This window comes from Scomber scombrus, chromosome 7 (genome assembly GCF_963691925.1).
Source record: "Scomber scombrus chromosome 7, fScoSco1.1, whole genome shotgun sequence".
Lineage (NCBI taxonomy): Eukaryota > Metazoa > Chordata > Actinopteri > Scombriformes > Scombridae > Scomber > Scomber scombrus.
The window spans coordinates 28,321,260-28,393,348 of NC_084976.1; the positions used below are offsets into that span (position 1 = coordinate 28,321,260).

The following is a 72,089-nucleotide window of genomic DNA, read 5'->3' on the forward strand; positions in this document are numbered from 1 at the left end:
GTCATCAAATGGCACCGTGCCTCCGCAGCTCTGGCAGGGTTAAGACATCGACCATGAACCCCGACGTGTCTGGCCGGACACCTTTGTTGCGTCTCATTCAGTTTCATTTCCTGCCGTCTCTCTCTTTAGGCTTAAAAATCCCCCAAGAAAGTGTTTAACGAGATACACAAACACACATAAAAACTGTTCTTCATTCTGAAACAACTCTGCAGCAAACTGTGCCCACATGCTCTAATGTTTACACTACTTCTTTAGTTCGAGGAAACTAAGAATAAACCACACTGACCTCATAGATTTTACACATGAAGTTCAGTTTATCGTCACAAGGAATACCACTCAGCCAGTGCAAACAGTTGCATAGTGTCTTCCGTGGCTGTGGAGGGAGAGTCCCAAAGTTTAAAAAAAATAACCCTGTCATGAGAGTAAACGCTGTTAGACTAGGCAAACGTTTTAAACAAAAGGTTTATGTTAAATACTCAAGGACTGGGGTCTTTTTAGAACGCAGGGAAAACACATAAAAGTAACGCTTATCCTTTATTCATATTAGCTTAAACTATCATCAGGGCTTAAAGGACCAGTGTGTAGGATTTAGTGGCATCTAGTGGTGATGTTGCAGATTGCAGCCAACTTCCAAAACATGTAGGAGAAAATTTGGTTGCTGCAAAAAAAGGCGAAAGGTCCTCTCTAGAAGCCAGAGTTTGGTTTGTCCATCCTGGGCTACTGTAGAAACATGACGGGCTCCAAAGAAGAGAACCCCCTTTAGATATAAAGGGTTAATTCTAAGGTTACGAAAAGACATTGATTCACATATTTAGGTGATTATATAATAATTAAATCACACCTATGAATATTATACTCTATGTATGTGTATGTATTATGAACAAGGCATTTCTGCTGCTCTCCATATTTTCATTGTTTTTGTTGTAAAAGTGAATATAAGTTACTTAGAAAATACTTGTAAAGCTGGTGTAGTCACCGTGTTAACTTGTAGAACTGTTATGTTATTTCTTTTCATGCATAAACTTGCTAATTAGAGGAGACGTTGTCGCAGCCTGTGTGAGGTGCAGGGCTGCTACGTAGCCGCCACGCTAGAGTGTACTGTTGAGACTGGTTGTTAACAGGAGACATGTACAGTAGTGACTTTCCTCGTGGTGTTACAGAGCACAGAGAGCATGTATGAGAGAATCTATCTTTGTTTATGCTATTGTGCATAATACGCTCTTTAAGCTGTGGTTTTTCCCAGAAAGACCACAGTGAGCATGTATGAGAGAACCTGTGAACATCTGTGAATGTTTCTTCTCCATAATGCAGGGGAATAAATGGTGTTGAGACCATTCATGAGTGTGTCTCTGCCTACTTAATAACACAACGCAGAATTAGACCCACTACATATGCCAAGTCTGTTCCAGTGGTGGATGCCACTAACATTTTACACACTGCACCTTTAAAACAGCAGAGGGGACAGTTGTGTACTTTGTGTCAGAGCTTAATTGGTATCAGGAAGGTTTTCATCAACAGTTTATTTGTGTCTCCATACCAACTGCAAACACCCCTCTGTTTGTTCCAATAATAGACCAAAACTTTACCGGACAGCTGATTTCCAACAGATTCCGTGAAATCATTCAGCCACACACACACACACACACACACACACACACACACACACACACACACACACACACACACACACACACACACACACACACACACACACACACACACACACACACACACACACTTTTACCATCAGCCCAGACCACAAACTATGCCCTGAAAACTCTATTTGGTCCCCTACTGTCCGTACTGATTCCGTGAAACCACAATATCTCTCTCTCTCTTTCTCCGTTTCACACACACTCACACTCACACTCTCACACGCACACACACGCACACATACACACACACACGTCTTCAAATCGTCCCAGGGGGCCGAAGCGTTGCGCTGTATATGAGACAGCAGAGCAGAGATCAAGAAGATCAACAGATGATAGCGATTAGTGATGAAGAGGAAGTCATGAGTGTTTTCTGCCAATGAAGCCGCACACACACACACTCACACACACACACACACACACACACACACACACACACACACACACACACACACAACACAGAAAGACAAAGAGAGACAAAGAGAACATGTGTGACGAGTGACAACATACTGTAAGTGTGTGTGTGTGTGTGTGTGTGTGTGGGGAGTGTGTGGGAGCGTGTTACTGCAGAGGTAAAACACCGTAAATGTGTGAGTACGATGATACAAACTGAGAGAGAGAGAGCGAGCGAGAGAGAGAGAGAGAGAGAGAGAGAGAGAGAGAGAGAGAGAGAGAGAGAGAGAAAGCGAGAGAGAGAGAGAGAGAGAGAGAGAGAGAGAGATGGAAAGAAAATACATTAAAAGATGAAAAAGGTGAAAAACAACGACAGAGGATAAATCTGCAGCAATTTAGTGTTAATGAGTGTTTGGCCACTTTTATATCTTACCATCTTTGTCTAGACATGCTTGTAATCTAACAGACATGCAGTGTAAATGTGTGTTTGTTACATCCAGGCCTTAAAAAACACTTTAAAACACTGAATTTAACATTTTTAATTCTATATTCCTCCGACATTTTTCTCTCAAGTAGCTTTAGTAGGAAAATGATGATCTCACTGTAGACTTCAGGTTCTTTTAACACCTGATTATGTCTTTTTCCTTCTCTAACAGTTTCTCACACACACACACACACACACACACACACACACACACACACACACACACACACACACACACACACACACACACACACACACACACACACACACACACACACACACACACACACAAGTTTCTTGCTGAATTAGTTTCATATGAATTTTCACATCCAGAAAGAAGTAATAAGGAAGTCGTTTTCTATTTGTTTTGTGTGTTTAATACAGTTCCTCATGCTCAGCTATCTTTTAAAGGCGTGTCAGGGAATGAACAGAACTGTGCCAGGTTTAATTTAATGATTAAACTTGCTTGAAATACTACCATTTGGCATCATAATCCACAAGCTACAGCCAGGATTTGTGTATTCAGACATATATTTAGTGTAAATATGAGCAAAACATTCCAATAAGCACTGATTTTATGACTTGAAAGAAGAAACTAGGATTAATCTGGGCTAAATTAGGTCGAAAAGTTGCATTTCAGTCACTGTAGTTCAAATAGGTGCAGTGAGAACATGATTCACAAGGAAATCTAGTCGTGAAATGATGTTGAAACAGTTAAATTTAACCTAAATGTCTAAAAAGGGTAAAACCCCTTTAAATCCAATCTGGCCTAGTTTGAATTGTGCAGCCTGTCTGGATGCATCGTGTCACCGAAGGGTTTGCAAATCAAATTTTGATGCGATGAAATAATTGTAATGTGTAATGAGCAAATTTAAAGCAGCTTTTGTTTTACCGTAGTACAATTCTCACTCAGTAAACAAAGGTTTGAACATACCGATCACAAGTTTTTAATGAACACCAACGAGGCTTTTTTAGTGTTGTTTTTTTTGTCAGTAAAGGTAATTATCCGTGGCTTGTTTTGATGGAAATCTTACATTTCCTGCTCATGTCAGAGATACTTTCACATCTACTGCTAAAAAAAGAAAGTTTACATGTTAAAAAGAAAAGAAAAAAAACATCCGCTGGAATGTAACAACTACAAAACAAATTTAAATGCTGTGAAGATTAAACTGATGAGATTTCAGCAAAGAAAAACAGATTTTTCTTTTTCTTTTTCCTCCAGTCGAACCAGTAAACAATCAGAGAAGCAGAAGTGTGTGTGTGTGCATATTTCTTTATCTCTCTGTTCCTGGCAGTGTGACACACACACTAATGCACGTACACACACACACACACCCTTCCCTCTGTGGTTCTCTCTGTCTCCGCTCAGAGGATGGAGGGATGGACGTCCATTTTTAACAAGAGCAACAGCCTTTGAAGTTGGTAATGATTCAAAGGACACAGTTCAATCTTCTCTCTCTGCCTCTCGCCAAACACACACACACACACACACACACACACACACACACACACGCACACGCACACACCACAACTCAGATGACGTATTAAATGTCTGTCGTTTAAAATCATTTAAAAGCTTTTATATCGCCCTTCTTTCTTCTACGCTCTTCTCTTCTTTTTTTCTTGCAAAAATCTCTTTCTTTCTCTCTCTCTCTTCTTCCCTCTTTCATCTTCTCTTTCTCAAAGACAACTTTCCCCTTGCAATAAAACCCCTAAACCACCCGACTTCCCCTCCAGCTTCACACACACACACACACACACACACACGCACACACACACACACACACACAGAGAGAGAGAGAGAGAGAGGCTCACACAAGCTCGCTGCACAAGTACGTTAGGCAAGGCGGCTTTATTTATTGAGCACACGTCATTACACAGAAACTCAATGTGCTTTACATTTAAAGAGAGACATGAAGACATCAAGCTTATGAAATGTGATAGTCAGTATAACCAGTGAGAAGATCAGAAATATACTGCAGCAGCTGAACCATGCAGAGCCTTAAAAATAAAAAAAAGAACAATTGGAGCCTGAATGAATTGTCTGTTTCAGGAGTGATGGGATGATGTTTTCTTCTACTGTAGCAGCTGTTTTTCATATGAGTTGAAGACTTCCTGTTGAATCCAGCGAGAAGAGCATTTTAGTCACCAATTTCTCAGAACTTGTTGTGTGATATGAATCTTTTGATATATTTCTCAACTGGAAGAAAAATGATGATCTTGTGATATTTGATATGTGATTTTTTTTAAGTTAAGGTCAGCTTTCAGGATGACGCCCAGGTTTTCTGACATTTAAGGTGCGCGTGCTATAACAAAGATACATAACTTGAGCTTAAGAAAGCACAGATATGTAGCTAACTAGGGTTGGTACTCTAAATTTTGAGCCACCAGCCACTAATAGATTATATCTCTAAGTGGGATCATGCATAGATTAAAAAAAGTTGTGTGCCAAGGATTGACCCCTTAGAGAGAATTTGTAACTCTTGCTACCAAATAGCAGATGACCAGAAGTGTGAGAACGCCTTCACTGTGCACCCACGTGTGTCTTTTCATCACTCATCCGGTTTCAGGCTCTCCACACAATTATGGAACATGGCTGCCTGATTTTACTCACACTCCGGCTACAAAAGCATTAATTAGGTCAAACACTGATGTTGGGTGGGAAGTCCGTGCTCTGAAAATAATCTTCTGCTACGAACACCTACACTAGTCTGTTTTCTGGCTTTGCACCAGTTTGCAAACTACATCATGACTTTAGGGGGGGAGCGAACGAGAGAGGACTGACATCGTATAGATCAGGGGTATTCAATTAAAAGTCACTGATGTCCAATATGTGAACATTTCCTCAAGTGATTTTTCAGCACCTTGAAGGAGCATTGTAGTTCAATCAGCATCTGTGTCTAGTTGGTAGATTGTAGACTGTCAAATAAATACAGTAGAATTCATTTATTAGTATTTAAACTCAACTTGAGGGATTCAAATAAATAATATAAGTTGATAAGTAGATAAAATACGAATAAAAAAAGACAAAAAAATATATTTTCTTTTATCAAATAGCCTAAAGATGGCATTTTAAAATAAAGCTTTTGATTAAAGTGCTTAGTTTTAGAAAAATAAAAAGAATCCCTTTTTACTTTTAAACTTAACTTAACCTTAAACCATAAACTTAATTCCACATCTAATAAATTCATAACAAAACATCTCAACATATTAACTCTTTTCTCTGTGTGTATCTCACTAACAGTCGAGTCTCTCCATGGGTCCGAATGCACGGATGCACCACTTTTACCGTAATGACTGGAAAAGCTGCGCCCGTTAAAATAGAAACACTCAGACAAAATTAAACAATCCTCAATATTTCTTCAGTTACAGGTATTAGTGACCTCTGGTATATATAATAATCAATTAATGAACACATTAAACCCCAGCAGGTGCACACTCAGTGTCGGTTGTCACTAATATTTTTGGTAGAAGACACCACTGGAGGTTCAATTGACTTTAATGTTTTGGCATCACTGTACGCCGACTACAACATAACAGAGGAATGAATAATGTGGATTCCGTGCACGGACTGAAGTTGAGTTTTTTCTGATCTTCCACCCACTTAAACTGGGTGACGTTAATGACACACCAACACAACCGCACGTCGATGGTGATGGCAACAATAGCATGCATAACAAACTGGTCATTACTAGATTTTGTTATTTGATCCAGCACCTGTTTTCCTACTCCAGATGTGCACATCTACCACAAACTTTTTAAAGAATAACATCCATGCCAGTATGTTTATTATATTGATTTAGTGACGAATAGCCCTCTGGAGTGAATCACACATCCATACTGGACTCATTTTATGCATGATTCACGATTTCCTTCTCACTTTCTATTTTTCTGTACTTTGTTTTATTTTTTGTAATAATATATATTTGGGTTCTTCTTTTGTATGTTTTAATGTTTCCAATTTTTTACTATAATTGGGTTTTGTTTTTTAAATTGAATAATAATAATAATGATAATAAGTTACATTTATTTATAAAGCGCCTTTCACAAACCAAAGAGAAAAAAAAAATCAAACAAAACAAAACTAAGCAGAAGAGGAAGAGAAATGATCATTGAACATTTGTATATTTTCTGCTTCCGATGTTTGTTTTTATGTAAAGCACATTGAGTTGCCCCTGGGTGTGAAATGCGATATATAAATAAAGCTGCCTTGGTCTTGCCTAATGACAATGCAGAAAAATACAAATGCATGGCAACAACAATAACATATTGTGAGTATTTTGTCAGTTCTCACCCTGCTCTCCACACATTTATGGAACTTGGCTGCAGGGATTTGCTCTCATTCAAGCTAAAAGGGCGTTAGTGAGCGCTGGATGGGGTTAGGGTCAAGGATCTGTGCAGAGCTGACTACATATGGACAGAGATGACTACATATTTCTGAGCTTGCACATGGGGATTGTTTTTATGCATGTTCGCAGAAACTCAACACAAATGCACACATGCTGATTCTCTGTGAGGGGCGTCACAGAAACTCAACAACAGGAACGCTCTCTCTCTCTTTTTCCTGGAGGTGTTCTCATTTCCTGTCATCCCCTGACTCTCTGTCTGACACACACACACACACATACACACACACACAACCTGTTATTAACCCTGCCGCCCTCTAATAGGTAGGCGCTGAAGAGAGAGACGGACAGACAGAGAGCCTAAGAGAGAGAACGAGAAAGACAGGAGGATGTGGGAGCTCAACACTTTGATCTCTCTCTCTCTTTCTCACACACACACACACACACACACACACACACACACACACACACACACTCACACAGGCTATTATTAATAAGCACTGTGTGTCGCTTTCCCGCCTGTAGCCTTGGGGTCAGGACATCAAGTGTGCTACCTGTGTGTGTGTGTGTGTGTGTGTTGTTGTTGTGCGGCTCCTAACTGGCTGGTTGGAGACTATTATTTGTCACAAACTAGGCCAGAGTAAGGTTGTATTCATACTGACACAAGCTCTGTTTCTGTGTTTACTCACCCCATAAACCTCACACTGCGATGATGACACATAAAAGAAAAAAAAACAAAACAAAAAACAGCTTTTCCAGACTCTGAGAAAGTTGTGCAAATATTAAAAAAAACACACACAAAGATAAATAATTCATCTTGTTTTGCAGGCTGAGGAGAAAATGCCTTTTTTGGGCTTCAGGGGATTTCTGATTGATTCAATCTGTTTTCCAACTTGAATTACTCGGAACTTTTTAAGGTGCCATTAAAAGGTGTGACTTTATCACAATCCGCTGTCCAAAAATAGGGTATTTAATGCGTACTTCCCGGCAATTGTAACACATGAACTATGCAATACATGACGTTAATACACTTCCGTGAAAAAACACGTATCACACCAAAGAATTCTTAGAAGATGCTGTGTCGGCACGGAGAAGAGGAAACTCCGTAAGAAGGGTGCTTGTTTCTCACCTTTACTCTCACAAGGCTTCACCAACTTACATTTAGTCTAAGTTAAGATAATGCATTTACTTCTGTTTTTGGAAAAGGTGCAGCAAAAAATACCTAGAATTATATTTATGACTGCATCAAATTTTGTTCCACTTCCAGGCCCCCCTTTCCAAAACCGAGCAGGCTACTGCGGCTACGACCCACGTTTACCACCAAACATATCAGAATATGACATAACATGATGCAGAGCACACAGGCCAACATGTCATTTCATGAGTGCAGTTTATAGGAAGTGCATGCCACACAAAAAACAAAACTATGTAGGTGAAATGAAGAAGTTTACTGCACTTTCAGAGCGGTGCAGATGGATGACATGTCTCTACTTTCATCTGTTTTTCTCTATTTAAACTGCAGGGCTTTCGATTCGCCACACATTCATTGCACAATCTGACACCCTCAAAATTATATATAGTCTGACACAGATTTTATAATTGGTGTCTTGCACAATGTGCATGCTATAAACTTACACAGTTGTCATGTTGCACAGGCCAAAGACACTTGTAGTGAGATTGTGTTTTACTCTGGGACGATTATGGCAAAATATGTCACAACATGGCTTAAGGATGGATGTTGTTATGTGAGGAAACCACATGTAACTTTTGAATTTTTAAGATTTATCCTCAGCCTACACCTTTCCAATCTTATTAAAACATCTACATTTTTCTTTATGTGCTGTAGGCCGAAATAAAGCTTGATGATGATGATGATGATTTGCTAAAACAACTGAAAATAATCTACAAGTTGCATGAGTTAAGTGTAAAATATAGTGAGGTTGGTGTACGCTGCAGTAAAGAAACAGAAGCCAGAGAGAAACTGACTGCTAGCTTATATCCTAACAGATCAGCTGACCTGAATCATCACTGACGACCTGATCGTTCCCTCCAGACACCTGCAGAGAGATTCTGTTCACAAACAACCGGATGATTCAACTTTTATATTAACACTGTATGTTTCATGTGTTCTGTATGTGCTGCTTTGTTACCACAGAATTTGATAAATGAATTTCACTGTTAAGAGATTCACACGCAAGAAGAAAAGACACCTGGTGGCCATGACATTGAAATTAAGATCTGGGGATTGCCAAACATCCAGTGACCTCACCTCATCACACACACACACTCATACACACACACACACACACTCTCTTTTCCAGTAAACATGTAAAACATTTCCTCTGTGACCTGGTCAACAAGGTTTAGAAATGTTGGGCAGCAGGCAGACTGTTGCTGATGTGTAAGCCATGTGAGCGCCGGCCTGCAGGAAGAGACATCGGTCGCTGTGGTTAAAAGATGAAGAGAATAAGAATGAAACTCTACATGTGTGAAGATTCAGGAGAAGGAGAAGGAGGGGGGGGGGGGGGGTCGGGGGCAGCAGACATTAAAATGGCTGATTTCTGCTGAGTCACCTCAGTCATCTTTCGCACATGTGTGACTGAAACAGATTAAAAAACGAGGAAGCGCGTACATGTTTGTAAGACAAGTATGAAAACATGGAGACAAACTGCAGCGTGTGTTCTTTAACCCATCTCTGGCTTGCAGCTTTGGATTTCGTCTTTTTCACGAACCTTAAACTGTAAATAATCGATCTTTGGTGTGTATCTTGTTACGGTTTTACAAGTCGGGCTACGAAAAGGTCAAATTGAACCTGGATTTATTTGATCTTGTTGCCTTGACTTACAAAAAAAAGTATTTAAACTGTCCTCTTGTCTGTTTAACTACTTAATAGGGTTCAAAATAATGTTTTTTTTTTCCTCGAGTGCCACCATCAGGCCCGAGCTCCAAATGTTTAATCTAGTTCAGATTGGACTGGCCGAAGTACAGCGGAGGTTTTATGTGAACCAGATGATCTGGAAAGAAAGACAAACAACAACTGTGAAATCTTGAATGATTTATTTATTAAAAATCTTTTTACAAAACAGTTACAGGTGGAGTCATAACTCTCCAAACTCTCGCCAACTTCTTCTTTCAACTCTTTAAAAAAAAAAAAAAGGGACTCAGTGAATCAGAAACCTTTAAATTGACCCTGTCTATTTTGATTGTTCCTTCTTTCCTCCCTTCCTTCCTTTCGTCTGTCCTTCGTCCCTCCCTCCTTCTTTCCTCCCCCCTCCTTTCCTTCCTCCTTTCCTTCCTTCCTTTTTTCCTTCCTTCTTCCTTCCCTCCGTCTATTTTGACTGTTCTTTCTTACCTCTCTTCCTTCCTTCCTTCCGTCCTTCGTCCCTCCCCCCTTCTCTTTCTTTCCTCCCCCCTACCTTCCTCCCTCCTTTCCTTCCTCCTTTCCTTCCTTCCCTCTTTCCTCCCTCATTTTCTTCCTCCCTCCTTTCCTTCCTTCTTCCTTCCTTCCTCACTCCTTCCTCCCTTCCTTTCCTCCTTCCTTCTTCCTTCACTCCGTCTATTTTGACTGTTCCTTCTTTCCTCCCTTCCTTCCTTCTTTCCGTCTGTCCTTCGTCCCACCCTCCTTCTCTCTTTCTTTCCTCCCCCCTACCTTCCTCCCTCCTTTCCTTCCTTCTTCCTTCCCTCCTTCCTCCCTCATTTCCTTCCTCCCTCCTTTCCTTCCTTCCCTCTTTCCCTCCTTCCTCCCTCCTTTCCTTCCTTCTTCCTCACTCCTTCCCCCCATCTTTCCTCCCTTCCTTCCTTCCGTCTGTCCTTTGTCCCTCCCTCCTTCTCTCTTTCTTTCCTCCCCCCTACCTTCCTCCCTCCTTCCTTCCTCCCTCCTTTCCTTCCTTCTTCCTTTCTTTCCTCACTCCTTCCTCCCTTCTTTCCTCCGTTCCTTCCTTCTGCCTGTCCGTCGTCCCTCCCTCCTTCTCTCTTTCTTTCCTCCCCCCTACCTTCCTCCCTCCTTTCCTTCCTTCCTCCCTCCTTTCCTTCCCTCTTTCCCTCCCTCCTTCCTTCCTTGTTCCTTCCTTCCTTCCTCCCTCCTTTCCTTCCTTCCTTGTTCCTTACTTCCTCCTTCCTTCCTTCCTCCCTCCCTTCCTTCCTTGACTAGAGGACAACAGGAGGGTTAAGAACCACTCATCCTTATAGAGGGAACAGCTGACATTGGAGTGTTTTCTCTCACATATAAAGAGAGCAATAGTTATTTTTACACATGCATGCAAATACACATACGCAGAGGGGACAGGCCCTGTGGTTTTTTGCTTCATTTTGTTCCTTTATTGGACGATACTTTCAGATCCTATTTACTTTGCAGTATCTCTCATATCTCTCAGCAGATTCAACTCACATCACACATTTATCTGCTTCAGTCCATATTGACTTCATTTCCTTTGTGAATATTGCCAGATAACTGTTGTAACCAAATGATTTATAAAAAAAAAAAAAAAAAAAACCCCATCAATGACAAACAATTAAGCTTCGAGTCGATATTGGAAATGTCACAAATTACTCTGTGCTTTTAGATTTCCTTGATTTAGGGTTCCCAGAGAAAGACATTTCGTAATGTGCCATGAATCATAATTAGAATTTCATTGTTATTATAACCGTCTCCTGATTAGAGGAGAGAAGGAGGGACTGTCTGGTAGTTTCCTTTTCGTGTTTGCACCGTCATCTGCTGAAATGAGATGACATAAACGGAGGATTGTGTGTGTATGGAACTGTTTCAGTTTTCATCGTGTATTTGTGTGGGCGTGTGCGGTGGTGCCCATATGCGTGTGTGTGTGTGTGTTTGAATGTGTCTGTTGAGTGTGTGTGTGTGTTGTTTGATATCATCGATGCACAGTGTGTATGATAAAAGAAGGAAGTGGGTGGTGGAGTTATTATCTTTAGCCAGATGTCTCAAAATGGCTGATGAACTATTATTCACACGCACACATATGTTTGTTTAGCTATCATAGTGAGGACATTCATTGACACAATGCATTCCTTACTCCCTAACCTTAACCTTAACCATCATAACTAAATGCCTACCTCTAACTCTTACCCTAAACTGAACTTAAACCCAATTCTATCCTTCACCTTTAAACCAAGAAGCCTCAAACAGCCCTTTGAAGGTGTGTCAGAAAGTGAGTACCGCCTAAAACGTCCCCACTTCCCAGGTATAATGCGGTTCTCTCGATGATAGCCACACAAGTACAAACACACACGCACACACACTTCCTGTGTCTCGTAAGACACGTCCTTTCTTTATATCTGCCCACACGTTGTATGATGTGTAAAATCAGACCTGACAGCCTCTAAGGAAAGAAGACTCAAATAATCTGTTACGTTCATCCATCTATTAACTAGCTGGAAAATCTCTGATTAAAAAACATTTTTACTGGTCAAATCAAAACTTCCATTCGCTCGTTCCATTCATTCATTACCACAGACGCCCTCGCTCTGTGGTGGTGTGTAGACATGCGCTGAAATAACCTGGTTACTGTTGACAGAAACCTCACGTCTTTAAATTCCCCCGTTAATGACAAATCCGGTGTATGTAAGGATTAAAGAAAGCTGGGTAACAATAGCCGGATTTCTTGTGGAAAAACACGATTTATTAGCCACCTTTACAGGTTTTGTAAGAGTGATTTTACAGCATGAGTGTAGGTGTGACAAAGCATGACAAAGACTTCACATAGAGAAAGTATTGATGTGGCACATAAAAGGAAATATGACCCCAATTGCAACTGGCGTAAACATGCGATCTGTATATGAAACGCTGCCGTCTGTCTGTTGCTTTTCTTTGGAGAACTTTAAAATGACGTTTATATTAAAGTGGCAGAAGCCCCCTAATGGCCAAAAGAATTCATTATTATAAAAGGAGGAAATCAGATGACTTAATATAAACCTTATTGAGGCGGTCCGCGTTAATGGATGGGTCACCAAAACATCTGACAACACATTTAAAAATAGGAGATCGCTATTCATCGAGTGAATCAGATATATCAGGCTTTGGATGCACACATGTTCCTGGTTGGTTTGGCTTTGTGCATGACATTTATCGACAATAACAAAACTACATAAAATCGCAGCCTTGTTATACAACTAATTTATTACTCAGAAGGGATTTGTAACAATTTTGGAAGTACAGAAAAATGATGTCGTCTCGCCAGTAGGAGTGTCAGATCAGAAAACATGAAAATATGATGCTCTCGAGTGCAAAATACAACAATTTAGGGCCTGACTGATGCTGTGTTTTTTGGGCCGATGCCGATATTAGGGAATAAATAAATTCGATAATCTTATATATGCAGAATATAAACATAAAATGCACAATTTTTACAATGTTTTCAAACATAACATTAGTGCACTGAAACAGTAAACTTCACCCCGAATTGAATAATTATATATTCCAACAAAAAACATATTTACACAATATATATATATATTAAACTTGAATTAAGAAAATTGATTAAATACACATAATATCCTGCCTATATAACTTTGGTCTGGCTCTAGTTTAACTTGTTGAAGGATATGTGGATGTTTAGATGTTGTATCTGGATAAAGAAAACACTTATATCTGTACATCCTGATGCAGATGGACAAGACCTTTAACTAAACTTAATAAATTATACCAGAATTGGCATTTTTAAAAACATAATGCGGAACCTATCTGAGCTAAGAATTAGTAAACAAGTGCGACCAAACACTCGTATCTCATCTTACATCTGATATAAACATGTAATCTTTATGAGGATTATTAACTCTTAGTTGGTAAACTCATGTTAAATAGAGTGAGAACACTTCTCGAGACATTTCACTAAGAAAAAAGTCAATCTCATCGAGGCACTAGATGAAAAGTCAGGACTGATCAAAGCTTTAGAGAGTTTATCCTCTGAGGATAATCACCATTTCCAATCCATTCAAAAGTTGTTGAGCTGTTTCAACGTTGGACTTCCAGACAGACGTTGTCATTCATAGAGCCATGTGACGAGCATGTCTAAAAAAGAAAATCCCAACATATATCATAAATGTCAGCTCATAAAAGGACTCTTCCGACAACAGATTGTGGAATGAGTAAAACACCAAAGAAAATAAAAGTCCAATGTTTTTTATTCTCTTCCCTTAAAGACTAAAGAGGAAAGCTCATATTAGTGACAAGAAGCAACGTGATTTATGGGAAATGTGGTCTTAATCTGGAGAAACATTTGGCTCCCAGTTGACGCCATTGTGGTCTCAGTTGTTGATAATAATTTCGATGAGGTACTGCAGTCAATCTGATGTTGACATGTTAATGTTCGTCTGAATCCTGTATGGATCACTCAGGTCTGTCCTCCACCAAATAAGGCTGGGACTTCCTGTCACTAAGTTTTAAGGACAGTGAATTTCGGGGAAATCGGGTGAAGGAGGAGGCGGGGTTGGTGTTGTGTGTGTGTGTGTGTGTGTGTGTGTGTGTGTGTGTGTGTGTGTGTGTGTGGGTGGGGGGTAATATGTCTGAGTCACCCCTCCGGACTAGTGACCCTCATCTGATGCGCTGCTCTACGCGATGATGTGCTGCACTGTGTTTACGGTAAAACAGCCGTCTGGGATGCTACTTGGTTTCCGATCTCTCTCGTCTTAAATGGCGTCACTCTGGAACGCAGCAGGAGACTATGTGTGTGTGTGTGTGTGTGTGTGTGTTTCTCTGTGTGTGTGTGTGCTGGCAAAGGGGTTTAGACGGTGTGTGGTTTCAGTTATGATAGAAAAACTAATCACAACATTTCAGGGGAAACTGAAATCTTCCGAGAGTTACATAATTAATCAGTAAATGGAGACATGAAAGAAGTACGTGTTTAACTCTGTGTGTGTGTGTGTGTGTGTGTGTGTGTGTGTGTGTGTGTGTGTGTGTGTGTGTTTGTGTTATTTGGAAGGATGTGCCTCTACACATGTTTTTATTTGTAATTGTACAGTAATGGCTTATGTGTTTCCTGGTTCCTGTGCATGTGTTTATACATTTCTTAATAAGTGCGTGTGTTTGTTTGTGTGAGTGAGAATGTGTGTGGGGGCGTGGGTGTGTGTGTGTGTGTGTGTGTGTGTGTGTGTGTATGTGCACATAAATCATGAGTATTTTCTCTGAAATGTTTCCAGCAGCGCTGTTTACTGCTGACTCTCCACTGCAGCCTCTCAGTCTGAAGCTGTGTCCTAAACAGACGAGTTCACGGAAGTCTGGACACCAAAGAGTTTGGCGCTGGGAAATTTGGGCTGATTTTGGCACTAGATGAAAGGTCAGGGTCACCAAAAATTTTAAGATTCATCTTCATGGGAACTAATTTCATGCTACTGTGCAACAACTTCCACTTGTCACACATATCTGTCCAGAATCACCCTTACTGATGTACAGATATATGGTTATAATGGTTCCCTTATTGTTGTTTGTTTCCTTCAAGTGTCTAATTTGCTCTCGCTGATAAAATCATCACAATGGCTGCCAAAGTTTGCGCAAGAAACCGACGTGTGTTTCTAGGAAGTGCACACGAAACACACAAAAATCCCAAACAACTTGAGCTTTGGGTTGGCTCATTTTAGTCGACCCTTCCCACCTGTTTGTGAATCTCCTTCCACCTGTACGTTGGCATCATGATACCACCACGATGGGCAGAGTGAATTTCAACATTAAGAAGATACCAACCTGTCAGTGTGCCGGGCCCAAGCTGTTAACATGCTCCACCGTCAGGAAGAACGACTCTAACATACATCCTAATTCAGCTTTCCTACACAGTAATATCCACATGTGTATAATAAAGTGTTTTTAAAGTGTAGTTAAGGTTAGAGAAAGATCACTGTGATGGGAACTTATTGAAATCTGCAGTATCTGATTTTTTTTAAAACACTTGTCATCAGCTTTTGAGTTGATGTGTTTAACTTCTAACTTGCAAACAGTTTCCTATTATCCACATCCAGCTGTTATGAAGCAACATTTTAGCTCTGTTTTAACTTTCTACCAACTCCTTTATCTGGCTCTTTAGCTGCTAAATGCTGCACTATGCTCACCAGCTAGTTTGTATGTGTATTTATTGTCTGTAAGGGCCGCTACTACTATGCACTACGCACTTTGAGTCCATGACAAATTTCCCCTAGAGGACAATAAAGTATATGCTATTCTATCTATTCTATTCTAGTCTACAGCTAACTGTGTCTGTTTGCATGTGTGTTGCAAGCAGGTAGTGTGAGGTGATTTTTTTAAGAGACTTTTCTCTTAAAACAGCTGTCTGCTGCGGCCGAAAACGACACAACGAGAACGGCGACAGTGAACCAAAACAGAAAGTTGCAGCTGGCTAGCTTTAAAAAAAAATGAGTCGAAGCTCTGTAAAGCCGAGAGGAGCTGCAGAGTCACTGATTGTCATGTAGGTTCATCACTACGAGCGATAAAGCATCACACATTACACACTGACAGCTCATACAGTGTTATTATAGAAAATCTTGATTATGGAAAGTTTAAGAAAAAACCCAATAGAGTATTGATGTGGGACAAAACATGAACCTGACCCCATCGTGTTGAAATTAAAACGTGTCACGTACGTTTCCATCCATTACTGCAACCTTTCCACTGTAGCTTTAGCCTGCACTATGTGAACGTTAATATTGGATGCACGTCTCGTTCTGCAGAATCATCCGGTATGAACAGAATTAGATAAAAGATGCATCACCCAGATAAGCACATATAGGAAAAAGAGAATAATTAGAGGGTCTATGTGAACTCAGCTACTGTTAAAATACATATTCAATGCACTATAAAATAATTAGATTTAGTTCGATAAAGACATAAAAAGTTGAGCTCCAAAAACATCACCAGTATTCTAAGCTATGAGCTATAATCTAAACTACCAGCCCCCAAATAGACTCTAGTTTCTTTTAACGTTAAATATGTAGGCGTCCCTTTTCTTCAAAACTGTGGGTGTATCACCACAACCCGAGGATGAGATAACATTTGAAACTTTATCAAACTCTCGGAGAGCAAATAAACAAACCTCACCTCAGTTCAGGCAGGAGTGGAAGACAAGGTCTGACATTTCGGTATGTGTTTGGGGCCCGTGGGATATCCCCCCCACTCCTCCTCCTGCTGCAGTAGGTAGGTGTCGCCTCCCCCGGTCAGAAAGTGCTGTGAAACCCCGACGGCATGCTGAGGTAGTGGAACTCAGAGTTTCCCAGATAGTAATAATACGATCGAACAAACAGGAAAGAGCGACGCAGTGTGCAAAAGTGAAAGATGCTGAGTCAAAGGGTGGGGGCGCACCTAGTGGCTTTAGTTGGGTGATGAGGTAACGGGTCGATACTGCTTTCTCATACAGTGACTCTTTACTCACTGTGGGATCCTTAATAACATGGAGGTGGAATGTGAATTACCACTTCCTTTTCTGTCAAATGTCAAGTTTTTTTTTTTTAAGTAAGATTTACAGTACCAAGAAATCAAGTTTCTAATCAACATCGAAATCTGACATAAATCTGTTGCACTTCTGACTTTAAACAGTCAGTGAATGAGAGTTGAACAGTCCAATCTAGTGATGTTAACTTACAAGCCACAGCAGTCACTTTCTGAATCGACCTTAAACACACTTTACAAAATTATAACATTTTAATTCATTTTTGAACTAAAAATCCAAAATATATCATGATATTAATATGCTACTTACTTTTCAACCCCTGGATATGAACACATAAAGGAGTTCAATTTGAATTCTCCTTGCTTTTATGTAAGGAAATAAAAACTATAATGATGATACAGCTAACATGTGTAGTTTTAAATCTGACAAAAGCTGTTTTTATCATTTTAGTGAAGACAGAATCAAAGCCTCTGATCATTTTTTTGACATCCTGCCATCTTCAGGATACCAAATGGAGAATGGCTTACCACTGACTGTACAGCTAACAAAGCTAAAAACAAGTTATCTATCAGCCATGAGTGATTTGAACCATCCGGTTTTATTTTTTAAACCCACTCAGTTCTCAAAGCTTTGTTAGCTAATCAACATCAGTGCTGCTGAGTCTCACTAGACGTTACTTTTCTGCTGAGTCACTGGCAGCTCCTGGGTTCCTGGGGTCTAGCATGCATTAGCTGTCTCTCAGTCATGCATGGGTCCAGATGTGCTCATGGTGAAATGACAAAGATCTAAACCGCTCACGGCAACAGGTAGGCCCCAAATCTACAGTGACTTAATCTGCATGATGAAGCGAATCAGAGAGTATCGAATGTAGTGAGATGACATATTGAGATGAGCAGCTTTTAGAGCCGCCTACACGGACGTTTCACCAATCGAATTAAACAGTGCATCATCATCACTATTAATGCATAAAAAGCATTTAAATGACTCCTTTTTGGTGATTCAATTCAACCAAATAACAGAACTACATTTTTAAAATTTTCAGTTTCACTAAAATCTGTTATGTATGGTTACAGTTGTGTGTGCTCATCTCAACTTTAGTGGTTTTTCTGGCATGGATGACCTGTTCTGACTCAGATCAGATGCTAAAGGTCCACAGTCTAACTCTAGACTGTGAGGTTTGCAGAGTGTAGGCTCTCAAATGAGTCACGATGGCTGCATGTTTCCTGCATGCAGGATAAAAGACAGACCACAGTTACTGCAGCCCATAGGGGTAAAAAAAAAAAAAAAAGGGGAGCTGCGTTCCCATTTCCTGCTCCACTCCTCTTAAAGCTTGACATTGCACGGAAATGGACATTAAGATTCACGACTCTCCACCAAAGAGCCAAAGTTTACTGCAGGCTCAGTGGTAAAAGTAGAGATATGTGATGTTAGATGTTTCAGGTGACGACTCTGAATCTCTGCCAGTTGTGTTTTTCGTCCGTGCCGAGCTCGTCTGCTGCTGCTGTTGTTGTTCCGGTCGCTAATGAGTTAAAATATAAAGTTTTAACGGCCTGTGTTTGTCTTCATTCTTTGTCAGTGTCTCAGCTGTGTCTTTGTTGTAGTTTCACTCTTTCACTGTTTTTATTCTGGGATTAAAAGTAGCGATAACTGCACACCCACACACAGATGTTGTTTTTTTTTTAGATGTTTTGGCTGATTAGACTTTATGTCAGGTAGATATCAGGTGAGGTAGAGCTACAACAGGAATAACAGGCTTTAATAAACACCTAAATTCCTGACTAAAGTTTTTTTTTTGAACAGTTTTACAGACTTTAATCCTCTTTTTCTGTATTTAGAGAACATCACTGCCATGGTATTTGAAATAAACTTTACATTCCTTGTTTTTCCTGTTTTATTTATCACATTTGATCAAACTTCCATCCAGTCTAGACTATTGTAACTGTCTCTTTACCTGACCTAAGGATTTTATGTCTTTAAAGGAAAACTTTTGCGGCCACATAAAGTTTCTCTACGGTTTCTCTGTACGAACTTTCACTTAGACTATTGAAACTATTTTTAACGTGCATTAAGAAACTCCAGAGCGCTGCTGCAAAACGTATGACCAAGTCTGAGAGGTTGTATGCACACTAAGATCTCCACTGGCTCGTTTACTTTATTTTATTTATCACCCTGATATTATTATGTACTTTACCAGGTATGCTATAAAATGAAATTTGTGTGGAGAGACACTGCATCCAAGCTTCTGTACAGTCATTTGCATGTGACACTCATGTCTAAAAAGTGATTTTATTAGAATAAAATTGATTTAAAGTCATTTTATATACTTTTAAATATAAAATATATAGTTGTTAAACAGCCCATGGTGGATACAGTTACTGCAGAAGTGCTAGTTAGCTGTTAGCTGCCTTCACAGCAAATATATTTAACTAATTCTAGTATTTATCCCTGAAAGTTGCTTTAGGATGTTACTGCTCTACATTGAGTTGTTGGTTAAATGACACTAGATGTATGGATACATAAGTAGTCATATGTAAAGATAAACATTCTTTTTTAAGTTTGTGCACTTGCATTTTCATTATATATAAGTACTATCATACCACATGTAGAAAGAATGAAACACAGTCGCAGGGTTTAGATTAAAGCAGTGAACATTTATATCATAATTTACACTTTTTTGACATTTTTGCACATAAATAACTATGTAAACCAGAATGTAAACAGAGACAGTTCTTTCGGGGATTCTCCGTTGGAGTTAAAAGCTCTGATCAGAGAGAAAGAGATGCTTTGGTCGAACATTAGTAAAGAGACAAACATAACGAATCAGAAGGAGTTACAGGGAAATTCAGATTTTTGATGCACAACTGCTGCTGCTGCAAAACAAAAAATCACAGCTGCTGTAGTAACATTTAAGTTAAGTCTTCATGCCATCATTACCAGTTTCAGTGATATTGTACACGTTGTAAATGGTGCAAGCATCGGCACTGAAGTTTATAAAGTAGGAGGAGGAGGAGGAAGAGGAGGAGGAGGAGGAAGAGGGGGGGGGGCCAGTGCATAAAAGAAGGCCGAGGTGCTTTGGTGTATGCCAGTTCGTTAACAAGATGGCGGACGGGTGGGGTTGAAGAAGGGGGCTATTTTTTCTCAACCAAAATATTAACAAACAACAAGAACAAAAAAAAACAACAAAACGTCTAAAAAATGAGAGACCACAGCTAAGGAGCGAACACTTCATCATCATCATCATCATCATCATCATCATCATCATCATCATATACATACAACATCTTCTCTTCTTCAGCATTTTGATTCCTCAAGTCCTTCTTCCCTTGTTTTAATTTTTCTTTTTCTTTTTTGTGTGTGTGTGTTTGTGTGTCTTTTTGGTGTGCGTTTGAAATTAAAGCAACATGAACTTTGGTTACTAGCGTCAAGTGTGAATCCTTAAATCTGAGGACATTCACTTCCCTGTTGGGTGGTTGACAGTGCAGTAAAAAAAACAACAACAACAACAACAAAAACAACAAGAGGAGGAACGAGAGGGAGGCGTCCCGCCGGCCTCCCGAGTCCGTTATGTGCTACATGTTGAGCCGGCGGAGGATTCACCGCCAACGCCGCCGCCGCCGCTCCTTTGGACCACGTGAAGAGCTGCACTCCAGTTCAGTTTGGTTTCTTCTTCTTCAAGTAGCAAAAAAAGCAAATAAATAGAAAGCTCCCACCTTCAGCTGTCCCTTTTAAACACACACACTTAAACACACACTCATGTCTTCACATGCACACTGAGGTAACCGTTGTGAAAAATATACAAAAAAATGCCCTTTTTCGTTTCGTTTTAAATTAAGTAGGCATCAGAAAAGGACACAGACATACTTTTAGGGAAGCTATCAAGCAAGGTTGAAATAAAGCTCTTTTTTTTTTTTTGCTAAATTAACAAATTTATGTGCCGTAATTTGGCAAGGTTTTCAACCCTTTTTGTTTTAACCTGCTATATCGTTTTAAAAAAATTTAAATAGATAAAACCCTGAAGAGTGGACACCCCTGGTTCTATGGGTCAGAGGTCACAGGACGGATACAGGCATAGAGAGAGTGACTATCTACACAGAAATGGCCACAGAGAAAAAAAAAACAAAAAACGAAATATGAACAAAAAAAATAGTCTTTTACATTGATTTCACCCCGTCAGTGTAACCATGCCTTCCACTTATTGCTTTTGAAGACAACAAATAAAAAGTATAATAAATTAAGGAGGTTATATAACAACTAACTGATCAAAAAAAACAAAAAAAAACAAGGACATTTGAAAATAGAGACCAAATAATACAACAACAATAATGATAATAGCATTATATTAATTACACTGAAGGTAAGTCCTGGGTAGATGATTGTCTATAAGTATATTGAACGCTGATACCGCTAAGTAGTCATGGGACAGTGTCTCTTGTAGCCCTGAGTACGCGAGTCCCTGATAGGTTGAAAACCTGGTGTGGTCATGATGTCACTCCTGATGACGACCAGGTAGAGAATTATTTATTTACAGCTGTTGCTCCTGGCAACCCAGTCCGCCTTGAGTCATGCAGTCTGACTTTTTGTTCTTTGGGGTTCAAAAGTAACTTTAAGCGTGATCCTCTGACTCCTGCTTGACAGTGACGTTGGCAGGAAGTGGCGTGATGGGGCTGCTGCGCCGCATCTTGATGACCGACGTCTCGTTTGGGGACTCGTATACGCCGTAACCCGCTGACAGAAGCTCGCTGGCGCTGCTCTTGTGGCGGGAGTGAAAGTGGGAGGACTCGATGTCGGCCTCCCTCCACAGCATCCCCAAGACCTGCTTCTCCAACATGTCCTCCACCTCCATCCCTCCCTGCAGCTGCTCCAGCTGCTCGGCGTGCTCGCTGACGTCGAAGCGCTCGATCTCCTCGTTGGCGCGCTGCATCTCTTCCATGGCGGCCGAGGTGCTGGGGCCGGTGCTGGCCGCCAGGCAGTAGCCCTTCAGGTGAAGTCGGAGGCTGCACAGGTGGATGTAGTGGCGGTGGCAATGGGCGCATTTGTGTGGACGCTCGCGGGAGTGCAGCCGCTTGTGCAATTTGAGGTGGACGAACTGGGTGAACTTGGCTGGGCAGAGTTTGCAGTGGTAGGGCTTCTCCCCTGAGTGGAGGCGCAGGTGAGTCTTTAGGTTGCTGGTGCTGCTGAAGCGCTTGTGACAAACCTGAGAGGAGAGGCGACGAAAGAAATGATGTTAGCAGTTAGCACCGACTAACCCTCACATCTAGGTTTTAATTAATCTGTTTAGGAACTAAAACATCTTCTAACATCGGTCTCACCTGGCATTCATGTGGCTTCTCCCCAGTATGGACCAGGTAGTGTTTCTGCAGGTGAGCCAGCTGGGTGAAGCCTTTACTACAAGTCTGACATTTGAAGGGTCTCTCTCCACTGTGGACACGAAGATGAACCTGCAAACAGGAAGAGAAGCCCGATTAGACATATTCAGATTAATTTATTTGATTATCTTGACATGTCAAGAACACATGAGAACGGGAAACACTATCTGTGTAAAGTGTTTCCTGAGAAGCCTTTTGTGACACTCCTTGCTCTTTAAAGTGCTGTAAACCTGCTCTGCGGCCTACTAATTACACAGTACAAAAGAGTGCAATGATAAATAGTGCTGTAAATCAGACAAAGCAGACATGTTGCTGAAAGCCAAACACGGAACAACAATGTGGTGTCTGGAGCCTCACCTTCAGGTTTGACAGCTGTCCAAAGGTCTTGCTGCACACGTTGCACTCGTACTTGATTTTGCCGTTCTGCTTCTTCAGTGGGTAGGGCAGCGCCTTGTAGCCGGCTGAGCCAATGCCCCGCTTCACTTTGGACAAGTTGATGGCCTCCTCGTCGGAGTGATGGTCGCTGGTGTTGCCCAGCATAGCTGAGGTAGGCTTGGTTGGTACCCGCTCGCTGGGAGGCGCTGTGCCTGCTGTTGGGGATCCGCTGGAGGGGGCGTGGGCCGATCCGTGTGGGTGAGGGTGCCCCGGATAAGGGTGGTGAGGCCCGGCTTTGTCCTTCAGAGAGGTGGCCGCTGAGAAGGCGCTGGTGGGCCCGGGAAAGAGGAAGTCTCTGTGAGCGGAGATGGAGGAAGGGCGGTGAGGGTCGGTCATCAGGTATCTCAACCCCGCTGTGTCGGAGGGCAGGAGGGGCATGTGATGGGGCAGGAGGTTGCTGTAGAGGGGGTACATCCTGGGAAGGACGGTTCCTCCGGGCAGAGGGTAATGATGGGGCAGGAGGTAGCGAGAGTAAGGGGCTCCTGGAGGGTAGAAGGGTGATGAGAGGGGTGCAGATGGCGGGGAGTAACCGGGGTAGGGACTCAGTCCGGTGGGGTAGAAAGATGCAGGGGATGGCACCGGCCCAGAGGGGCTCCCTTGAGGGCTGCTGTCTGGGCTGCTCCTCGCCGACGGGCTGGGTGTAGCCGAGGACTGGTTGCCAGGGGAACGAGGGTAACCCAGCTGGCCGGGCTTGTGGCCGAGGAAGTCTTCGGGGGCGTGAGGGTGGGTCCTGAGAGCCGGGTAGATGGCGCGGGGGTACAAAGGGCGCTCGGGGCTGTCGGCGCAGCGGGGGCGGGTGGGAAGCGGCCGGCTGGGCTCCCGTCTGGAGGACGAGGAGGAAGAGGTGCTGTTGGTGCCGCGCAGAATTGAGAGGACGCTGTGTTCCCTCTTGGGCGGGGTGGGGGTCACCGAGATGGGGGACGGGCTGGAGGCTTCCACCGCACGCTCCTCACTGCTCACCTGCTGCTGCTTGACCTCCAGGAGAGACTGCTCTGGAGAGACAAAAAGAGAGAGAGAAGGGTCAGAGAGAGTTCACCTGAGCAAGGTGTGGTCCTGTTCGTTCCCCGAGGGCCTCATTAATTAATTATTCCAATTAGTGCCATTTAAAATAGTAATCATGGTTTCTGTTTAACAACATAAACACTTTTAAAATTCCTTTAAAACTGAAACTAACAGTAGATATAAACCTTATGTCTGTGTGTGTGTGTGCATGTGTGTGTGTGTGTGTGTGTCGCAGGGTAAAGGAACACCATTAGTAACTCAGTGGGCCAATTAAGGTGACAGATTTGACGAACGAGCGTGAAGGGCGAGAACGGGGGCAAAAGACAGGAAGTGAGGCGTGACAGCTGCCTTTGGGCACTTTGCTTTGTGTCTGTGTGTGTGTGTGTGTGTGCTATCTCTCTGTGTGTATGTGTGTGTGTCTATAAAATCAAGATAAAATCAAAATGATGGCAGACAGACAGGACTGATGGAAAGTTTCCTGCTACAGATATAAAGATACTTTCCGAAAAAGCTTGGCCTCCACCTGCCCTCCACACACACACACACACACACACACACACACAGACACACACACACAAATGCACACACAGACCTTGTGACAAGGTACACACACAGAGGCGCCTGCAGACAGAGGCCTCTGTCTGATTTGTTGACTCTCCCACTTTTGGAGAACACACACACACCCACACACACGTTTGATCAAGCTCCTCTACTCCCCTGATTTTCCTGAGCATTCTCTGTTGTTTCCAGGTCAAAGGTTAAATCACGGAGCTTCCTCTTCAGTCACTAACATCTACTGTCTCCTCCGCATGATGAAAGAGCGGATTAGGACGAGAGCTCACACACGCAGACTCTAAAAGCTCTGGCGTGTCAGCTCGCAGCACATCTCGGCTGTTAAATGGCTGAAGTCGGGCCCTTAAAACGCCGCCGTCTATTATCTATAAGCTCATTTACTGCCCAGTCAACTTTTTACCATGAGGTCGCCCAGAGGGGAGCGTGTGTGTGTGTGTGTATGAGAGTAAGTGAGTGTGTGTGAGAAAGATGGAGGTTGTCAAAGTTAATCCTGAGCACCAGCACTCGTGAAATGTTCTTGACTCCCCCTTCTCCCCCCCTCCCTAATTCAACCCCTCACACGCACGCACACGCGCACACACACATAGTCGGTGACCCTTGCATCGGTAGTATAGTGGCAGTGAGTAAACACTGGGGTTATCAGTTAGCCTTCCTCCTCCTCCTCCTCTTACTCCTCCCTCTTTCCCTCTTCCAGAAAACAAACAGGGCAGCCATCTTGGAGATATCAATCTGTCAGCACGGCCCTTCTGCCAGGAAGTTCAAGTAGTCAACAGAGGAGGTGGAAAAGGGGAGGGGGGGGGGTGCAACTCTACCTCCAGCACTCCCTCCTCCAACTTGTTCTGTTCCTTTCAAGTGCCAAATATATCAGGCAAATGGCCGACGCACACACACACACACACACACACACACACACACACACACACACACACACACACACACACACACACACACACACACACACACACACAAGCACAGTATGTGTGAGCTAGCATCTGTTTGAGATGAAAAGAGTGGATGTGACTCTGTTGGCATGTCCCACTTATGATTTTGTGTGTGAGTGTTAGAAGAGAGAGTGTTTTTGTCGGTAGAGCCTCTTTGAACACAACACGCACACACACACACACACACACACACACAAACACACTCACAAGCACACACACACACACATGGCTGACAGGTGCCTTCAAGTGCTAACACTTGAAGAATGCTAAACGACGGCGACAAAAAAAGAGCAAGAGAGAGAGAAAGAAGAAGAAGAGAGAGGAGAAAGTGAGGGAGTGAGACAACGGTGCACTCTCAGTCATTCTGCTCACGCACACACACACATGCACGCACATACACACACACACGCACACAGATGTCAACACACACGTCTGGTTTTGCTATGACTGCGCTGGAAACCCTTCAACAGCTTCGAAAGAAGAGCTAAAGAGCAAAAACCAGAAGTCCTGAAGTCAGTAGAGTTGAGTGAGTTGCATCATCTTCTCTAGTTGGATTTTTATTGATTAAATAATCTATAGACTAAATAGACTCTTTTCTTCACTTCTTCTAAAAATGGATCAGCTCTAGAGGTGGAGGTGATCTGATGAGTGGGTGAACATAAGCCAAAACACGCAAAAAAGAAGCCAAATTGGATTAAAAAGATGGAAGTGAAGTCAAAGTAATAGTTAGTAATTGACAATATCAAGTTATATCTGTTGCCATTGTCATAACCTACAACAACACAGTGGTATTTGTGCATTTTTTATATTTTATGAGTGTGCTTTCTATTCTACACAGCTCGCTTCAATAACTGACTTGCATTTTTTCAGTCAGCAGCACAAACCACCAGGATACTTAAGAGTAGCTTCCTCTTCCTTTACCTTTTGCCCTTTTAAGTGAGTTTCGGTTTAACGTTAGTTAGTCAGAAACATTGTGGTTTTCTTGGTTTTAGTCAGCCGATGAGATTATTTCTGACTTCGTTTTTTAGTGCTCAAACTCCCGTGGACCACACCAACAGTCAAAAGTCGTACTCATTTTAGAAACGTACACTCAGCAGACCGAAAAAAGAAAAAGGATCAAATCTTAAAGCGCTGAAACTAAAAAAAAAAAGCTAAAAAAAAACAGACAAAACTGTAGCCGAGTGCAGGTGAATGTTCCTGCTGCAGGTAAGCATCGGTATTAAAGTCAGTGGTGGGTCAATAGGAGCCTGTGGGGCTCAGTGACAAGAGGAAGCTAATTAAAGACAACACATATACTGTATGCACAAACACACAAGCTTAAGAGAGAAGGGAGGAGGGAGGCTTCCTCTGGCCTCCATCCCCCCCAGGTCATGCGCATTTCTCCCCGGGCAGTGGAGCCGCCCGGGCTGGGTCTAGTTCCTCTACCACCTTAACACTGCTATTAGCCTCCAGTCAAAGCTAGAAACCCCTGAGCTCCCACTCTCTCTCTTTGTTTCCCTCTTAGCTCACTCTCTCTTTGATCAGCTCGGCTAAAAGCGGATAAGTGCCGTTAGTCTGCAGTGTCATGATCGTGTGTGAAGTCCAAAATGTGTGTCTTTTAGTTATATCAAAGGTTTAGATTTAGAGGTTTTGGGGTTGATATTAGCAGTTAGTTTAGTAAGAATAATAATAATAACACTTTTTCCTGTGTTTGTTAGGACGGAGAAGTCTGACGCTTACTTTTAGTAGTTTCTCCCCATAAAAAAAGGTCAAGGAAGACAAACGCAGTCATGCAAATACACAGCGTCTCTGGCTCTTTTTTTTTTTTTTTATTGAAGTTGAGAAAGACTGTGTGTGAGTGTGTATGTGCGAGCTTTCATGTTAAAAGCGGGTCTTTAAGTGTGTAAGACTGTGGCATTAGGGGCCATATCCCCCCCTCCCGCCCCCGTCTGTGTAATTACACTGTCACTGACACACACACACACACACACACACACAAATTCAACGATGGCACTGACAGAGATGAAAGGTTGTAAGTTTGTATAGTATTGTGTATGTATGAGTGTGTGTGTGCATGTGTGTGTGTGTGTGTGTGTGTGTGTGTGAGATAATGACAGGCTAACGTTCACAGAGGAAGGCTTTTAGAGGCTTTAAGAGCGGCGACAGGACACACTCAAGACACATGGACACACCTACATTACCCTAACTTTTTTTTTTTTTAAGTTAGCAGCTCAAATAATAATTAATAAAAAGAGATAAACATAAAAAAAAATGACCTTTAAGGCCAGAAAACTGTTATAATATAAATAAATAATTTAAAAAAAGACAATTTATATTTCCGATCATCCTAGACTGATTATTAAAATGTTATTAGAGGACTTACTGAGTTTCTGCATCATCAGCTCTCCGGACGGCGGGTAGTTGAGGCGTCGGGCGAAGTCGTGGCAGTACCACACGAGCAGCTCGGCGCCGGCTGGGACGGGCTTCACCGTGTAGAAGTAAATCTCCATGCCATTCTGACAAGCCGCCAGGTTCTGCTCTGCCTCCGAGTGGGCAGGGTTCACGTACCGCATCCAGTTAGAGCGGGTCTCGTCCAGGCCGTCGACGAAGTGGTGGAACTCTCTGTCCTCATAGATCTGGAGCGAGGGAAGAGGGAAGACGGAGGAGTTAATTTAGGTTTTAATTTAATCAAGTCATTATTAGCTATTTTTGATCTGAATTCTGTTATCCTTTGTTTCTTTTTTTCTTTCTTTCTCACAAAACAAAAGGACATGATTCAATTAAATTAATTCAGTTGGTTCTAAATTTATAAAATGCTATGATTTGTACCAGTAGCTGTCTTTATTCACAGCTTTTTAATACATTTAATCACTTTGTTGACTCACTAATTGAACAGTTTAAGTGAATCAGCAACTACATAAGAACAAAAGTAATTCATCTTAATTAATTAATTAATTAAATCTTAATAATACAAATGTGTAATTAAGTGATAAACTAGTTGATTAAACACCTCATACACAGCCTTAATGATAAATGACTGATAAATAACAATTAAAAAATAAAATAAAAATGTAATCAGTACTTTAAAACACGATTTACCAAATAAATAAGAAACTTAACTAACTGTACTTCGCAGAGAGGAAATACAGCTTGTTTAAAATGTAAAATACTAAAAGTCAAAACTCTTTCTCTCTCTCTCTCTCTCCATCCTTTCATCCTTTCATTCCTCACCATGTCCCTCTCTTCAGCTTCATCTCCTACTGACGGACGAACAGACAGAAACAGACAAGAGCGTCGAGGAGGATGAGATCCTCTTTTTATATTGAAAAGAGAAAGGAAGAACCAACTCATTTTTCTACCTCTCCTCCCCCTCTCTCTCTCTTTCTCTGTCTCTCTCTCTCTCTCTCTCTCTTTCACTCTCTCTCTCTATCTCGTTCTCTCGGCTCAGTGTGTGTTCGTGCGTGCGTGAGAAAGTGAGATATGAGTATGAATGGAACACCTATTTGATTTTGTGTGTTTGTGGTTAAGACGCATAGTGAGTCTTTCTTTTAATGGCAGTCACACACACACACACGTACACACACACACACACACACACACACACAATAGGAGGTGGTCAGGTAAGTGGTTTGTGAGCGTGTGTACTCTCACTGTCAGTTACGGGTAGTTATCGAGTGTATTCAGTTGAACGGTATGTATGCGTCTCGTGTGTGTGTGTGTGTGTGTGTGTGTGTGTGTGTGTGTGTGTGTGTGTGTGTGTGTACGTGTGGACTTACAGGAACCAAAGTATGACATGTTATTTGTGTGAAGGTGACATCACATCCCCATTTCTCTTTCTTTCTTTCTTTCTTTCTTTCTTTCTCACACACACACACACACTCACACACACACCCACACTCAAACACACTCTCTCACACACACACACACAGAGAAAAACAGCGAGCCCAGTTTCCTGTTCCACTGAGCGACTTCAGACGGGCGTGACATCACAGGAAGGGGTCTCTCTCCGGCTTCTGAGGAAGTGTGTGTCTGTTTATTTTTGTGCGTTTTCCGTGTGTGTGGTCACTTACTCTCCAAAAGTACTTCCGGTTGGCATCCTTGGGGACGCTGTCGGCCGTGTAGATCTCGCCCACCAGGGGACCGAAGCGAGTTCCCTTGGGGATGTACTCCCTGCTGCACACGCCGACCACCTGCGCACAGACACACACACACCCAAAAAAACACAGGTTAGACAAAAGATCGACGCCGTCTTTGAAGTGGATTGTGCTTGATGAGGTGTGTGTGTGTGTATGTGTGTGTGTGTGTGTGACATCTGAAGTTTTTATTATAACTTTGCACTCTAAATTTTTTTGTGTCTTAACAAGTAATGATGTGGTGTTAAGACAATAACAGCATGTTCACGCGTTTGTGTGCAACGTCTTCAACGTGTTCAAAACTGCCACCAGTGTGAAAAGCTCATTTCCTTCTTCTTTTGATGTGTTTTTTTTACAGTGGTTTACATCCTTCTAGCGCTCTATTACTACTCCCCCCTTTCCTGTATGTAATGTTTTATTATTCAAACCCCTTCGTTTATAAATATGAATGTAAAGTATGACAACGTCTGTGTGATATCCCTGCAAAATTCAGTTTATTAACCTGCTTTTAATGACTTAAAACGTCCAATTTGACCTCGTTAAGATGCAAGTGCATAAAGATTTTTAGTGATAACACACTTTTTTTTTTACTTTTTCTTGCGGTTGTTACTGAGTGTGTGTGTGTTTTCATTCCATTGTGCACATCCTTCAGTGATATGTGTCATTAAGTCTCATTAAGTCTTATTGTGAACATAAACACAGACACACACACACTATCAACCACCTGTCAGCAGGGAAGATGATTAATGAAACGTCTTCACGCGTCACCTCATTAAAAGAACTGTGTGCGTGACCAAAAAAAAAGAAAAAATATGAAGATCTGTTCATTCAAATCTAGTACTCTCTCTCTTTCTCTCTCTCTCTCTCTCTTTCTCTCTCTCTCTCTCTCTCTCTCTCTCTCTCTCGTCACAGTTCAACTCGCCGCCACATCAAACCAAAACCGCTGCCACTTCAGACGCTTCAGGGGGGAAAACATCCAGATACTCAAAAAAAAAAAAGAAAAAAAAAATCTTTTGTTTCACTCTTCTTCTTCTTCTTTTTTTTTTCTTCTCTTTTTTTCTGTTTCTCGTCTGATTTGATTAAAGGACAAAAAAAATGGGAGGAGGAGGAGGAGGAGGAGGAAGAAGAAGAAGAAGTAGAAGAGGAGGAAGAGAAAAAGCGAGGGATTATGGGGGCGACTAGACATCAGGCTCCAGCCGTGGATGGTGGAGATACACACACACACACACACACACACACACACACACACACACACACACACACACACACACACACACACACACACACACACATTTTCTTCATGCATAACCCACGCAAACAGACATCTTTCCCAAACCCCCTTGTTCCCCGGTGACATGGGAAATCCCCCTTTCCCCTTTTCCCTCCATAAGACCAGACATTAGTGTGCAACAGGAGGTTTTTCTTACTTATTAACAGGCTTTTACAATGCTCTCTCTCTCTCTCTCTCTCTCTCTCTCTCTCTCTCTCTCTCTCTCTCTCTCTCTCTCTCTCTCTTCTCCTTTAAACCCCAAAAAAACTCAATCTTCTTTGATCAAAGCTACAAACTCCCATCCTCAGCCTTTCCCTTCTTCCTCTCTCTCTCTCTCTCAGAGCAGATAAATATTAGCTGATAGCGTTTATCTGCTCGTAAACAAAACACACTTCTCTCTGCCGCTCTGGTTCTTTCCACAGTTTCCTGTTGATAAGCTTCCCTGATGAGAAAATCTATACCATGCCGACAAAAAAAAAACCTCACAAGGTGTCAGAAAAGTTTTGACCTTTTAACCTGCATTCATGCACTTTTTAAAAAAAAACATTCAATCTGTCTGACAGCATAGATCAACAACTGCAGCAGGAGTTTTAGCCTTTAGGAAGAGACTTTTAAGCTTAAATGTAAAGCAAATTATTACTTTTAAGGCTTTTTCTTTTTGCTCTTGAGTTGACTGAATATGTGTTTGGAGCAGTAATAAATACTGATCATTCTTATTGAGTAATACAAATGAAAATTGCCCCCCTAAATGCAAATTTACAACTACGAATTTCAACTTTCAGAGGCTAAACACCCTGTTTTTTATTTTTAACATCCACAACGCCACAATTTAAGGGTCAGTTTGGTTGAGTGCATCACAGATCTATACTCTGTTATCAAACCTCGGTTTCAAACTTTGACACTTTGACAATTTGACTTTTTCACCTCCAGTTCAATCAATGACGAACACTTCATTCTTTGAGGTTTGTCAAAGGATCACGAGGTTGCACACTTGTTACTTAAAAAACTGACCAAACTATATATGTAACTGACTCCATTTATTTATCATCACCAGTAAGCCGGCTGTAATTTCAGAGGCTGATGTAAGCATTTGACTGATGATGTACAGTTTCAAGACACTCTGAATCAAATAAAAACCACTTTGGGGTTTGACATATGAGGTGTCATTATACCTAAAATGTCACTCAGCTGCTCAGCTTGTGTTGGTTGGGATGCTGAACAGCTCCCCCTGCCAGCAAGATCAGGTACTGCAGATAGTTTAATGATGTATAAGACACACACAGACACTCACACACACACACACACACACACACACAGGATGAAGCCATCATTGTTTTCTCAGATACAGAACGAGTCTTTACGGACGGATGCGCGCTGATGAAGATGCAGTTTAAACACATATCACACTTCAGTTACAGTGTTTGTGTGTGTGTGAGTGAATCTTGCTTCAGGCATTTTTTCACACACGGATTCCTGCCTGTAATGTGTGTGTGTGTTTGTGTGTGTGTGTGTGTGTGTCTCTTACAACGAGACACGACCCCATCTTCATTACATGACCCACATCTGACTCACTTTTGAGTGTGTGTGTGTGTGTGTGTGTGTAGGTTTTCTCTAGAGAGAAAGTTAGAATGTCTGCCACTATGTCTGTGTGTGTGTGTGTGTGTGTGTGTGTCTGTGTGTGTGTGTGTGTGTGTGTGTGTGTGTGTGTGTGTGAGTGAGAGTCTGACCTTGCTATCAGCTGAGTGCTTGAACGCCAGGTTTCTGGGCAGAGACGCCTCTGCTCTGGTTGTTGTCGTTGCCATGGCGTCACCATCTGGCCCCGCCTCCCACGGTGTGTCTTTGACAATGTACGTGCACTTCTCCTCAAAGTCTTCCTCCGTCCAGCGTGTCATGTCCGCCTCCTCCATCTCCATGTCTACGTCTGTGTCTGTCATTGTCTCCGCTCCGTCTGAACTGGCACCGGCGGCGGCTGTCGTTGTGGTGGTGGTGGCGGCGGAGGCCATTTTCACTCCGTGTTGTGTGTCGTCCTGCTCCATGGTGTGCGCCCCCTCACTGGTCAACATGGCCGAGCTATGAGAGGTCGCCTGGTCGAGAAAGAGAGAGAGAGAGGGAGACAAAAAGAGAGATTTTTTAAAAAACATGTCCACTCATGATGAACAGAAAAGTGCAAAAACATAAGGAGATGTGAGAGAAAAAAGAAAGAATGAATAAAAGAAGGAAGGAAGGACACGAGAGAAGAATGGAAGGAAAATGAGAAGGACAAAAGATGAGGATACACGAAAGGTGAGAGCAAAGAAATGCAAATAAATAGAGTGTAAAGAAAAAAAAAGACAAGGAGAAAGTGCAGGAAGGAAGGAGAAAAAAAAGAGAAAGAAAGGAAGATGTAAGCAGACAGAGGCGTGGCGGACTAAGTGGGAAAAAAGATAACAAAAATGTAAGAAAAAAAAAGGAGATGAGGATAGGAAGAGCTGTGATTATCATGTGTGGTGACTCAGTGGGGGGGGGGTCTGACTAACATTGCTGTCACACACACGCACACACACACACACACACACACACACACACACACACACACACACACACACACACACACACACACATACACACGCACACTTAGGAGCAGACAGGAAACTGTCTTGTCAACTACTGAGAGAAAACATTAACTAATTTGGGAACCAATCATGGAATAAAAGCTGCATTCATTCATTCATTTACTCCAGTAATCATCTGCTCACTTTAATATGATAAGAATATAATACGGCTATTATTGGACCAAAATATCCCCCCTCCATTACTGTAAAATGTTTTACTCGTATTTACTGGTATGATTTAGATTTGATTCAAACCTTCTCTGCTCAGATGTAACGACTGCTGGTATCTGTTCGTGTTTCTTGGCTCCGAAATGCATCAAACTGATTGATTTGTTATTTATCTTTCTCTTTTTAAGTCTATAAAAACCACAAGGTGAGATGAAATGAAATGAAAATGAGTCAGGCAGAGATAAGAGCGCGCTGATCAAAGAGGAGTGAAGAGGAACTGATTGAGTAACTCAACAGTTTGTGTCTCATGATATAAAAATGATGCTCGCTTCCTATTATATAATAATCCTTTTATGACAAATTAAGTCAGATTACAAGTTAGATGCTTCATTCACATTTTACTTTAATGAGTTTAAAAGTATTTAAATCAGCTTCTGAAAATAAAACAATAAGAAGAAAAGTCAGATTATTGTTCCATTAATGGTGAGTTTGCTATTTTTAACCTTTCTTCCTTTCCCTTTCTCCACTTCTCTCTCTCTCTGAAGCAAATTAACTTTACATTTGACTCATTTTCATACAGTAAACAATGAAAGTGCAACTAAGACGAATCGGTTAGTGGAGAAATGTTTGAATTTGCTCAACAATTTGGCGCCTTATTTAAATCTAAACTCTCCTGCGTATCTCCCTCCTCCCCGTCTCTCTCCCTCGGGTTGAAGGAAAGGAGGAAGGAAACGCTGTCTGTGTCTGAATGAAGCTAAAATTGGAAGCAGAGTGGCACTGCAGCGGAACCGGCAAATCATCCCGACTCCCAGCGCGCGCGTGTGTGTGTGTGTGTGTTGGTAAAAGGACGAGGAGAAGGAGGAGAAGGAGGAGGAGGAGGGGGGCATTGAGGAAGGGAGCGCCAAAACTTTTCCATTTGGGGGGCCACAGCAGCGCAAACAAAACTTCAAACGTGATCCCACCCAAGACAATCCCACACACACACACACACACACACACACACACACACACACACACACACACACACACACACACACACACACACACACACACACACACACACACACACACACAGAGCTAGATATCCACACAGGGACAAACATGCTGCTCGTCCCACGCAGACAAGCGGAAAGCAGCAGATCTTCAGTCACCGCACTCGGCTCTCTAAATTCTTCTGCAGCCACAAGAAAGAGAATTATTTCACATCCAACTGGCTCCAGTCACAGCTAACGACTTTTTTTCTTTTCTTCATCCAAACAGAAGCAAGAACTGACACAAAAGAGAAGAACTCAAACTGTCTCTGAGTGATTTAAAATAAAAAATAAAAATATATATAAAAGCTGATATTTCTAAAAATCGCTTTCAGGCGTCACGCGCTGAAGAAAACCACTGAATTCATCCTCATCATCTCTTCACGCGCAGATTAAATTTGATATGTTTTGCGCTCTTTTGCACATCGCAGAACTTTTTTTGTTCTAAACATGCAAAAAAAAAAAATGAGTTTAAACGTATAAAAGATATCAAAATTGATCCATTTCGCTTTAAACTCAAGTCTGAATCTTTAACTTTAACATCAAAAAACCCACCAGACTGGAGCAAAAGCAAAACACTGAAATTAAATTCAAATCCCACAAACCGCAAAATCCATTATTTGAATTATAAAACCATGAAATTTCCAGCGAGAAAAAAAATAATTTCTCTCTGATAGCAGCTGAGCCTCTTTTTTTTTCTTTTTCTTTTTTTTTTACCACAGAAAGCAAACAAGCAGAACAACAGTTTCTACTCTATTTGACATTTAAATGAAGCAACATAACAACAACATAAAACACTTGACTGCTTATGTAAAAGCTTCTCAATATTTCAACTCTCAGCAGAACCTCAAGATCTATTTGCATAACAGCTGCAACATTGAAAACTAATAGTGAAACCAAGAACCAAGAACCAATTCACCTCTTGCACATTTTAGGCCAACTGAAAATATAAAAGCTGAGTCTGCACGCAGTCACAGGAATTTCAAACGAAGGTACAATTTCAGAAGTCAAGTCAAGATGCAACCTCGTGAGCTGTTGCACTATCAATCAGGGGAAAGCAGGTAAAGGAAATCACACGCTTTTTTTTTTGGTCTCACTTCTATAAATATATATAAGTAGAGAAAAAAGTCTAAATGATATATATGAGGATACTTCACTGACCTAAAGCAACTCATGTTCACCTCTGAATGCAACAGTTTATATTAACAAATCGTTAAAATCTGCAGAGAAAAAAGCTTTAAATCCAAAACGGAGGTGCTGAGAAAACTAAGAAAAAAACACCTTTAAAGTGGAAGTTAAAACAATCTTTTCTTAATCCATAAAAAGTGCAAAAACAAAACAAAAAAACACCTGCAGCAACTCATATTAAATGAAAATAATAATGTAAAAGAACGTCTCCTGAATCCAGAAATAAAAGAACTCAAGTGAGCCTCAATCTTAAGTCAGAGCTTCTTTAAACGTCCCGTCAAGACACAAGCACCAATTAAAGCCACAAAATCTGACTTTTCTTCAACTTAAAAATAAGTCAATTTAGATTCAAAACACCAAAAAAAAACATCTTTAAAGTTGCCTTAAAAGTCAATCCAGACATTTTAATTCAAAGAAAAGTAAAAAAAACACAAAAAAACAACAAAAAAAGAGTTTAAAATCTGATTTAAAAAGCTGAAATAAAGCCCTTTAAAAAAGTTTTCTTTCTTTAGATATAAAATGTAAAGAAGTCAGCTTGTGACCGGGACTCACCGTGTAACTTTGGTCCCATCCACACATAGGGACGACTGATTAGAGCCTCTCTCTGTATATGTGTGTGAGATAGACTGTGTGTGTGGGACAGGTGCAGTTCTCCCCCTCTGTCCGTCCCTCTCCGAGCGCTGATACTCCACACTGGTATGAATGTGTGTGTGTGTGTGTGTGTGTCTCTGTGTGTGTATGTCTGATCCAGTCAATGTCCAGAGATCCTCTGTCTGTCTGACAAAGTGAAACGGTCTCTTTCTATGTTGGAGAGAGCTGTATGTGTCTCTCCCTCAGGCCACGCCCCCAAAATCCTAAACCCCTCCTCCTGGCTCCGCCTCACAACACACCCCCATTTTTCCTCACACACAGAGACACACACACATACACACACACACACACAGACTTTTGTTTGCGAGGAAGCAGCCAGCAGGCGCTTTCACCTGAGGCCATGAGCTGCACACACACAGACACACAGACACACACACAGACACACACACTGAAAACACAACTTTTTCTGTGTCAAAATAAAGTTTTTTTCAGTCATTATGATGAGTGTTTGTGTGTGTGTGTGTGTGCGTGTGTGTGTCTGTGTGTGTGTGTGTGCCTGGGAAATGTCTGTTAGCAGCTTCAAAGGGGTAAACAACATGTGTGTGTGCGTGTGTGTGTGTGTGTTGAGGGGGGGGATGTGTTGAGTCACTATCACAGGATGTCCCACTCTCTTCCCCAGGAAAATGCACACACACACATGCACACACACACACACACACACACACACACACACACACACACACACACACACACACACACACACACACACACACACACACACACACACACAGTTTTTGCCTCTAGGGGGCAGATCTGGTCTGCCATTGCTTTCGTTAAGGGACTTCCACACACACTCTCTCTCTCTCTCTCTCTCTCTCTCTCTCTCTCTCTCTCTCTCTCTCTCTCTCTCTCTCTCTCTCTCTCTCTCTCCTCTACAGTGTTATTGCTCCCTCTCTTTTCTCCTTTCTCTCTTTGTCTCTCTCTCTTTTTTTACTCACTCTCTCTCTCTCCTCAAACACTTTATTCCAGTTTCTTATTTAAATCCCAATCTTATTCATTGAGTGTTAAATTCACAGTGAATAGAAAAGAGAACATTTAGGACACAATGAAAAAAAAAAAAAAAGATCTGAAATTAAAACTTTTTTAAATTTATCATAATATTAATATTTAAAATGAATTAAATGTGATGGTATAAATGTGGATCTTTAGCTGTGATTTCAAAGTGGTGATAGACGGAGGGAGAGATGTGACTGTGAGAGTCAAACTGCTCCATAATTGGACAGTAACCAAGGAAACAAAGCTTGATACATTCTGATTTTGACTTTAAAAAAGCAAATAATAAAATAATAATTAAAATCAAAAATCTAATATTTCAAAGGGAGGCCAAAAAGAGAAATGTGATTATAATCTGTGAGTGTAAGAAAAAACATTTCCGACAGTGAACAACATCAAATAAACATTCTCTAATGTTTATAAGACGATCGTTCATGTAGGCCGACAAGTACAAGTTGCATTTATGTGCTGTGTTGTTGTCACTATCAATATCTCTCTCTCTCTCTCTCTCTCTCTCTCTCTCTCTCTCTCTCTCTCTCTCTCTCTCTCTCTCTCTCTCTCTCTTTAAGTCTTCCATGATGCTTTTCAGACATGGAAAACATCGCTGGGTTGATGTTAAAGTGACGACTGCTGCATTAATGTTACTCACAGCTTCATTCAGACAATAAAGAACCTCAATGTTCATGAGTGGGAGCAGCGAAAAGTTTAATATTAAAAAGAAATAAGACTCTCTAAGACCTCTCGCAGGCTGATGGAGTTTAAAACGAGCATTTTTTAACAATTTGACGCCATTTAAGTTTTAATTAATGACGACTGTGGAGCGGCCTCGTAGCTGAGTGGTTACAACACATGCTATATACCTGCAACGTAACTGATTTAAGACCTTTGTTGCATATCAGACGCCTTTTTCTCTCTCTCCCTTTGTTTCCTGTCAGCCTCTCTGCCACCAACTGTCCAATAAAGGCAAAAAAAAGCCCAATTAATGACGATTAAAGCCCAACGAGGGTCGATCACCTCCTCATCTCACTGATTCTAATCAACTCCATAATTAATTACTATATAATTCTGCTGTTTTATGTGATTTGAAGATATTTTGACACTTTTTAAAATCCCTGTTTATTCATATGCAGTGTGTGAATAATTTTATTAGATATTAACACTTTCATTCTTGCATTTCAAATGAGTAAAAGCTGAAAATATAAGCAGGGAGATGATGTGTTGTCTGATGATTGTCTCTGTGCAGACTGTCAACAGTGGTGAGATGACAGGAAATGATTATTTTTTGTACTGTTTTTGTGGCTGATCTGACATTATACGACCTTTAAATAGTCTCATTCACACAGTTTTGGTGCTTCGGTCAACACATTTGATCTTCTCAGCTTATAAGATGAGTGATAGATGTATTACAGTGATGTTACGATGTGCAGTTTAACTTGTTTTTGTGTGTATTTAACCTTTAGTTGCTGCAGATAATGTGATGCCATTCAATTCATAATTGTGTCCTTTTTAAAAATCTTGCAAAATCTGCAATATGTGTTATATCTTTCTTCATATTGTCCCTCATTTTCTCCTATATGTCCGTCTCCCATCATGCCTTGCTTGTAAAAAAAAAGAAAAAAAGAAAAAATTCAATAGACACATGCAGCAAAACTCACAACTCTCTCTCTCTTTCTCTCTTTTTCTGTTATAACAAAAGCTCACTCGCTCACTAACACTGGAAATTCCCATCTAATTGCCGCCCCCCCCCCCCCCCCCCCGACTCCCTCAATTTACCTCCTACTCACTCCCCCCCTCCCCTCCCCTCCCCTCCTTTGATTACCTCTCTGTATTTACAAAAATAATTTTCCACACTGACCTCTCTCTCCACTTTTTCCATCACTTTTCTCTCCCTGTTTTTTTTCCCCCTCTTGATGCTTCGCCTACAGAATAAATCAGAAGTCGAGAGTTCCTCGTTCTCCTCGTTCTCTCGCGGCGCTTTTTTCTTGTTTTTCTCGCATTTTTTTCGTTTAACTATTTTTCCGACACATCATCAGACACATAAACTAAAGAATGGAAACCTAAACTAAAATTTTGGACATAAACAAACCACAGAAAATGAATCCTTATGTGTTTAAAAAAATAAGATATTAACAATTTAAATGTTACAATAAATCAAGAAAATGAAATAAGAAATAAACTAAAAATCTAACTTTTGAAAAAAAACAACAACAAACTGACATCTGGAGCTGATTTGTGGTTTAATTAGGTATCAGATTAGTCAAGCTTGAGATGAAGTACATGAGCTGGATTGATTCCATATTGATTGTTGGTTGTAAAACTGATAAATAGCACACTAGCTGCCAGTAGACATGTAGTTAATCCTTGAGTTTATTGTTATTCATTGGCTGGATTTAACAGTGCAAATGAATGAGTTTCTTCCCCAAAATGCTGTCCAGGTTTCAGGCAGATTCAGCAGAAAAATATGAAAATATGAATGAATGAAACAATTTTACAGCTTCACACTACTCTGGACCTTTTAAGATGCCAGGAAACATAAAAGATTACATCAGTTTCTGTGAGAAAAATTGAATATTAAGTCGTTTTCTGCCTCTTTTTTTTTTTTTGGTTGGTGTATAAGATCTGTGTCAAACTGAAAGAAGCTTGTTCTCACTCTCGGGGGGGAATTCACTGCTGAGAAACTACACCACAAAACTGCCTCTTAACTCTTAACTTCCTGTATCACAGAATGAGACAGATTGACATTGATAACGTAACATCACTATTACTAAAGGTACAAAATGCAGATCATGCAAAATAACTCTAAATTTACCTCCCAGGACTCATGTCGGAAGGTAACGAATTCAACAAGGTTGGGCCTGTAGCCAGTGTAGCTTAAGGTGGAAACAGCTGAAACTCGACCACACGCTGCTCCAGACTACCTGGACTCACATAACGTCAGGGTCCATACTCCATACTCAGCATGGGCCAGTGTGCACCCATGCAAGGTGCCACGAATAAATAGCACAGCTCAGAGCTTAGAAATCCTTTTTTTTTCTCCTCCCTTTAATACAGCAACTTTACAGCCACTTAGCATCAAACTATCAGAGTCCAGAGTGGTTTTAAAGTCCAGGCCCATCTCTGGTGTAAGATGACCGGTTAGATAATGACAGGCATTACAGTACGTTTTTTTTTAATTTGTGAAATGCTTTTAGGATGTAAGAATTGTAGATTAAAGTTAGATGTTTTTTTTATGTAAAAGGTTGTCTGTCTGGATTTTTGTGGTTTATTGTTTTTGAGGATGTTTTGTGTAACTTTCTGTCTTTGTTTTTATGATGTTGAAAAACAAGTGTTCTCACTTTTTAACGTGTTATCCGTCTGATTCATTGTGTTCAACGTCCATAAATTTAAAAAAAAAAATCAAAGAATGCTTGCACGTGATTTCACCACCGCTCCGACAATCATCAGTATCAGCCTTCAGAAAGCCAAATGAGTCTGTCTGTTTGTGTTCTTTTCCTTCTCTAATGAAGAACGATGATCAGGAAAAGAAAACAAGCAACAGGAAGAAGAGGAGAAGAAGAGAGAGAGAAAGAGAGAGGGGGAGAGAGAGAGAGAGACAGGACCTCCCTCCCTCCCTCCCTCCCTCCTTCTCTCTCTCTCTCTCTCTTTGGTGACAGAGGGTCTGACCACATCACTCGCTGCCTACTGCTTCCTGCCAACGGACGACCCCGACACACACACACACACACACACACATGCACACACACATGCACACACACACACACAGCTGCAGATCTGTCCCACAGCTGTCGGACATGTTGATGCTTTTCAAACCAAGCAAGTCCTCCCTCTGCAAAACAACCAGAGACAGACAAGCAAGAGATGGAGTGAAAGAATGTGTGTGTGAGAGAGAGAGATGAAGAATATCGAGTTGTCTCCTTTTTTAAGAACACATACTGGTCCATTACACACACACACACACATAGACACACACACCTACTGAGTAATGAAGTTACTGCATATTCATATGCAGCTATTTTGCATAAACACGAAGCTTCAGAGGAAACGTAATGGTTGAAACTAATGCTGCTTTCAAGTGGGGTCGTGGTTTCCGTTTTCATGCAAAGAGCTCGTATGAACAACCCACTGATTTTTAAAGTCGTAAGTCTTTTAGTGTTTTAAGGAAATGGAAATTGACTTTTTTTTTCTCCCCTGAATGCAGAAAACATGAAATATATCTCCTTGCTTTTTGCACTAAGATCTGTCTGTCACAACTCTGAACACAACTCTTTGGGACGCTGTGCACGAAATAGGAAACACTTAATAAAACGTGTGATGTTCTGATAATCAAATAGAAATCAAACCGTATCGTGGGCGGCTGCTACAAAGACAGATGGAGTTATTTTCAGTCACCTGCGGAGGCGAAGGCCCTGTTGTGTCTCTCCATGTTTTGGTGTGAAGAGGGGAACTCCAGCTTGTAAATAACTCTAAACAACTATAAACTTTTTTAAAAAACGTCTAATTGTTAAAGAACTGGATGCGTTATACCGGCTGGAACGGCCTCACATTGAAAGTTAATTCTCGGATGAATCATGCAACAAATGCCGGATACGAGAATGAGAATATGAAACGTACATATGGAATACAAGGCCAAAATGTTTTCGTAAAATAAAAACGTAAAAAGTAGGTCAATGCTCCAAGGCGGCGTCCATATTTGTCATCAATTACATAGCAATGTCGTTCTGAAGGGTTAAGCTGCTCGACGTGCAGGTATATCACGTATCCGACTCATCGTTTTGGAAAACAAAAGTTCACAAAGTTCAAAAGTCAGAGGAGGTTTAGTTCAGCGTTACTGTGAGAAGCAGTAGTGTGATGTACTTACAGTTAAATGTTAAGTACATGTGTGTGGGAGGTTGGTTTTGTTTTGACTCCAACATGCTGTGAGTTCCCTTTTATAAACCTATATCCCAAAAATAATTGCTGCACTGCTCAAAACTTTCTTTACCCCATGACTGTTTCTGAACCTACGATGACTATGTTAAAGTTGGCGTTCGCACACAAATGATGCAACTCATTTCAGACAACATGTTCTTCCGTACGAGATCATTCCAGCTGGAAAGATCTGAAATGATCTAAAAACATGCGAGGGGTCACTCCCCACCTCTGGTTTCCTGTTGCACTCTCACTCATCTGGTCTCAGACTCGACTCTAAGGTTTTCTAACTTGAAGCACATTTTGTTTGTGGCTACGATAAAAATCAAACTGTTGTAGCGTCTGGCTCAACTCAGGATGAGGAAACTAGATGACCCGTCGTTACAGGCGTGTCTCAAAGCTTCTCTCACTCTTTCCAGAACTGAGTATTAAACTATGACCACTGACCCCCTCTGTGTGGCTTGACATGTTAAAATCAACCACTCTTGCAGGATAATCCACATCTCTAATATCCGTTTAATCAATATATGGCAACACACATAAGCTTAATGTGATTCTGTGTACCTCTTTGATTCTCTGAGGCTCTGCCAGTAGAAATGCAGGGTATTTATCCACATTCTGGCTAAAATATAGAGAGTAAAGGAGAGGATGTGGACAGTTTGATGACACTTCATCCAGATGGGAGCGCACCCAAGCTGCAGCCTCTGTGCTCCATGTGGAATCAGACTACAAAGTTTTTACATGCACCTTTCATACCCACAGGGGGGGGACTGTTTGATATTCAAACGATTGAATGGAGTGAGTGGAGGGTGGAGTTTTCCGTGAGTAGCACGACATTATAAGAATAACCATCTGAAAAACTTATTTTTTTTTGCAGTTGTGTAACTTTTCCCAAATAAATGCCAAATCTAAAAAATAGTTACAAGTGAAATCGGGACATTTTCAGATCGACAAACAGACAATGTAATAATGCCATCAAACTCAAATCGCATTAAATCTCCTTGTTTCTTTGTAAAGAGGGGAAGGTGGGGGGTAGCTTGGGGGCATATGTAAGGGTAGTTTTAACCCCCCCCCCCTCCCCTCCTCCTGTACACAAACAGCTCTGAAGTCACATTTAAATGTGACTTTTTGTTTCTGCAGTGGCTCTGCATGCATGCCTGCAGGAGACAGAGAGGAGAGACAAAAGAGGGCCGATGGACCTCCTGGGTCTCTGTTAGTTTAACAGAGGGCCTCTATCACACACACTCACACACACACACACACATATGCATGGACACACACTTTCTTCTTGCATAAACTTTCTACTCTGCAAAGGAGTTGTGGTCACAGAGTTCTGCTGGAATCGGCCCTGAGTCAGAGAGAGATAGTCTAAATAGGAGCTTACAGGGAGGAGAGGAGAGTCGGATAGAGGAGGGAGAGTGAAGGTGAGAGAGGAGAAAGGAGAGTTGGGGGAGGAAGTGGGGGTGGTTAGAGAAAGGAGATTGGATAGGTGAATGAGGTTTCGGGGGCTACAGGTGAGATTAGCACCGACTTCACATTCCTTTGAGAGAGAAGCGTTACATTTCCGTTCACTATGAGGCCAAACGTAAGTGGACACAGAAACACGACATGCATCTCTTTCAGGCTTTCCAGCAGATGTTGGAAACTGCACAGCTGTAGGGATTTTCTCCCATTTTAGCCACGTGAACATTAGCGAGATCCAACACTGACGCTGGGTGATGAGGTCTGGCTCGTAGCTCATCCCAAAGTTTCTTTACGGACTTGATTTTGCAAATGTGGGAATTATCATGTTGGAAAGAGACTTCCCCAAAGTGTTCCCACACAGAGCTGGAAACACACTGTTGTCTATCTGAAGCTTTCATTGCCAGTTATTATATCCGATTACTTTTTTAAATCATCGTTTTGGTTTATTAAATAATCCTAAAAACTGCTCGTCACTTTTTCCTAGAGCCTGATTCAAGAGTCCAAACTCAAGATATTCAAATTAAAATCAAGGAAAAGCAACAAAATTGAGAATCTGGCAGTATTTGCTTTTAAAAAAATGACTTAAACCTTGAGTTGATTTTCTGTCTAATCAATGAACTGACTAATCATTGCAGCTCTAAACTAATGATTCAAGTTCTTCTGGTTGAGCATACACAACTCAAAGGGTTTGATTCAACATTTACGTGTTTCAGTAGCCAAAACCAAACAACACATGTGACGCAGGATGTGGTCACAGTGTAAGGATTTCCAGAACCGGAAATAATGTTGAACACTGAACACAATCCAGGCGGCAATTATAATTCCTCCTAAACAAATTCAGCAGAGACTAAATAAGTAGTAATAGATATAAACATAATAGAAGATAGTGTTGCTTATCCTCTCATAGTCTGCAGTGTTTCTATTAGTTTACGTCATGTATGTCCCTGTGTGCTGCTGGAACAGGACACTGACCTGTATGAAGCCTTTTCTTTTTTTTGTCTCTCTTGAATAACAGATCTGGATCTCAGCGAGACGACCTGGTTAGATAACAGTTTAAAAAACAGGAAAGGTTTTTCTGCTGCGGTCGAGCCGCTCGAGATCAGCTTCAAAACAAACCCAAGTTCATCTCTCCGATTCAAATAAACCAACTGCAGTAGTTTGAATATGGGTGATTCAGCAGAAAAAAGGCGTGCATGTGTTCTCATTCTAAAAATTGAACGACTCTGGAGAGACGATTTAAAACACTGAATTCTTTGGATTTGGGAAACTGACCAGGCCAATAAAAACACAGATAACTGAGAAAAGGCCCGTAAAAGGAAGCAGAAGCACACTCTTTTCTTTCCTTTCTCCTTTCTTCTCTCTCCCCTTCTCACCTCCTCCTCCTCCTCCTCTTTCCTCTCCTTACGTTCTATCCCCCGTCCTCCCCTCCAGTCGTTCCCTGAGTCTCAAACATTTTAATTGTAGCCCACAGGCCATTTGATGCCTCACCAAATCACTGCGAAGAGATCAGCTACTGTCCATTTCCTTTGTGTGTGTGTGTGTGTGTGTGTGTGTGTGTGTGTGTGTGTGTGTGTGTGTGTGTGTGTCACCAAATGACGGTTATACTGTTGGCCAGCGGATAGAGGACCCTCTGTGTGTGTGTGTGTGTGTGTGTGGATTTAGGGAGTTAATCCCTGAATAGAGAAGCCATTAGGGAGAATTAGGCAGGTTAGACCCAACCATGATCCCCTTCTCTCTCTCTCTCTCTCTCTCTCTCTCTCTCTGTGTGTGTGTGTGTGTGTGTGTGTGTGTGTGTGTGTGTGTGTGTGTGTGTGTGTGTGAGGGTTTGTCACAAGCGCGTGGCATGCGTCGGGGTCGAGGTCCTGAAAAAGAAGGCATAGAGGTGCAGTGGAGGATGGAGGAGGAGGGGTGTGGTAGCCAACTCCCCTAATCTTGCCAATCCACCCCTGCTGTTTGAGCGCACACACACACACACACACACACACACACACACACGCACACACACACACACGTTGGTATATCTTCATCTTGACACTCGCTCAACAGATGGCTGTAGCAGAGAGGCCAAGGGTACCCAAACCAGACAGTCGTCCCCCAGCCTCCCCCCACCTCAGTGTCTACAGCTAATCACAGTGTCCTCTGCACGCAACCAAACACACTCCTCATTAAAGGCCTGACTACACACACACACACACACACACACACACACACACACATTGACGTCCGATGATTCTGCTCACACACAAATAATGTCCAATTATGACTTTTAAAAAACAACAACTTTAAAATAATGAATTCCTACAAGAACAAAATATGAATAACTCATGCCAACTACATGTATTGTTAGGACTGGTAAAGGATCACACTAGATAAGATGCAACTAGATGCAACAATTTCATATAAGACAACATCAGATTTTGTGTTTGCACCTGATAAAACATAAAAAGTCCAGCCTGTCCTCTCTGGTCTAGTTTGGTTGCTAACATTCCTGATAGCGCTAAATTTGTGTTAAATTGTTTGTTATATACATGCAACATGTTTGAATGGTGATTTTTGATTGTTTTTTTTAAATAAACACAGGTGAAATTTGTACATTAGCATACACAAAAATGTGTATCAGCTGCACAAGGATTTAAAAATGGTGCATTTTATTTCAAATTTTGTATAATGTGGGTCACACCTTAAATAATCCACCTTAAATAAATGTGTATAGGGTGTCTCTACAGCTCTCATGTAAAAATGGGTTAGAGTTGGGGTTGGTTAGGGTTAACAGTATGTAAGGGTTAAAACAATAAGGTTTATTCCTAAACTGTTAAACACCACAAAAGTGTATTCATGTATATTCTATATTGGACTTGTTTCACTCCCTAGTAAAGGCATCGACATTTTGCCCTAATTGATAGCACTCCCATGCCTGTATGTTAAATATGTACAACCAGCAGCCAATTAGTCTAGTTTAACCGTAAGACTGGAGGCAGCGGGATTTCTCCGGAGTTAAAAATGACGCTTATAATCATCTGAACTTAGTCTTGAAGACACTTTGGAGAAAGCCAGACGAGCCATTTCCTCTTGCATCCAGTCTTAATGCTAAGCTTAGCTAATCACCTCTCGGGTGCAGCTCAATACGTGATGCACTGACATGTGTTGAGTCGATCTTCTCATTGACATGTACACTGAAATCCCCCCCCCCCCCCCCCTACCGTCACTGATGATGGTAGCTGCTCTGACCAAATATTTGCAGAAAACACTTGGCTTTTCCAGCGTGGTGGGCGGTGCTTTACATGATGTTATGCTTTTATGGTAACATATATGTCAGTCTGTAGAGTTGTGTAACTACACTCTCCAAGCAGAAGTCTGTGACGTAAAACGTGACTCAATAAACGTGCGTTCACTAAATAAAGGCTTAAAAAAAAAAAAAAAAAAAATCTCTTTCTCTTCTCACTTTAGTAACTTCTCTTTTTTGTCTGGAAAATTTAGGGACAGTCCATTTATTACATCCTACAGTGTTACATCCGGAGTAAACATTCTTGGTTTATAAGAATACAATAAACAACCAGGCATAAACACAATAAAAAAAAAAAAATAGTTGAGCAGTGGCTGATAAACTCTCAGCGACTTCTCATTGTTTGTCCTTTTTATTTGTTATTTATTTCTCAGTCCCAGCAGAGCAGCTCGAGTCATGTGAGTCAATTTCACTGCAGCGTACGTCACTTTCAGCCAACAATGAGCGTCAGTGCTGAGACAAGCTGAAGAACCCTTTTAAGAAACAAAAATAAATCAACTTTTTATAAAGCACTTTAGTAAGAAAACAAGAGAACTCAGAGGCTTCCCGTACTTGCTCTCAGGTAGCCATTAAAAACTTAAGGACATAAACATGTTCCAGCTAAATTCCAGTAAACAGCGGAAACGTGTAATGAGTCACCACATGCAACAGCAGTGCGGAGATAACACACACACACACATGCACGCACGCACACACACACTACACACACACACTACACACACACACATGACTGATGTCAATGTTACCCCCTGTCCTGAGTTTCCATAATAACAAGCCTGAGGACAAACCACTCTGGTGCAACTATTGCTATACTTAAAAACTTCCAGTGTCTGTGGTTAAAACTAATTCAATTAATAGTGACTTCATTGTTCTTTATGGTGTTTTGTTTTTATCTCCCAGTGTATCAAACTCATATTCCTCTGACTTAATCCAGTAAATATTATTATTATTATTAGTTGTGTTTATTGTTTATGTCTTTATGTAGGTTATAATAGGCTTTTATACTATCCTTATAGGGGTTATGGTGTGTGTATGTGCTTATATAATAGTATATTTATGCATTAATTAATGTTTTATTGATGTTTTTTAGCTGATATTTGACTTTCAGAGCTTGAATGGTATATCGTGCCACTAACCCTTGATATGAACACAGATGATCTGGATATTTAATAAGAGTTAATGTATGGATTTGAAAGAAATGCATGTTTCTTTTTTTATTTATTTCTACATGCTAATATTTTTTATTTTACAGCTTTTCTCAACTGATGCATGTAAATGAGAAAAAATTAATGTTATATATATATAATATTTCATTATAGCTACATTAGTATATTATGTAACAAGGTACAAAGGTTTCAATTTCATATTTATTGTTGTTTTCCTCAGTTCGTTTAACTTTTATGCTTTTCTTTTATAAACTAGAAGTCTGAAATAAAGTGAAATTTAATGAATATTGAAACTGGAAATCTCATATATCTCCCAGTTTATTGTAACATAATAATATTCATATGCTTTATAATTATTTGGACCTTTTTTTGCTGTTTTACTTTATTTGTTTAAAGTACTTTTTAGTTACCATGGTGTTATTTTAATAGAGAGTTTTTCTTTAGCAATAAGCAGGAGGTATTTCTTTTAGTGGTCGTCCATTCATCCTTTCATTATACATTCATCGTCTCACCTGACGCGATCTGTTTAGACTTCCCTCTCTTCTCTGATCTCTCATCTCTCTCTCTATATATGATGTTGTGAATTTTCCAGGCATTTAAACGTTTTATTATAAATTACGACATAATGTCTCGACTGGATAAACGAGAAATGCAATCAGCGGCACGTGTCTCCACGTTTAGCGCAACTAACCAACCTGTTACTCTAAATACATTATCATGCAAATTACAGCTTAATAAAAAAAACACCCTAACAAATTCAGAGAGATAATATACTTCAGGTATTATAGGAATTACCTGTAATGCATGTTGCAATATAGGCACGTGCGTGTTAATTAAGTCGCATTTCAGAGCATTAAACGACCACAAACATAGAAGCTGAGTGTGTGCACGACTATTTTAGGATATAGCCAAATAAAAGTTGACATTAAAATACCAAAATACCATAAATTAAAACAAATACAGCTGCTTTAAATTCAACTAATCATTGGAGAAACACGCAGTGCTCATTGCTGACTATATGCGTTCAAATAAAACGCCCTCAAACCGATTATAAAGCCACAAAACTAACTTTAAAAAGTGAGGGGGGGAAAAATCATTGGAGCAACTCGTATCGTAGCTCCAGGTTGTCTCCCAACCCTCCCTTCCCCCCTCATCTCCCTTATTTGCCCCCCCCCCCCCCCCCCCCCCCCCCCCCGCTGGGTCTCACCTGCTCCTGGCTGCAGAAACCGGTGTTGTCCTCCTCTTCCTCCTCTTCCTCCTGCTGCAGCTCCTATTATAGATTGTATATAATATTCCTATAATACCGGAGCTGCTGTGCGTGTGTGTGTGTGTGCGCGTGCGGACTCACATACAGTGTGTGTGTCTGCAGGTATTTTCCCCTCTTCTTTAACCCCTCCCCCCTCCTCCTAACTCCTTTTTATCCTTCTTTCGCCATCCTCTTTTCTCACCCTTTTATTTCTCTTTAATCTCTTCCTTGATTCCCCCCTCCCCCACCTGTGTTACTCTAATTTCCCAGCCCAACTCCTTTCCTACTAATTTCCTCCCTTATTTCTCTCCTCCCTTCCTCTCATTCTCCTTCCCCACATAATTGCTCATATTTTCTTTCCTTTCTCTCTCCGGTTGGTTTTCTTTCTTTCTGCATGTCTTCCAACTTTCTGCTGTTCCTTTGCCCTCTTTCCCTTCCTTTCTTCCTTCCTTCTCTGGCATTCAATTGGTTTCACTTAATCATCGGTGCACTTTAAAAAATCAGAAATTGGGAAGTTGAAGAGAATACTTTGTCTTTATTTTAATGCACAAGTTAAATTATTTGCTCGTATTAATGCATTTAATAGAAGGACTTTCTTTGAATGCTTTTCATTTAGAGCATTAGGGTTTTTTTGGGGGGGGGGGAATCAACTCCAGGAGGCAATCAATTAGCAAATGTGAGCGTGATGTGTTGCAGGTTGCAGCTATGTTTGTTGGATTCAAACGGGTGTGTGTGTGTGTGCGTGTGTGTGTGTGTGTGTGCTTTCCTTAATGTGAACAAACACTTAATACACAAACTTCACGCTTGTTATCTGTCACACGTTATGTTAATTCGTGGTCACACCTCTGATAATAACTGTCCAATTAACACTTTCCACTTTCACTAATGTGATCAGCCTCAGCACACACACACACACACAAACACACACACACACACAGACACACACACACACACACACACGATTCCTCACAGCATGTGCAAGTCAAAGAGGGAGGAAAACCGTTGACGCATCGTCGACACTTTGCATCTCCAGACTCCTCAAGCCTGAAAAGACACACAGAGACCGTCTAACTTCTTGTTATCTGATCATCTGTGCTGAAGGACAGAAGTTCTCTAATTTCAGGGTTGAACTAACTTTCAGCCACATTCACAGATGCAGTGTAGCTTATATACCATATATGAATCTTTCTATAGAGTTATGATCTCTGTAAGGATTAAACTTTTGATTAAAGAGGAGCATTTAAAGCTCCAAAGCTCCAAAAATCCTAGTCTTTTGTGATGGATTTGCATGCTATTTTCTGTGTCCTTATTGATAATGGGACTGCTTTAATTCATTCATTCATTTTTCTAAACCGCTTATCCTCTATAGAGGGTTGCAGGTTGGGCGAGATGCTTTTAGATAGATAGACAGTCACTTTTGTGATCCCAATGAGAATTTTAGGTTTCCAGAAGCTCAATATAAGCATGAAAGTAATAAAGCAACAAACAATAAACAATAAAAAGACAGTGAAAAAAGACAAGAGCTGTAAGAGTAAATAAAACCAAAAGCAAGATTTAAAAAAAAAAAACAACCCATATGTAATGTCTAAAACTAAATAAGGATACTTAAACTGTTGTAAAAACACACAATCTAATAAAGTGCAAGTTAAAAAATAGAAAGGAGTGTTTAAAGCGCTGGTTCAAAAAGTGCAAATTCAATTAAACTATTTATGAACAGACCTTATGACCCTGTGACCTTATGACCTGCCCTGCCCTTCCCTTTTTATTCAGTTTACCAAAAAAAGTAGTTCACAGAAAATTATCCCTCAATTTTCAAACGTGATGCCGAAATCGACGAAGCGTTTTACATCCTACAGCGAATGTGTGTAAGCAGCTGCAAATGAACTCAAACACACACTTTTTTTTTTTTGCCTGCCAAATGAAGCAGAATGAAGTGAGACAATGACGAAAAGTGGGTCACCGTGAGGAGCCGGAGTACGCTCAACTGACAAAAGTGCAGCGCGACTCAATACCACAGACACAAAAACACATGAAACACACACATTAAACTAGTTAAAATCTACTTTTTCAATGCACACACACACAAAACTAGGAATATATAACATATTTCCCTTGAGCGTCCAAAACTCAGAACTAAACCAAGTAGGAAAAACTGAGCTATTATGAAACATATAGTAAAAAAATGATTATCAGATGAGACTGAAGCAGCTCAGTGCAGTCAGCTGTGATGCTTTAATTACATTATCTGTTGCTACAACCAGCACTTTAATTGTTTCTGAGTTCATAAACCAAAAATCAATAAATGGCTGAATGGCAGAACAGCAGGAGGTAGCTACTGTGTGTGTGTGTGTGTGTGTGTGTGTGTGTGTGTGTGTTTGTTAATGCAGCACTAAATCTTCCTTCATGCATGCATCTTTATTTCTTTATTTTAGTGTTTAATTTTATTTAGTTTCCTTGTTTTACGCTGTAATTAGTGTGTGTGTGTATGTGTGTGTGCATGTTTTTTTCCCCTCTTTGTGTGTGTGTCCAGATTGAGTGACTGGTCATTAGGGGGTTAAATGGGGTCTGTTGTCCGAGTGCTGTGCTGATTAAGCTGGACTGGTCGGGGCTGGTGGGCACCTGCCATAAGCAGCTTCAGCCTCATCCATCACCCGCTGACCTGGCCGCAGCCTGGCCCCCCTGGATACTTCAGATACCCCCCGGGCCAATTGGAGGCTCCTCCGGCCAGGAACTGACCACCACCATTACCCCCTTGGACCTAGAGCCAGGATGACCCACAGAGGCCCGTTCTCCTTTCTAACCCAGACCACACTCTGACCCTCCGAAACTGACCACTAAATAACCCCCTAAACACGTGGATAAATGTAGCTTCCAGCAGTCCGTCTTGACCCCAAAATGCTGACCAAGACTATACAACATCGGGCCATGCAGCGACCTCTCTAACTCTAAATCTAAAGCTGACCAATGCTATTATTATTAACCGCAAACTGAGAATTAAGTTCACCTTTAGATGCTCTTTCACTTCTCTAGACTCGAACCCTCCAAGCTGATCAAATAACTTCCCAATACACAGAGACATACAGGATACAGAAACCCCTTCTCAGATCATAGAGAAGAAGTCCTAAATGCAGCCCAAACTATATAAGCACTTTTTACCCCAACACACACACACAGAGCCATTTTCACTTTAAAAGCCCCATTTCTCTTTAATCTCAGTCCAAACCCTTGACCACTACTATAACTCTTCAAGAGTTGAAGCCACGCAGCATTGAGATGCCTACCAAAGCTTAAATCTTGACATCAGCACCAAAACGCTTAACCACAACCCTCTAGAAGTTGAGCTACACTAAGCTTAGAAATGACTTCTTCTCTCTAATGTTGGTTCCAATCTGTATTAATCTTGCTTTCTCTAACACTAAAATAATCATAGTGTATGTTAAATAAACATCTAAAAGGAGTCATAACCTCGTCTTTGCTCAAAGTTTGATCCAATTTTTAAAAACTTGACCATAGAAAAGCTTAGAAACAGATTCTTCAGTAATGCTCCAATCCCAGAAGCTAATCGATGTTTCAATATCTGCACTTAGTTTGACATCTTTTCCTGTTCTCCAAACTGTTGGTCCTCTGGGGTTTACAAGCTGGACCCAACCTCCCCTGATTCTGACATCAGAAAGATGTGGAGGAAGATCACACAAGTACTTTGTTTGAAGCACACTGACGCCTTCACCACCATAAATCCAGCCTATTTGGAGCCACAGTGACAGTCAGAAGTCCCTCTCAAAGCTCCGAGCCTAAACACTGACCGCAGCTATGAATCTAAAGAACCTGAACTAAACAAAACACTGAAACATCTTCTCCTTCCTGACCTCTTCTTTCCAACCTTAATACAAACTATAAATGACCGGTGCCTTAACTTCCAAATCTGGAGCCAAGTTGACCCCTTTAAAGCACCTCAAACCTCGGTTCAAACCTGGGTCCTTTGCCCCTCGCCTCAAGCCCCTAAGCCTATCACTGGCGTAACCCCGGTGACCCCGGGCCGAACTGCCCCTCGGAGGCCTTAATGGCCAAAATGCTGACCACGACTGTAACCTTCGAGACCCGGGCCCAAACTGAATGTCGGCCTCTTGCCCGAGCTAAGATACGCAAAGTGACCATAATCATACAATGCTGAGATAAACATTCATATCATGGACCAGCAGGGCATTTTTAACTATTTGCTGAGATTGCTTTGCAGTATAAAGGAAGATTTTATTTTCCTATATTTTCTTCAAAACATTTCGGAAAAGAGAGAAAGAGGGTTAACGCAGATGGATAACGTCTTTGTGTGATAATTTGGCTTAGATGTTTAACTTTCTCACAGCTCCAAATTAGTTCATTTCATTATTCAAATGTGTCCTTTTACTAATTGTTTTTGCAGCAGGTACTTCAGCCACCTGAACACTGTAACTGTAACTCATGGTAGCATCATTTCAATAAAGGCCTCAAGCTTATATTCAAACTACTCTTTCTTACAAAGCCTCAACCAGACAAAACAGACTCAAAGCACTCACCTTTATCCAGACTTTAAGCCAAAATCAATAAATATAATCAGCGGCGTGTCGTCCGCAGCCCCAGCTGTCAGCTATACATCACAATCAGATTAATAACCTGATTAATTACAATACATCTAAATTAAACTCTGCTCGTGTTTTCATTTTGTAATTAGGACAAAGACGACGGGAGGTCTCGCCGAAAACATAACTAGCAGGAGGTGAAAGTCGACTTGTGTTGACAAAGACTGGACGTCACAGTAGGAGGTTTCTGCTTCATAACAATAACTGGTGACAATAACCAGGGGGAACCAGGAGGGAGTTTAGGGTCTCTGAAGGTGAACACGTAAACTATTTGAGGGGCTTTGGGGGTGGATCCATAAAAAGTGGAGTCATAATAGTCTTTACAAAACCAACCAGTGTATAAGTCACAGTCTATTTTGGGGGGTTTCATATTGGGAAAAACACTTTTCTATTAAAGGCTGGTTTATTTGAATGCACCAGCAGATATTCATTTATAAACACGTGTGTTTATACTCCAAAACTTTCTCAATTTACTTTTATTTGAAATGCAATAAAACACACATATTAGACCTGAAACAGTGTGTCGGTTTGATGGTTAATGGTCCGGTAATGATTTGCTTAATTGAACTGGAGCGGTATATTAACCCAGACTGGGTTTGGGTTAGGCTGAGTTTCAATTAAACCATTTAACCCTCCTGTTGTCCTCGAGTCAAGGAAGGAAGGGAGGAAGAAGGAAGGAAAGGAGGGAGGAAGGAAGATGGAAGGAAAGGAGGGAGGAAGGAAGAAGGGAAGGAAAGGAGGGAGGAAGGAAGAAGGGAAGGAAAGAAGGAAGGGAGCATGGAAAGGGAGGAAGGACAGAGGAAAGAAGGAAGGAAGGAAGGCAGGAGGGAGGGAGGAAAGAAGGACAGAGGAAAGAAGGAATGGGGATGGAAATAAAGAAAGAAGGAGGGAGGGAGGAAAGGAAGGAAGGAAAGGAAGGAAAGAAGGAAGGAAGGGGGATGGTAGGGGGGACGAAAGAAAGGAAGGAAGGACAGAAGGATGGAGGAAGGAAAGAAGGAAGGGAGGAAAGAGAGAAGGCGGGAGGGAGGAAGGACAGACGGAAGGAAGGAAGGGAGGAAAGAAGGGACAGTCAAAACAGACAGGGTCAATTTGACCCGAGAGGACAACACAAAGGTTTAAAAGGACACAATAACTTTACATATTTGATACAGTGTGTACCTGTGTGTTTACTCGAGTCTATTTTCATTAGCTGCCGAAACAGCTGGAGTGTGCAGCGCTTTATAGGAAGTGTGGATGCTCACATCATTATGTTTAAAGTTATAGTTATTGTTACAGTTATCATTCTTAGTGTGGACGGCCTTTAACATACCTGTAATCATATCCAACCTCTCTGTATTTCACAGGTGTATAAGACGCACCCCACTTTTAAATGAAAAAATACTGCGTTAAAAGTGCGTCTTATACACCGGGTTTTACGGTAAATTATTTTTCTTCTTTCTAAATTTCTTCTCCTTTGGTTGTGGATGTAAGTGTATGTGTGTCTGAGAGCTATCCGAACATAGGGCAAGGGTTTAACTGGTTCATTGAGACTGTTTGAGATCTGAGAGGAGGTCAATTCACACACACACACACACACACACACACACATACAGTACGTGCTGCCTGCGATCTCTTATCAGCATGCGGAGGGGCTGCAGTGTTTCTCGTAACATTACCCAGTGACCTGCTAGCCTTGAAAAGTGAAATGGATTTACTGCTCTTCTGTTTTCAGCCTTTCCCTCTCTCCGGTTGCCTGGATTGCTTCATTGTTGTTATCCTCAGCTTTTATTACAGCTATAAGTGATTGTGTGTGTGTGTGTGTGTGTGTAGTAAAATATACAATGCTGTTACTTGCCATTATGGGTTCTTCAAGGCCTGTGGTGACATTTATATACGTGTAATAAGAGTTTGAGCCCCAAAAGGACCAAAGACCAGAGATGTCTGAGTTAAGTAACTTTAACAAGTCATTTTTAACTAATGCATGCGAGTGAATGGATCAACGAATGTTTGTGATAGAGTGCTGGAATGTGCTTTCTACTACTGTTCTTCTTCTGCTGGGTTTAAAAAATGCGGCTTATTTTGGCACCACATCCCGCTTTCAGTATACCCAATCAGCACCGAGTACACCTCAAGCCCCACCCAGGAGTTTTTCGGGGCTGCTCGGAGTATGTACACCCGAGGCAGGGATTCAATTAGCCCCCGTAAAAGTTCCGGGACATTGTCCTTTTAGGGGAGGTTCCTGCTATGGAGACACACGTAAAATGACCCTTTAAGTTCCTGCAGTGGAAACGGGGCTTGTGTGTTCAGATAGAATATGAAGAGAATTAAAGATCAATATCAATCAGTAGAAAGACACATGTTGACATGAATTTGCACAAACTAATGCACATACATCCCAAAGGCTTTAATGACCTGCCTCATAAACATACAGAGACGAGAGGGGAAAGAGGAGAGACTGGAGAGATGTAACGTTTGGGGCAAATAAACACAACGATCCAACGATGAAACTCAGGCGAATCCTCTGTCTGAACCCTCTTGTCTAAATGGTGTATTACAGTAAGTCGAATCTGTCATTCATTATTATTTTCATGAGGGTAATTGTAATGAGTTGTTGTACTCTTTCTAGTGAGACGAGAAACTCCCGACCTTTATCTCATAGTGTTTTAACAATGCAAACTGTGCTTTTTACTGCCACTAAAAATAAATAAACGTTTTTTTAAAAAGACATTTTACCTGCTGAAATTAACCAGGTAATGGAGTTTTTTTAATACTAACCATGATGAATGCAAGCAACACACATCCGGCTGTTGTCAGATCAGTTTCACTTGGGTTATGTTTCTTTTATGTTCGGGTCAATCTCAGCAAGACTCACAATTCCTTTTCAGGCTGGGTAATTTTAGAGCTTCAACACACTCTGCCTCCACAGTTATGTAGCCTGTCGTCGCTGTCACTCACAGACCCTTTAACACACACACACACACACACACTCACAGTCACACGAACACAAGTACATAAACTAGCCACACATACTGGTTAAAGGTCTCACAAACCCTTCGTTCTTTATCTCCTCTTAGTTAAAGTCACAGCTTTTCAAGGACAAGAAAGAGAAAGGAGGTAAAAGATAACAGTGACACATATTCTGCAACAAAACAGCACTGTGCTTATGTATGTGTGTGCGTGTGTGTGTGTGTGTGTGTGTGTGTGTGTGTGTGTGTGTGTGTGTGTGTGTGTGTGTGTGTGTGTGTGTGTGTGTGACATGAAGTGGGGCACTTCTCAGCACAAAGCCACTGATCTATGGTTCATTTGTCTACCTGTGTGTGTAGACAAGTATTCACACACGTGCACACACACACACACACACACACACACACACACACACACACACACACACACACACACAAACTTATACAGTATCACAGGAATATAAGGTGACACTTAAACGAACACAATACACCAGGACACAGTTCATACAGTAAATACCTTCACACATAAGTGACCTAACAAGGATCACAGATTGTGTAACTCTCCTGTAAAAGTGAAATATATATGCTAATAATTTGTTTTTCCAAATGCTTTTAGCAGGAAATATAATTTGCTGACTGAATATATAGTAATTTAACCAAGACCGCAGTTTTTCCTTAACCTTAAGCAAGTGCTTTGGTAGCCTAGAAATGGGAGCGTGTCTATGTTCCCACGTTTCTAAGAAATGATTTAAATTTAGGCCCTATGTTCCCATGTTTCTAAGAAATTATTCAAATTTAGGCCCTATGTTCCCACAGCTCTATGTTCCCACGTTTCTAAGAAATTATTCAAATTTAGGCCCTATGTTCCCACAGCTCTATGTTCCCACGTTTCTAAGAAATTATTCAAATTTAGGCCCTATGTTCCCACAGCACCTATGTTCCCACGTTTCTAAGAAATTATTCAAATTTAGGCCCTATGTTCCCACAGCCCTATGTTCCCACGTTTCTAAGAAATTATTACAATTTAGGCCCTACGTTCCCACAGCTCTATGTTCCCACGTTTCTAAGAAATTATTCAAATTTAGGCCCTATGTTCCCACAGCTCTATGTTCCCACAGCACCTATGTTCCCACAGCCCTATGTTCCCACAGCTCTATGTTCCCACGTTTCTAAGAGATTATTACAATTTAGGCCCTATGTTCCCACAGCTCTATGTTCCCACAGCACCTATGTTCCCACAGCACCTATGTTCCCACAGCTCTATGTTCCCACAGCACCTATGTTCCCACAGCCCTATGTTCCCACGTTTCTAAGAGATTATTACAATTTAGGCCCTATGTTCCCACAGCACCTATGTTCCCACAGCCCTATGTTCCCACGTTTCTAAGAAATGATTTACATTTAGGCCCTATGTTCCCACAGCACCTATGTTCCCACAGCTCTATGTTCCCACGTTTCTAAGAAATGATTTACATTTAGGCCCTATGTTCCCACAGCTCTATGTTCCCACGTTTCTAAGAAATTATTCAAATTTAGGCCCTATGTTCCCACGGCTCTATGTTCCCACGTTTCTAAGAGATTATTACAATTTAGGCCCTATGTTCCCACAGCTCTATGTTCCCACAGCACCTATGTTCCCACAGCCCTATGTTACCAAGTTTCTAAGAGATTATTACAATTTAGGCCCTATGTTCCCACAGCCCTATGTTACCACGTTTCTAAGAGATTATTACAATTTAGGCCCTATGTTCCCACGTTTCTAAGAAATGATTTACATTTAGGCCCTATGTTCCCACAGCACCTATGTTCCCACAGCCCAATGTTACCACGTTTCTAAGAGATTATTACAATTTAGGCCCTATGTTCCCACAGCACCTATGTTCCCACAGCCCTATGTTCCCACGTTTCTAAGAAATGATTTACATTTAGGCCCTATGTTCCCACAGCACCTATGTTCCCACAGCTCTATGTTCCCACGTTTCTAAGAAATGATTTACATTTAGGCCCTATGTTCCCACAGCTCTATGTTCCCACGTTTCTAAGAAATGATTTACATTTAGGCTCTATGTTCCCACAGCTCTATGTTCCCACGTTTCTAAGAAATTATTCAAATTTAGGCCCTATGTTCCCACGGCTCTATGTTCCCACGTTTCTAAGAGATTATTACAATTTAGGCCCTATGTTCCCACAGCTCTATGTTCCCACAGCACCTATGTTCCCACAGCCCTATGTTACCAAGTTTCTAAGAGATTATTACAATTTAGGCCCTATGTTCCCACAGCCCTATGTTACCACGTTTCTAAGAGATTATTACAATTTAGGCCCTATGTTCCCACAGCCCTATGTTCCCACGTTTCTAAGAAATTATTCAAATTTAGGCCCTATGTTCCCACAGCTCTATGTTCCCACGTTTCTAAGAAATGATTTACATTTAGGCCCTATGTTCCCACAGCACCTATGTTCCCACGTTTCTAAGAAATGATTTTTAATTTAGGCCCTATGTTCCCACAGCACCTATGTTCCCACAGCCCAATGTTACCACGTTTCTAAGAGATTATTACAATTTAGGCCCTATGTTCCCACAGCCCTATGTTCCCACGTTTCTAAGAAATGATTTAAATTTAGGCCCTATGTTCCCACAGCACCTATGTTCTCACAGCTCTATGTTCCCACGTTTCTAAGAAATGATTTTTAATTTAGGCCCTATGTTCCCACAGCACCTATGTTCCCACAGCCCAATGTTACCACGTTTCTAAGAGATTATTACAATTTAGGCCCTATGTTCCCACAGCCCTATGTTCCCACGTTTCTAAGAAATGATTTAAATTTAGGCCCTATGTTCCCACAGCACCTATGTTCTCACAGCACCTATGTTCTCACAGCTCTATGTTCCCAGTTTTCTAAGAAATGATTCAAATTTAGGCCCTACGTTCCCACAGCCCTATGTTCCCACGTTTCTAAGAGATTATTACAATTTAGGCCCTATGTTCCCACAGCTCTATGTTCCCACGTTTCTAAGAAATTATTCAAATTTAGGCTCTATGTTCCCACAGCAACTATGTTCCCACAGCACCTATGTTCTCACAGCTCTATGTTCCCAGTTTTCTAAGAAATGATTCAAATTTAGGCCCTACGTTCCCACAGCCCTATGTTCCCACGTTTCTAAGAGATTATTACAATTTAGGCCCTATGTTCCCACAGCTCTATGTTCCCACGTTTCTAAGAAATTATTCAAATTTAGGCCCTATGTTCCCACAGCAACTATGTTCCCACAGCTCTATGTTCCCACGTTTCTAAGAGATTATTCAAATTTAGGCCCTATGTTACCACGTTTCTAAGAGATTATTCAAATTAAGGCCCTATGTAACCAAGTTTCTAAGAGATTATTACAATTTAGGCCCTATGTTCCCACAGCCCTATGTTACCACGTTTCTAAGAGATTATTACAATTTAGGCCCTATGTTCCCACAGACCTATGTTCCCATGTTTCTAAGAAATTATTCAAATTTAGGCCCTATGTTCCCACAGCTCTATGTTCCCACAGCCCTATGTTCCCACGTTTCTAAGAGATTATTACAATTTAGGCCCTATGTTCCCACAGCCCTATGTTCCCACGTTTCTAAGAAATTATTCAAATTTAGGCCCTATGTTCCCACAGCCCTATGTTCCCACGTTTCTAAGAAATTATTCAAATTTAGGCCCTATGTTCCCACAGCTCTATGTTCCCACAGCCCTATGTTCCCACGTTTCTAAGAAATGATTTACATTTAGGCCCTATGTTCCCACAGCACCTATGTTCCCACGTTTCTAAGAAATTATTACAATTTAGGCCCTATGTTCCCACGTTTCTAAGAAATGATTTAAATTTAGGCCCTATGTTCCCACAGCACCTATGTTCCCACAGCCCAATGTTACCACGTTTCTAAGAGATTATTACAATTTAGGCCCTATGTTCCCACAGCCCTATGTTCCCACGTTTCTAAGAAATGATTTAAATTTAGGCCCTATGTTCCCACAGCACCTATGTTCTCACAGCTCTATGTTCCCACGTTTCTAAGAAATTATTCAAATTTAGGCCCTATGTTCCCACAGCTCTATGTTCCCACAGCAACTATGTTCCCACGTTTCTAAGAGATTATTACAATTTAGGCCCTATGTTCCCACGTTTCTAAGAAATGATTTAAATTTAGGCCCTATGTTCCCACAGCACCTATGTTCCCACAGCCCAATGTTACCACGTTTCTAAGAGATTATTACAATTTAGGCCCTATGTTCCCACAGCTCTATGTTCCCAGTTTTCTAAGAAATGATTCAAATTTAGGCCCTACGTTCCCACAGCCCTATGTTCCCACGTTTCTAAGAGATTATTACAATTTAGGCCCTATGTTCCCACAGCTCTATGTTCCCACGTTTCTAAGAAATTATTCAAATTTAGGCCCTATGTTCCCACAGCAACTATGTTCCCACAGCCCTATGTTCCCACAGCCCTATGTTACCACGTTTCTAAGAAATTATTCAAATTTAGGCCCTATGTTCCCACAGCACCTATGTTCCCACAGCTCTATGTTCCCACAGCACCTATGTTCCCACAGCCCTATGTTCCCACATTTCTAAGAGATCATTCAAATTTAGACCCCATTTTCCCACAGCCACAGACATGTGGGGTGTCCTGGTGAAAGTCCCTCATGAGCAATAATTTACAAATTAAGCACTGGGGTGGGCCTTCTTTTTGTAAAATAGTTGTAAAATATAACCCTAACCCTGTGGGAACATAGGACCTAATTTTGAAAAAAAAGTAAAAGTCTAAGTAATGTGGGAACAAGGAGCTGACCCCCTAGAAATGACCATAAAAAACTATTATTACGCTTTAATTGCCATGATTGAATGTTACATGGTAAACAAAGTAAATACGTTGTCAGCCATGAACTTTTTTGCGACTTGGCAGAAATAAATGATAAATGGACTGTACTTATATATCATTATATAGCACTATTCTAGTCTTTTGACCGCTCAAAGCGCTTTTACACTGCAGGTCACACATTCACACACATATTCCTGGCTACCACGCATGGTGACAATCTGTTCATCGGGAGGAGACTGACATTCATACACCGTTGGCACAGACATCGGGAGCAATGTGGGGGTTAAGTATTTTGCCCAAGGAAACTGAATCTTGGCTGGAACACGCTGGGTCAGGTTGACCTGACACACAATCAATGTACAATGTACAATCAGTGCACGCCAAACAGTAGTATAAAGAGTGTGAAGGGGCGTAGGTCGGGGCTGTTCTTCACTGTTCTTGGATGTTCGTTGTTGGTGTCTGCTATGTTTGCTACATCTTCAATAAAGTCCCAGTTGGCTGTTCGACGACTTCTGTTCTCAGTCTCTTACTTTAAAGTTTACTGAAGTTAAGTAATCAAGTAATTATCTTACAACATCGACATCTGGACTGAAGGAGCTGGGAATTGAACCACTGATCTTCCAATTAGTGGATGACTGTTCTACCTCCAGAGCCACAGCCGCCCCTTAATATAATATATTTACTGTAAGTACATAAAGAAAAAATCTCAATCTCAGTTAAACAAAAACTAATATAAGCAGCAATAAACTTCTTTCAGAATATATTTGCTGTTTGAAATCAGTAGTATGTAATCACGATTTTGAGACATGGTTGCCGATGGTTACTGATTTGACCCAACAATACCCTGACTGCACTGTTTACTCATGATATATCCATGTAAACACATTTTCCTACTGTCCCAAGTTGCTGAGGCTTTAAGATAGTCACATCTCACAATTCTTTCACCCAATACGATGAAGCAGAATAGCAAGAAACAGACACTATAATATATAAATCTCAAGATACACACACACACACATACACACAAGCACACACACAGTAGGCTGTGGCACGTGGCTGCTGCTTCAGGGAGAAGTTTGGCTTCAGTCCGATTTCCCTGGCAGTCTGCCAAGCCAAACACACAAATATACACACACATGCACACACACACACACACTGACAACACACACACACAGCCATTCACAGCTTAGCGCCAAGCTCAGATAAAGGCTTCCCTCGATCTGGCTGGGTGGTTGTACGTGTGTGTGTGTGTGTGTGTGTGTGGACGGAGAGAGTGGAGAGAGAGGAGGTAAAGTTTAAGTACAGTCAGACAGGAGAGAGTAAACAGTGATAAGTCCCAGCTGTTTGTGTCTGTGTGTGTGTGTGTGTGTGAGTGTGTGTGTGTGTGTTTATGTGTCTGTGGGTTTGTGTGCACGCGCCTCCAACATGTGCACGCATACACGCACACATGCATGTACTAAAACACTTCCGAGCCCCCCAACCTTTCCATCAAATCCATCGTCCCACACACACTTCCACCACTTTGATGAGGTGAAGGAGTGTGTGTCCATGTTCAACCTCTGTGTGTGTGTGTGTGTGTGTGTGTGTGTGTGTGTGTGTGTGTGTGAGGGAGAGCTTGATCTGTTTCGTGTAAAGATCAGAAGATTCGGCTCATGGGCACGACGGAAGTAGAAGCCACACAACTCGAAGAAATCAGAGAGAGAGAGAGAAAGAAAGAGAGCAGGAGGTAGAGGAAGATGAGGAGGAGGATGAAGAGGTGGACGATGGGGAGCGTGGGTTGAATAGAGAAAAACAGGAGCTCTGTGAAGGCAGACTAAAGTTATCAATCACCAATCAAACCGATCAAATAAATAGGAAAATCTGAGAAATGTTTGGATCAATTTGACATAAAAATGAAGTGTTTTGGTTCTGTTTCGTTAGTTTTCTGCCCACGAAAACGATGCAAGCTCTGATCTTTGCAGCAAAGCAATGACACCGCAAGTTCAACAAGTTTCATACGTGGCTCTTTCATGTCTTTTTATAGTTTCTAGATACCAGCAGAGCTCCATGACATGGACGAGTGAGCTGTTATTTTGGGAAATATGCTTATACACGCTTATGTCAGGAAGGGCAAGTAGCACAATTCATACAGAAAGAAACTCAAAGTGCTTTACACAAAACTAAATATAAAATAATATAAAAAGATAGATACGAATAGTAGAATACGAACACTAAAATACATAAAATTCAAGGGGAAGATTGATACCACCTTCATATATTAAATATGAGCAGCCGGCTAATGTAGCTTAGCATAAAGACTGGAAACAGATGGAAACATGTAGCCTAACTCTCACCCGACAAAATGCACATCAAGGCATTTTTACAGCTTTAAAACTAAAACTAAACTAAATGTCTCATAACGAAAGTTAATTGAATGGAAGGAAATTAGTAAGTGTAAAATAGCAACAAAAAAAAAACCCTCCAAAAAGCCCCCAAACCCCCACACAGCAGGACGATTGAAAATACAATAGACCGCATAAACAAACAACGTCATTTAAAATAAATAAATACAGTAAAAAACTATTAAAATGAGTAATAAGAGCATTTCCCACGTTGTTGAAGCATTCATTTAAACTGATCAAATCTAAATGTTGAGGTAGGACACAATATGGAGACCACACATGACTTTTTAAACTAGGAATAATAAATGTATTTAACCCTCACATACTGTTCATTCGGACTCATAATTAACCTCTCCACCAATTCACATTCATAAAATCCCTCATCTGTCATTTATAAATGTCTGATCACTGTTTTATGGTCCAGGAGAACATTTTATAGATCTTATATATATGTTTGAATGCTGATTTTACACATGCTGATACATTTGCATATATAAAATGTGTATCAGCTGCTCAAAAATTAAAACAATTATGTATTTTATTTTCATTTTATGTATATTTTGGGTCACATTAGGAAAAATCCTGCTAAAATAAAAATATGTATAAGGTGTTTTTAAAGATCTCAAATGTTAAAAAATGGGTCAAATTTGACCCCAAACAATATGTAAGGGTTAAGTAAACTAACTTCAGTATGTATATAATTTCATCAGTAGTGTTTGTAGTGTACGAGTGTGTGAATGTGTGTGTAGGTGTAAGATAAAGAACAACTAAATAACCCAAATAAGACCAAACACACTCAGCAACCCAGAGAGGAGACAGAGACTAAAGCAGAAGTTGTGTCATTTTGTTATTTCTGCTTTATTATAACTGTTGGAACTGATTATAAAAGTTTTTTCAACAATCACGTAATCTTCTTTAATAATTAACACACACAGACTAGCCAGTTGCCTGTTTATACAATTACAACATGTCACAACTCTTAATGTAGTTATTTAATCCGAATGTAGTCACAACAGGATCTACAGTGAAGGAGCCAATAACTGCTTCCTGTCTGCCGTAGCTTCATATTTGCATGGAGAGATCAGACATCCAAAGTGTCTGACATGCAAATACGATGGTAACAGAGCAGCTAAACGTTATCTCCGTGCAGTATCAGCTGATTTGTTTCCACAAATAAAAACCTGCGAAACCGCAAAATCCCTTGAAGTCTAATCGAGATAACGTCAGTTTCTATGTTTTTGAAGTCTATATACAAAAAAAACACCTACCTGAAAACATCTTAACCCTCACATACTGTTCATATTCTGACTCATAAATACTCTCTACACCAATTCAATAGTAAACACAGGTCAAACTTGTACATTAGCATATATAAAAATGTGTATCAGCTGCACAAAAATAAAAAAAAAGGTGCATTTTATTTTAATTGTTGTATACTGTGGCTCACATTAGGAATCTGGCTAAAAGAAATGTGTATATGGTGTTTTTATATCTCTCAAATGTTAAAAAAAAAAACATTATATAAGGGTTAAACTAACTGTTGTTAGAGTTTGCTTCTTTAAAATTGCATCTGAGCATTTTAGGATCGATTCATGACTCCCAAAACATTTCATTTCTTTTCATTTAATTCATCAAATCTGCAATAGATGATTCCTTTAGATTCAGAGCTTCTTAATGGACAGAAGAAGGCCTTAAATATTGAAGAAAAGAAGGAAAATGGTCACTAATAATGGAGTGAATATTTATGGATGGAGAAAGAAAAAAGGGCTTGATGATGTTTCCGCTGTCCGTCGTTATGACAGCGACTAAAAACTGACAGTGTTCAGTCATCCGTTCATCCTTCACAGTTTTGCATTGTGTTTATGTCTGTCGCTCGTGTTTCTCAGGCTGAAGCTGGATGTTCGGCTCCATGGCGGTCGGCCTGATGACACACAGCTCTGTCTGGCCTGTGGTTTCCTCTCAAGTGGTCAACAGACCCCCCCACCCCCCCACCCCCCACGGCCCTGCACACACACGCACACACACACACACAACCACATTAGCTACAGGGACTAGCACACACATTGAAAACACACATCAAGAGATGCACAGATTGATGCAAACACACATACACATACACACACACCCATACATACACACACAGGCATGCACACACACTAACAGGATGAAAACATGCTGCTCAGGAACAAGCTGAATCACACGTGCACACATTCACACGCCCACGCGCACACCCACTCCCACACATACGCTTACACGTCCGCACAAACAGCTGTTTCCAACATGGTGAGGCGGTCTGGAAACCACTTCCTCTCAGCGGCTCAAACACATTTTATTCATTTACTGTTCGCTCAAACAGGCAGGCAGAGCACTTTCACTGCAGGCACGCACGCACGCACGCACGCATGCCGCTGTGTGTGTGAGAGAGAGTTAAAAAAAAGAAAAAAAGAGGGAGAGGGAGGAAGCGAGGGAATGTGTTTGCAGGTTTTGATGATATTTGAAGAGAGAGAGTTAAGCTGTGCAATTGTAAGTTTGAGGAAGGTTTTTATCATGTGTTTGTGTGTGTTTACATGTGTGTGTTTACGTGTGTGTGTTTACATGTTTGAGGATGTGTGTGTGTGTGTGAGGATGTGTGTGTGTGTGTGTGTGTGTGTGTGTGTGTGTGTGTGAGGATGTGTCCGAGCTAATAGCCGGTTTGATATTGATGCAAAAACTTGTTAAGTGACTGTTAAATTTTTATATCCGGACACAGCGAGTATGAGTTGTGAATGTGTGTTAATCACTCCAAACACACACACATACACACACACATGCACACTCTACACACTCCCTCATGTCATGGCTGTTGGCCAGTGTCTGCTTGGCTCTGATTGGCTGGTGCTTTGTAAATATTTAGAGGAAGCGGAAGGTCCATGGTCCGGCCTGTCGCCACGGGAGACAGATCGCCTCTCATCCTCCAGCCCCTCCCCAAACACACACACACAAAGACCCACACACACACACACACAAAGACACACACACACACACACACACAAAGACTCACACACACACACACACACACCAATCTCCGGTCTTTTGGATCTATAGCTGCGGCCACCAGGTTGGACGGATCAATCAAGGGCACACACACACACACACACACACACACACACACACACACACTCAAGCACACACACACACACACACTCTCTTCAGGGTAGATATTAGACAAGGTGTTGATATGCCTCCCTCTCTTCAACCCCTGGATGACCCTTCAACTCACCTCTGAGCTGCTCCGGCCAATCAGAGGTCAGCGCTCCCTCTCTCGCTCCGACTGACCCAGACACACCAGAGTCAGCAGTCTTTTTTTATTCTGAATACAAACACTCACATGTCGATCTCCATGTTTACAGACTGCACAAAGGAATTACGGAAAGATATATTAAAGGACCACAGTCAGTTTGTCTTTACATCATTTAAAGACTTATATTAGTCTTACTCTATAAAACATCAGAAATGAAGCCGCAGTGACTTACTCAGATTGATTGTCATCTTACCAACAGTTTGATATATGAAAGAAAGAAAGGTTACTAGTCCTCACATTGACAGAGGCTATAGATTTGTTCTTAATAACTAAGATTATATTGAAATCAGTGGGGATTAATTTCACTTTGATCAGCTAATCCAGTGATTCCAATGTTAGGGTTTGATGATTCATCTAAGGAGTCACAAGACCTTTAATGTTCTGCTTTTCATCTGTTTTTCATCTCCTAAAATAAAGATAAATCCTCTTTCATTTAACTTGTAGACAATGCAACATGTGACAGGGGTCCCAGGTAGACTATGTTTTATTTTAAGTTTGGGAAGCACTGAATCAAGCAACTGATAACTATGTAAACCACCACAGTGAACGTTTATGTCTCATTTAGGTTAATTGTGAGTGATATATATCTGCTGTGAGTATAGGGATCATTTTACTATAAAAACTCTCTTTGTTGATGCATTCGAGGACACTCAGAAATCTGACCTTTTAAGTTCAGCTGCTGGACAAACCTCAAAATGTGTCTGTTTGATATCACAAAACCAGACGTGATGACTGTCGGATGTCAAAGCGTTGATAAATACCACCAAGATTTTTTTAAACGGTCACTGCTTTAACATCATGCATTAAAATAACTGTTGAAAGTTATGTAAGGTAGGGTATAGTCTCAGGCAAGTTTCCTCATTTCTGCAAACTGACTTCTATTAGTCACTGAAAACTTGATTTTTTCAGTGGCTCAAAAATAAAATAACCTCATTTAAAATAGAGAAAAAGTAAAAAAAGTAGTAGTTCTTATTGTCTTTTACAGGTACATCATTTATTAACCAGAAAGGAAGAGACTGCCACAGCTGCATGTGGTTGCATGCATGACAGAAAATGACAGGAAACCACCTAAAAATGACTCAAGATGAGATAGAACACAATAAAACAAAAATGAACTAATAAAATGGACTTTAATAAAAATGAATTATATTGAAAAACAGGCCAATTAAGTCCAAAAATGTGAGTTTTTGAATATCTTCCACCGCATATATACAGACAGCATGCAGACTTGATATTGCAACTTTTAACTTTTTTTTTTTTTTCATTCAGGAAACACAAAAGCTTGAATCTGCACAGAGAGCTAAATAAATAAAGAGGAAAATCTAAATGAAGCGACAGCCACACACACACACACACACACACACACACACACACACACACACACACACACACACACACACACACACACACACACACACAGAGGAACACACCCACATCGAGGCAATTACCTCTCCACCTTCCGCCACAATCTGCCTCTGTCTCTCTCTCTGCTGTCGGCCACTCATACATCTTCTGATACCCACACACACACACACACACACACACACACACACACACACACACACACACACACACACACACACACACACACACACACACACGCGAACACACACTTCCATTACTGCTTCATCATGCTGACCCCACATCAACCCTCCAATGTCAGCTCTGACCCCACTCTATCCTTCCTCCACCCCATTCCTCTTCTCTCCCCTCCTCCACCTTCTCCTTTCCTTATACGTCCTTCTCTCCTTCTTCACCTTTTTCCTTCTCCCTCTAACATCCCCTTCACTCTTTCACCTCTCCTTTTCTCATTTCCTTCTCTTTTCTTGTCTTTCCTCCCTCTGCATGAAAGAGCCATTGTGGCCTCGCTGACGGTCTGAGGGGAGAGAAGAGAGGCAAGGCAGATGAAGAAGACTTCAAAGATGGAAGTACGGAGGAGAGATAATAACGGGATGAAAGAGTGAAGAAAGAGAGGAGTGAAAGAGGGAAGCTGACAGAGACGACATGAATATAGAAAAGGAGGAAAAGACGAGGGCTGATAATGTTTTCATGTTTTTTTTGTCATCTTTTAAGGACTTGGGACCTTAATGGAAATACAAGAATCGCTCACAACATATTATCTCTTACATAGGTGTGTGTACATCCTTAAATAAGTCAGATTTTTTCTGAAAATATCATCATTAAATCCTGATTCTAACACCTAAGGTATTAAAATAAACATAAACTTCTGTTTTTCAGTGTTATCTTAAAAACCCTTTATTGAAATAGTATCCAATCCAATCCAACTTTCTGAGGAAAGCACTTTAAAACAACCACAGTGCTGCACAGAAGAATAAATAACAGACATAACAGCTCATACATATAAAATACATTAAAAGATATTAATCTGGGAAATCACAGTTAACACTCAAATAATTTCACATCAAGACACAATACAATAAATGAATGAAAGACATTAGATTAAAGTCCATTAGAATTAGGATTTTGTCTATTTTGTTGTCTGATTTCTAAGTATTTTAGAAGACTGAAGGATACTAATAATAATCTTCTATTTCTTTGACGTATTAAATAATGAGTTCATTTTAACATCTTCGTAGAAATGCATTTCTTAGCAAACACAACCCGATTTCACAGCTTCTGTCTCCGTCTTTGTGTTTACGTGCAAATATGAACATGTAATTTGCACCTTAAATGAATATTAAGGTGTAATTATTATATAACATTTTTCATTTAGCTTATTTCCTTTGATTCAAATAAACTCAGTTAATTCTCAGTTTAGTTCAGTTTCTTTTTGCAGCGTGATATATATTAATGAAATAATTTTGCTATATTTTCTATCCCTCTGTCAGAAGTTGCTTGTATCCATCTTAGCTTCCTCACTCCGCCCTTTTCTCCTCCTTATTTGACTCATCTTCCATCCATCATCCTGCACTGTACGAGCTGGGAGGTTAAACCTGTCTGCTGGCGTCTCGGCCTCAGTTTGATGTCATTTTTTACGAGCTGGTCGGAACATTCCTGACCACTGTTCCTTGAGTTTAACACACCGCTGATTATAGAGATACAGAAAAGGACACAGAGAGAAGGAGAAAGAGAGAGAATGAAAGAGAGGAGGAGGAGGAGGAGGTGGAGGTGGAGGTGGAGGTGGGGGGGTTGGAGGAAAGGAAAGAGAGTGTTTGTAAGAGGGGCGGGGAGGAGGAGAGTGAGTATAATAGCTCCTATTAGCACATACCTTCAAAGCGCAACTTGTTTTACAGACTCTCAGTACATTAGAAGTTAAGAGGAGAAAGAGAAAAGGCTTCGCTTCATGCAGAAGAGAGGACGAAAACAACCGTTTAAAAACTTTATTGCATGGAATCTAATTTTCCGTTTTATTTTGCAGACCAAAAACAAGTAAAAAGAGTCATTTTTGGCTCGTCTGTGATGACATCTGGTTTGACGAAAATGTAGAAATCAGCCATGTGATGAAGTGATGAAGTGATAAAGAGAAGAAAAACCAGAGGCTCGTTTCGCAAATGATCGTCACCCGCAAACTGCAGAAAAATATGTGTCTGCACAGTCCTCACACACGCGCTTATACAACACATCCCAAGTGTTTCTGTTGATTAAATATGAAGAAACAAGAGAGGAAATGATCTGATGTTGCAGCTCGATTTTGCACATTTTGAGTAAATTCAGTATAAAATCAAGATGATGTGATATCTGGCATGACGAGCCAGCAAAGCTCGGCGATATCTGCCATGCAAAGGAACTATAACTCTGCAGAGATTGAACACGTGATCGCTGTTATTAGTCTGTGGAGACGTTTCTAAGCAAAGTACCGTGACCGTAAACTCTGTGGTGAAAGGAACACGTCAGCCAAATGCAGCGGTGTGGCTCAGTGATGGGTTTTTAACAGTGTTAGGACAACAACAGAGGTCTAGTGCACAGGGGATTAAGATCACACACACACACACACACACACATACACACACACACACACACACACACACACACACACACACACACACAACAACAACACTTGTTAGTAGCTAAGTTCACTGTTGGTTTGGCTCAAAATTTGTTCAGCTGTTTCATGTGTTGTATAAAAATGAATCAACTGACTGTAGAATATTTAAAACATAACAACTCAACTGATTGTCTTAACATTGAGACTGAAAGTTGGAAAAAGACAACAGCGAGCAGATAAGAAGAGGAAGAGAGGATGTAACGCAGACAGAATGAGCTGAGAGTTTGTTTGCTGGTTTATCGGTCACATGACGTCTATAAAGTTTAAGGGTCAGTGACAAATAAGAGTCGGCAAGATG

The 72,089-nt window shown here is 41.0% G+C and overlaps 1 protein-coding gene across 1 annotated transcript; it reads right to left on the reverse strand.

The window, feature by feature from the left end:
- Positions 1 to 20,053: 20,053 nt before the first annotated feature.
- prdm1a (PR domain containing 1a, with ZNF domain) lies at positions 20,054 to 36,584 on the reverse strand. The gene is made up of 7 exons (XM_062422537.1): positions 36,490 to 36,584; positions 32,687 to 33,043; positions 29,627 to 29,746; positions 27,940 to 28,192; positions 22,984 to 24,053; positions 22,570 to 22,698; positions 20,054 to 22,454 (listed from the first exon to the last, which is right to left on the reverse strand). The coding sequence occupies exons 1-7, from the start codon at positions 36,514 to 36,516 to the stop codon at positions 21,864 to 21,866; spliced, it is 2,547 nt and encodes an 848-aa protein (XP_062278521.1). The 5' UTR covers positions 36,517 to 36,584; the 3' UTR covers positions 20,054 to 21,863.
- Positions 36,585 to 72,089: the final 35,505 nt, after the last annotated feature.

Bases quoted from the DNA above. Each gene is read 5' to 3' on its own strand.
- prdm1a (XM_062422537.1), bottom strand. From the start codon at position 36,516: ATGTGTGGATGGGACCAAAGTTACACG. The intron at 28,193-29,626 runs GTAAGTGACCAC...CCCTCGCTCCAG, and splicing joins ACCGGAAGTACTTTTGGAGA to ATCTATGAGGACAGAGAGTT. The intron at 22,455-22,569 runs GTGAGACCGATG...CTCTCCTCTCAG, and splicing joins AGAAGCCACATGAATGCCAG to GTTTGTCACAAGCGCTTCAG.